The following is a 72089-nucleotide window of genomic DNA, read 5'->3' as shown; positions in this document are numbered from 1 at the left end:
GAAATTCTGAAAAAGTACATTTTATATTTTATCACTGAGTATTGTTTTTAATTTCTTTATCTCATGGCCATTCACACCATCTTTGTAGCATGCAGGGTCTTCATCTGGCCTGAGTTAGGGTCATGTGCCTGTGTGTGTTGGAAAGGGAGAAGAAAAGTCTGGGGAGGAAGACTACTTTACAGAATGAAAAAACAAAACAAAACAACTTCCTTTATCTAGTAGGTAACTCGGGACCATCAAACAGTGGTCTTTCATGCTTAACCACTTCCATCCAGGTTTTTTTTTCATGTTTTTTTATTATATTATGTTAGTCACCATACAGTACATCCCTGGTTTCTGATGTAAAGTTCGATGACTCATTAGTTGCGTATAACACCCAGTGCACCATGCAATATGTGCCCTCCTTACTACCCATCACCGGTCTATCCCATTCCCCCACCAACCCCCTCTGAAGCCCTCAGTTTGTTTCTCATAGTCCATAGTCTCTCATGCTTCATTCCCCCTTCTGATTACCCTCCCTTTCTTTCCAGTTTTGTTTTTTAAAAAAGGGGCCCTTCTACTAGAGACATGGTTTCTAACTCCTTACTCTGCCTCCCATCCTTTTCTCCTGTTTTGTTTTTGCATCTCATTTTGCTGTTTGTACAGGCTCATTTACAATTTTGTCATGCTCTTTGAAAGAAAAAAGGCATTTAAAAATGCTGGGATTCTTTTTCTAAGAATCTCACAAAGTGTTTAAGAACCCATTAGGCTCCATATTGCCCTGGAGGGACAAAGGCAGAAGACAATCGTACAAGAGGAGGGGAGGAGGGCAGAAAACTCAATGATGTGGTAGATTTTCATTCCAGAATGCAGGAAGTATGTAACTTTGAAGTCCTTATTTGGCCTATCTGCCAAAACTTTCTTACCATATTTGATTTAAAAACATTTGGTTCAAGTCTTTCTTCTATCCAAAATTTCTGTCTTTCAATACTTGTAATCAGTTCCCCTATGCAGTAACCAATGAACTCCTTACTGAGCAATGACCTCCCCAGTGGCAGTGGCCATGGCAGAGAGACCAGTCCAGAGTGGGTGCTCAGGAAATGTCAGATGGATGTTCTCATGCCACTTGAACAAACATTTATTTAGTGCGTCCTTAAGGCAAGGTTTTGTACTAGCTGCATGATCCTATCATTAAGGAGTCCACAATCTAGTGGGATGAAAAACCATAAAAAAATATTACAAAATGCTGAAAACAGCCAACTCTTCCTCTTTACTCTCTTGTCTTCATGCAGCAGGCAATACTGAACCTCATTTCCTATTATAAATCCCCCCTCTCCACTAACCAATTTCCCCACTCCTCAATCCTAATGCTGGGACTTCTGTACTCTTTTAGATGGCTGTATCTTTGGAGAAGTCAAAGTAGGTGATGGAGACAGAACAGATGAAAAGCCCTCTTGGGAAAAAGTAACGTCCTTCCTTGTGTTTGGGACTTAGTCTCTTTCAGGTGTGACAAGACGTGTAACCATTGAACTCAGCATCATGCCAGCCCCTGCATGCATTCATCCCACATTGCCTGTACCCGTACTGTGTGCTGGGCTTGGTGGCAGGCACTAGGGATAGTTTACAGCCCCTGTATTTCTGGGATACACAGCAATAATGAAATAAGTATTATTCAGTCAAAACACATAGGTACCATTGCAAGCCTTTAGGATTGTGTAATCCAGGTGATGAGGTATTGTAAGAGGCTGGTGACAAAAACCTAGAGGAAAGTAATAAAGTCTATATTAATTGACACTGGAGGTAGGGAAGAAAGCGTAATTTTACTCAGTGTCCTGTGCAAAAGGTCACTGAATCACATTTAAATGAAATTACACCCCAGTTGTAACAGGAATATGATATATAACAATCCTCGGTGAAATTAACAGAAAAATTTCTCAGTCACAAAACCTGATTAAATGCATTTCCTTTCAGCTGCCCCAAATCAAAACTTTTGCATGGTGTGTCCTGCTCTGCCTCCTTGTGTCTTGAAGAGAACATTGCCCCTAAATCAGATCACCCAGCCTAAAATTCCAAGTTGGGGTTAGGCCTGGGTCCAGATCCAGACCCTCCAATCATTAGCAAGACGACTTTGGGCAAATGCCTTAATCTCCTTTAGCGTCAGTTCTTTATCTGCAAAATAGGAATAATATTACCTTTTTCATATTACCTTGATGTGAAATGAAAGAAGATAATGTGTACCAAGTGTCCAAATCACAGTAAAACGCCCAATAATTGATACCTGATATGATCATTGGTAATGCTCATTACTGCTACAGTTACTCTTGATGCTGCGACTCACTCCCAGGCTGACATGGAGACTCTTCCAGGTAATGTTGCACCTTCCATGTTGGGATGTGTATATCATCTACTCTGTCTTGGAATGTTAGTTGGAAATAGGGACCACACTGTAAATTTTTTGTGCCCAAGCTCTTTGAATAAGGTACTGCATACAAACACTGGAGATGAACTTTGGAGTCACCCTCTATATAAATTTTATTAATATTTATAGGTCTACTTGGATTCCCTAATTTTTTTTATTTAGTTGGTAATTAGTTTCTTTTAGGAAATTGTCCACTTCATTTTAATTTTCAAATTAACTGGCATTTTACATTATAACTCTAAAATTTCTCCTACATTAGAATTATATCTTCCTTTTCATTATGCATTTCATTTCTTTGTTGCTTTTTTTTTTTTTTTTTTAGAGAAAGAGAGAGAGAGAGTGAGCATGAGTGCATATGGGGGTGTGGGGAGAGGGAGAGAGAGAGAGAGAGAATCTAAAGCAGGCTTCATGCCCAGCGTGGAGCCTGATGTGGGGCTTGATCTCACGACCCTGAGATCATGACCTGAGCTGAAATCAAGAGTCGGACGCTTAACTGACTGAGCCGCCCAGGTGCCCCGCATTTATTTTTTCTTGAGAAGTCATGTCATGACCGCACCAGAAGGTCACATAGACTAGGGGTAGCAGGACTGGTAGGAGGAAGAAGTGGTTGAGTGATGAATCCCACTTTCTCCCAGGAGGTAATAGCTGTTCTCAAATACACCACGTCTCATGCCTACACGAGGTTCTCATCAACGGTGCTTGTAGCCACCAGTTACAAGTTTGAAGGGGCTACAGACAGCAGCAAACTGACACAGAAATCCAACAGGCATCTGTGTGAAGCCATGCCAGTTCCTCCTCCTCAATCCTTCCCCAAGCATCACCATTCCCATTTATTTCAAAAATTCAAAAGCTGGAAAGTTTAATGTGTAAATCAAAGGCCGAAGAAATACCCGGAGCTCTGCTCAGTGTCCTAATGGATGTGTTAAAGAGAAATGTGATTAGAGAAGCGATAGAGTTAAGCAGGAGATTATGCAGCCGACTCATGTTTTATGGATTCGGGTGGAGTGGGGTATGGGCAGGAACAGTGCTCTTCTGAATGATAATATTCCAAAAAATCACCAGTGGCTGATAACATTCTGAGAGGGAGGGGACTTGGGGGGTGGTCAAGTGTTCCTCACCTGCAGTGTGGATATGGATAATACTTTCAGCTATTTGTTACCAAAAATTAAAGGAGGAGTTGGTCCACTTGCACAAGTGGAATATTAAAAGACCTCTATAAATGTGGAAGGAGAGGGCTGTGGAGAAAATCAGTCAGACGGTCACCAACACAACTGGCAACATTAACTCTAAATTTTTTAATCCCTATGTTATGCATGACAGAGAAGCAGGGAAAAACATTTGTTTCAAGCCAGAATATAGGCAAGACTCTATGTGGAAGGTGACATAATGTTTAGCTACCCTGTTGATCTACTTGCTCTGGTCAGTCATAAAGATTCTGGAAGCTCCCTGACTGGGGATTATGTGTGTGCCTCTTACGCTTCCATTACGGTCATAGCTCTCATATCTATGGTGCCATTCGTTTACGAAGCATTTTCTCATATATTACTTCAGTTGCTTTCCATGTCATCCCAGGACAATAAATAGCACAGGTATTATTTTCCAATTTGTACATATGAAAAAAGTGAGGCTCAGAGATGCGGAAACCTGTCTGGGCTTTCACAGGTGATAGCTCTCCAATGAGACTCGAATGAAAGCCGAGCTCTGCCTGTTCGCTTGTGGATGACTTTGCTGAGCAATCTGCACAATCTGAGTTACTGTTCTTGCTCAGTAAATTGTGGATAATCATACAGACTTGGCCTGGCTGTGACAGGGAACAGATGTACCATACTTAAGGGGCTAGCTCTGTGTGTCCCGGAGCACAGGGCTCAGCTAACAGGAGCTCTCATTATTAGCCAAATCCAACATGGCCCTCTAGCTTGCCTTGAGTCTGTCACTGACATCATTAACCAAGAGTTACCTAACAGAATAAATATCATGAACGCATTAAGAACGATGCCAGAAAGGCAGTGTAAATTAATGAAATATATACAACCATGAAATATTCACAACAGCTAGATCCGAAAGGAATTTTCAAAGTGGTTAGGACACGATGCTTCCCGAAATCCAGAGCACAACTTCTCATGTGCTTTCCCTGAAATGTACTTGTGTTCTGAACACAATTGCCTGGGGGATAGGAAACATAGCAGAGGTTATTTCCAGCGAATTAGCAGTTTTCTCTTCTTAATCACCATGGCAGTCTGTGCAAAAGCCAAGATGAAATGAAGGCTGCACCGTCCCATCCCCATTTTGCAGCCAAAACTATGGATATATATAGCCAGGCCTCTTCCGCCACCTTATGAGTACTCTGATTTTAGGCAGGAAGGGAAGAGCAGCAGTAGTTCATGAAACCAAATCTAATCTCTAGGCCCTGGCTGAAAGGAAGGATTTGGAAAGAAAGAATCCCCCACACTGGCATTTTCAAATCAGACTGTGATCCAGCATCTCCCCAGTCATGTGAGCAGATCCATAAATAATAAGCAAACAAAAACCTGAATTGTTACTTATATTATTCCAGAAGATGTGCCTTTTCTATACATTAGTGCACCTGTGTTCCAGGAAATCACTTACACATGCGGAGTTAATGAAAATTCCACATACCCACAGCTGGCCAAACCATAACAGAACTCCTTTTACCAGCCAGGTAGAATGCAGCACTCTAAACAAGAAAATTCTACCACCCTCGTTAGAGCCGTGGAAATATTTCTCCAGAAGTACTTTCTCATTCTCTGGGAGAGTTTACACACTTGAGTAGCATCTCATTAATTCACACAGCACTAATTGGGAAGAGGCAGGGGTGAAGATTTTGAAAGAGGGATATGTCCAACATAATACCTGAGGTGTATAGACCTCTATCAAGCCCTGTGCAGACCTCTGTCAAACCCTGTGTTTACCCATAGCTAACCCATGCGATCTGTTCACTTTTATGATTTAGCAGCCTGGTGGCCCTCAGTCCCAGGGCCATGGTCTGCCTTTGGGAACATAAGACCACAGAGGTTTAAAGACAAAACAAAAGCAATTGGATCCTGCCTGCTGATTCATCATGTACTCATCCAAGTGGGATGAATAAGGCGGAGGATCTGGAGATATGCTTAATTAGAAACAGACAAAGGGATTCTTGTTAATATTTTTGCCTGGACAACCAGAGTTTCTATGTGGACCATTGCATTCAGTCATTGAGGCTCAAAGCTTTTTATTTGATGCATTGATTTTACCTGCTGAACCAAGAAAGCTGGTTTTCATCTTACAGGCATGTGATGAGATTACAAAATATACTTTCCGTGTGAGAACGCAGTGAAAGGAGCTGCATTAACCCTCCTGATTTCACAACAAAAAAGAATATTGGGATCAGGCTTGCAGTAGAGGATGTACGCATGTTCCCACAGTGTACGTGGTTCCCCTATCAAGATGTGGACCGGCCCCAGCTGGTTCCCCTTGCTTGCTTTTAGCCCTGTGTTCAACATCACGTCTGACACCAGCTGGATGATTTCCGGCAAGTTCTATGGACTCAGAAAAGCCTCATTTTCATACTCTATAATTACCTCTTGGGGTCATGGTGAGGATTAAATGAAATATTATGTGCAAAGGGCTTAGAAGGGTGTCTAGTATTTTAATAAGTTCTCAATAATTTTGACTATCTTGAAAAATCATCATTATTACTAGAAATTGTGAGGCTGTGAAAGAAGATAAATCTATAGTCTTTACCTGGGAGAATTATAGTCTCTACTTTGGAAGATTTGGAATTAATGAAGATGTTAGACAAATGTTCATGGAAGAGACAAGCCAATATAGAAATAGGCAAACTGAGTAGGAAAATGTGGCAGAGGTTGGAAGCCAGCTGGAGATGTTTTCTGAAGGCTGCATGGAATGGCATCACTGTCAACCACAGATATGTATCAAGGGTCTACTATAGATGTGGACAATTTACACACTTACCTCACTTATTTGACATATACTAGGCTTATTGGAAGTATTGGCTCAGTAGAGTGCAAATACAAGGAAAATTTTTCCCCTCATCGTGGCCCTTTAAACCTGCCACTTAGAGTTAAACCTCGTGTGAAATCTTAAGTGGATTCCCCGTTTTCTCTTATCACTTTCACATATAATAAGTCTCAATTGGGGGATACTTTTTATAAGTCCAGTGTTTTCTAATATCAAGCTTTTATTCTCTCAATAGATTAACTCACATTGGACTCGAGCTTGGAAACCTACAGGGGGAAGTGGTGGTGAGCTCAGTGTTCTCACTGTGCCCTTGCCTTCTCTTCTACCCTTCCTTCCTGGTCATTAATTGGCTCCCTTTTCTCCAGCCTTGGAGCAGGGAGGAGGACAGGGAGGGGCAGGGAATATTTCATCTGATTGGTACAGTTTTAATCTGGCTTTGGGGCCCACTGATTGTGGCCAGTGCCCAATGCTGGCTCAGAGAGTCCTCCTTGCTGACACCACTTTGTGTTCTGTTTCCCTGTGTTGGTCATTGACCCTTTCTCCTGGTCACTAACCACTCCTCCTTGGGCCCTGCTCTGACCACATGCTTGCCTCCCAAGCTATTCTCTTGGTGGACCCCTTTCTGTGATGACTTGAGCCAGTAACCACCATCTGCACACTCTTGACCCACATATTTATCCTGGTGTCTGCTGGGGCTGGACTACCTCCCTGTCGTGATTTCCTCTCAAGCCAGCTGGTCCCCTTGAGAGAGTTGGGTACCCTGCCTCCCCCAAACTCCAAAGGACCCATGTGGGTCCTCACAATTTAATTCACTTGAAGAATTTATTGAGCTCCTACCACTTGCCAAGTACTAGTTAAAGTACTCAAATTACAGCAATGAACAAAACAAGGACCCCATCCTCATGGAATTTGCATTCTAGAGTAGTGAGGCAGACAATTCACTAAAGAACTAATACATTATTGATAAATTAGACTATGACTGATGTTAGGGAGGAAAATGAAGCAAGGGAGGAAGATGGAGATCACTGAAAGGGAATTGCAATGTCCAATGGTCAGGGAAGATGTCACAAAGGAGACTTGAAGGAGGCGTACGTGTCTGACAAAGACTCTCCCCACATTTGATGCCAGTTTCTTAGCAGCACTGGGGCCCTGCTACACAACTTCCAGGTGGGATGAGCAGGTAAACCCCCTCTTGGCAGTATATTCCCTTCCACAAGTGGTGGGCTTGAAGTGGGGGAAGCACACTCTTCCACTTCCCTTTTTTCCCAAAGAAATTCTGTTTCCCTTGCATAGCCTCTTATATATACTTAAAGCAGTTGATGAACAATGATTTTAAAAAATCAGCCCTTAGCAAATTCTATATACATGGCTTGGACTTCATTTTTAAATGTGCATGAGTATTTCATATCTTTTGTTTCCTGTCTTCTGGTTCTCAGCCCAAATTCCATCACAATAGGAAAAAGCTTGCTTAACTTCCTACAAGATACATTGACCAGATTGGTCAGTCATTTGATCAAAGCCCCATAGATAAGAGGCCACAGGGATTTAGACCTAATTTTCCTGTACATGGTTTCTTCTATTATACCATGCTAGAAACTCAAGAAAGTATAAGTCAAACAAACAAGTAAACAAAACAAACCCAACAAAGTAAGAGTACCTATCAAACTGTGGCTTGTGCCCCCCCCAGTTTTCCAAGACCTACCCTTAACATCCAAGCAGCTCTGTGTTACAACAACTCTGGTCCCAATTTCTCCACTTTGATGAGGTCATTAAAAAACAAATCTTTGAAATGTTCTTATAAAGCATGTGCTCTGGTTATGTCTCACACTGAACAGGTAGTTCAATCCCTAGAACAGCTTGCCTCGTCAGAATAATAGCTACCACCATCTACTTGTTGGGAGAGATCTCTTTCATTAGCAAAAGAAAAAGTGCCTGCATCCTTTTAACGACCTCGACTTCTTGTCCTCCTTTTTGTAAGGGCATATTCTAGTCACTAAATCACATTTTAGATGTTTCTCCTCTTATTGCCCCAAATGATGTTACAGGGCTTTGAAAGAATCATAATGCACAGTTGAAAATTAGTTCCAACCAGAATTTGTAGAGTTAATTATCACTTCAACCACCTGTATTCAGGATCATCAAGAAGCTGGTCTTAGGAGATATGGCTGGTAAATAATTGTAATAATTTTCTCTCTAAATTACTCCCTAGACTCTTTGTGTACCTTAATACATTTTCTTGTATATATACTGATACATTACTCAGAGCAGTCTGACAGTGGGCAAAAAACAATTACTAACCTCTACCAGACCTTCACAGTTTACAAAAAACTTTTAAAAAACCTTGTCTCATTTTGCCCTCATTAAACTACATGGGAATGACAAGGCAAAGTTTTTGAATATCTACAAAATTTACTAATAATATGACATTCTATGCCTAATTTTCCCCAACAATTGAGGGGCCAAAGCTATGTGACATCATCCTGCCAGCCCTAGCTGTCTAGGTCAAGAATGGACAGTGGTAGCTTACTACAACCCCCGTATCAAAGCCTTGTATGAAGGACTCCACCCGAAAGGGAGATCAGCTGATGCCTATTACATTTCACCCTAGGGAAGTTAAAATTGGGAAACCAAGGCACGAAGCTCTGAGTAGCTGAGCTGAAATGTCACCTGGACTTGGGATTTACAGCACCCACATGGGATAGATACAGGAAAGTTGTTTGAAAAAATAAATGAGAAGCAAGGAAGTAGAGAAAGCATGAGAAAGAAAGAAAAGCCTCAGTAGTAAAGGTTTTCTGCTTCCCAATTTCAGTTCCTGCAGGGCTGGTTTCTCTTTGTTTTCCAACTTTGAATTTCCATAAGACACTTCTTTTGCCCGATAATAAACCCTCTTTACTGAGCTACTTCATGTGGATCACTGTTACTCACAGCCAGCAGTCTGAATTGGAACAATCCATTTTACTGACAACTTCTTCCTAACTGCACATAGAACGGAAGCCAAAATCTTTATCATAGTCAGAAAGCATCCCTCACCCCAGGCTTCCACTGTACTTCATCTTTGCCACTCCCCAAACTTTACATTACACTCGGTCAGTTTGATCTTCTTTAGTTCCTCTTTTCCATACCGTGAGATGCAAGTTCCACTAAAGGCAAAGCTGTGTTGTCCTGGGCACTTTTGTATTCCCAGAGCTTAGCCCAATGCTCAGTATATAGTAGACACTCACTAAATATTTTTTTTGGTACCTAGTAAGAGACAGTCAAGAGCTCAAAATCCATATCTTGTCACACTATATTCATTACTCCATATTGCTTGGTCAACCAACAGCCAAATACTTTGTTTTTAATTTCTAAATTATAAAATTTTCTATATTTCTATAGTTATCATGGACATCCATGAGCCCATATATAGGTGTTTACTGAGCCCAAAGAGGACACAAAAGAGCTACGATGGTTCTGCTGGCATCTCCAAGATATACTACAGTTATATAGAAAACCTTTCTGGAATCCAAAACAAGGAACAGACAAGGACAGCACGAAATATATTTAGCAAAACATGAGTAATAAATATCCCCCTTACTAGAGGTTTTGAAAAAGTTAGACCACAAAATTTATAAACTAGCCACTTTTTAGGTAGAAAGCACTAAGCAGTTTAATGGAAAAGTGGTTTTTGGTTTTGTTTTTGTTTTTTTAATCAAAGGCTTGGAGGAACACTTTGGATATGTTCCCTTGAACATTACTAATGGTCTAATAACTTAAAATTACACCATATGCTTCCCAAACTGAAGTCCATCGTTTTCCCTTTTAAGTGCAAGAAACATCCACGTCCAAGAAGGAGTTGGCCATGGGCCAAAGGAAAAAACCCGAGGGGTTCTGAGGATTAACTTGCCTCCTGTGTCTCTAGAACAGAAATTGCCTAACTGCCATAAACCGTCCTTTGAATGCCTGTGGCTGTGCAGGTGCAAATTGGATCAAAATGTCTACCAAGTGATAGCCTCCCACGTAGCAGGACACGTGCCCTCCTGGAGGCTTGCCGTACATCCTATCCCATCATGTAATAAATCCCGCTAGCCTGGTCTTTGGCACGGCACCGTTAAGATTTTTACCTGAAACCCCTCAGCCGACTTCAAGCTTCCCAAGACCAGGGCCTGAGACTTAGTTGTTTTGGAGTCCCCAGCATCCGATCTCATATTTGGCACATAATCGCCTGTAATAAGCTCCAGGAAAGGTAAAATTGTGGCATGGCTAAGAGTTCAGGTTCAAATCCTGGCCTCACAATTTGCTGTGTATGTGACTTTGGCAAAGTTGCTTTGAGGTCCTTTTCCTCAGTTTTCTTATTTGTAGGAGAAGTATTAATAGTACCTACTTCATAAGGTTGTGGTGGTGATGAACTGACATGACTCAAGATAAGCACTCCATAGGTGCCAGCTATTATTATTATTATTATTATTATTATTATTATTATCATTCAATTTTTGCTGAATGAATGAATGAATGTTCTTAGAGACTTCCCAAGTCCCTGGTTATTGCTTTGACCTCAGAGTTCTCAGTAGTCGCTCTGCATGATAGTTTCCAGTGCTATTGGAACCCAATGGGGGAGATCCTCAGCACCACAAATGGGAAATCTGGAGGCCATTGATAAGCTTGTGGTATGAGTAGGAGAGAAAAGCATGGAGAATACTAAAAGGGAAAATTTTGTCCATTACGTGCTGAGTAGGCACTGTCCTTCGTTCTCCAGCCTATGGGATATGAGCATTGTTCTGAGCACTGTTGTCACCAAGAGAGATGGGGACAGGTGGATGGAGAAGAATATGGAAGGACCTGAAGTTTATCTTTCCCTATCAATGGGCCAGTCTATAATTACTGAGCACCACCTACGTGTTAGGCCTTCTGCCAGGTGAATAAGCCATCAGAGGCAACCTCCGTTCTCGTGGAGCTTACAACCGGGCAAGGAAGGTAAACGTTCAGTGGTGAACAAGTGGATACGACAACATGAAGGCACACCAAGCGCTCAGTGCTGTGGCAGAATTTAGCAGTGGGAGCTGGCCTAGCTCAGGGCATCAGCAGGGTTTCTGGAAGGCAGCGATGCTTTACTATGTACCAACAAGATAGAAGAATTAGTTCGGTGAACAGGAGCGGAGAGAATATTCCAGGCGAAGGAAAGAGCAAGTGAAAAGGCCCAAAGTGGAGGAAGATGATGTGTTACAAGAACTGATAGAAGGCCAGTGTAGTGAAGGACAGAGCCTGAGGGGGAGCATGGTGGGTAACGGGGCCATGATGGCAATGACAATTCCATCCTCCAGCCCCCACCCCTCCCCCCCTTTTTCATACCCTCTCCTGTGCTCAGTCTCCACCTTAGAAATCCTCAAACATCTCACCACCAAGAATCTCCCTTTCTTTTCATTCTGCTTCTGTCACTTTCGTTTTTTAAAATTTTGTTTTGACACATCTCATCAAACACACAGCACTTTTTAAGACATGAATTAATTATCCCATTTTAATTAAAGTCATCTTTAATTGCTAGTCACAGCTTCTGATCAGAATGAGATAAACAGTGTTATTTCACGAAGCTGATGGAATTTCAGTGAACAACACACAGATGTGACAGTCCGTTAAAATAATACTAGTGATCATGAATGTTGGTTGAATACTTGCGATAGGTCAAATACTATGATAAACACTTTCTATGTTTTTCATTTTCATTTGATCCTTCTATGACTCTAGGAAGTAGCTCACTTTCTAAAAGAGGCAATTGAGATTTGGAGAGGCTAAGTAACTTGTCCAAATTCCAAAGCTAACAAGGGGGTGAATCTGAGATGCAAATTCAGGAAGTGTGACCTCTGATTCTGCACTCTTAATCCATATACGGTTTCTGGTCTTGTAGATGTATTATAAGTAAGTCCATTTAATTTTTAAATAATATTAAAAATAGCCCTAACATTGCTTTCCTTTCTCCCCCCCACTTGATGCCTTTGAAGATAGGTTATGATTTCCTGAGGGTTTTCACACCCTTGGGCAGTCGTTCTTGCTTCCAAGCCTGGGTTATTGGACTTGATTACAAGGTTCACAAAGCAGGAACCAGATTCTGGAACTCTCATCATTCCACGGGCATGTGTAGAAGTAGCCCTTCAAAACCTTTAACTTGAATTTTTCTTCAAACTTAGAGAAGGATTTATTTATACAACTAAGTTAATTTGAAAAGCTTTGCCAGTATTTGAAAATCCCTTGTGATTCTGTTGAAAAAAGTCCTCACTTGCTTTTTTGGACATATAGTACTTGAAAATCGACATCACACAGAGCAGTCATCTGATTACAATAAGATTCATGAGAAAGAAAATAAAACACAAAGGTTCTATGCACAGCTCTGACTATATGCTAATGAATCAAGTTAAAATTTCCAAATATCTCTAAAAATAATGATAGATGGATTATGTGGTGTCAAAATTATGATATTTAAAGTTGGCGAGAGAATTCTAGTACTTCAAATTGATAAGTTTTCCATTCTCAAATGAAAAACAATACATCAAAGAAATTATTTGCACCATGCCCAGACAATTGTATTAATCTATTTGCTCCTATGGCAGCAGAAGATGAAACAAGCTAAGCCTATGGTTAGGCATAAAATAAACTTGCTGCAAGCAATTATTTCAAATTAAAACTAAATTATCAGGTTTACTTCCAAAAAATGATAGATAGTAATAGTGGTACAATAATGGCTTACATATTCCACAGCATTATGCTGTTACAGTTCTGCAGGAGGGACATCCATACTCCTTTGAACTCAGGTTCCTGTCTATAGCTGGATCTAGGTGTTGCTTCTCATGAATGTGTTGTCCACACAAACTCCAAACACTTGATTTGATTGGGAGATGACCAAACTGAATGAATTGACTACTTCTTTAGATGGATAGAACTATCAAGGAGATAATTTAGCTAACAAGACAGAACAACAACAAAAAACCCAGCTGTTCTAGGACAAGACATACCAGCAATATAAGTTGAGCCCATCCACTCTTGTGGTGGTAACGCCTAAGGGAAAAAAAAGAAATCTGTAAAGGGAATGGAAGAATTCAAGCAGGTAAACGTCACCAAGCAATCACCAGGGATTTGGCAGACTGCACAATCAAGAAGATAAGTCATGCCTTATCTCCAACATCAAGGAACTGTTAGTTTTTATGGGTTATTTATTTATGTATTTATTTATGAGAAAGGAGCTTTCCCTTCCTCCCTCAGATTTTTTAAATACCAAGATATTTTGATGAAAAAGAGTCTTTTTTATTGCTGGTGGGAATGCAAAATGGTACAGCCACTTTGGAAGACCGTTTGGCAGTTTCTTACAAAACTAAACAGCTTTATCATATAACACAGCAACCCTACTCCTTGGTATTTACCTAAAGGAGTTGAAAACTTGGCCACACAAAAATCTTCACGCAGATGTTTATGGCAGTTTTATTCATAATTGCCAAAACTTGGAGGTAACCAAGATGTCCTTCAACAGGTGAATGAATAAACAAACTGATAACACCTAGACAATGGGATATTATTCAGTGCCAAAAAGAAGTGATCTACCAAGCCACAAAGAGACGCAGAGGAAACTTAAATGCATATTACTAAGTGAAGGAAGCCAATCTGAATAGGCTGTATACTGTATGATTCCAATTATATGGCATTCTGGAAAAGCCAAAGCTATAGAGAGAGTAGAAAGATCAGTGATTGCCAGGGGCTTGGGAGGAGAGAGGAATGAATAGGTAGAGCACAATGGATTTACAGGGCAATAAAACTATTTTGTACCATCCCATAATTATGGATACTTGTCATTATTTGTCAAAACAGAGAATGTACAACATAAAGAGTGAACTCTAATGTAAACGACGGACTTCAGGTGATCATGATGTGTCAATATCTGTTCATCAGTTGTAACAAATGTACCACCCAGGTGTGGGATGTTGATAGTGGGGGAGGCTTTGAGTGTGTTTGTGAAGGGGATATTTGGGAACTCTGCATTTTCCTCTCCACATTATTGTAAACCTAAAACTGTGAAAACCTTATAATTAAAAAAATAAATATTTCAGAACTGGGTTTCAGAGCAAGGATTTTCCATAAAACAATGAGAAAAAAATGAAAATTATTATGGAAATGAGTCATAAAGAAGAAACGTAGAAACCCATATTAGAATTGTAGAAGAGAACTTTTGACTCAAAATCCTAACATGAAAGAGCTTGTCTCACTTAAAAGTAGCTTTGCACATTCAGTACAAAGGCTGGGGAAGGCTGGGCTCAAGTTAGCAGGAACTAGAACATGTGGTAAAGAAAAAGGAGGACGAGGAGGGGGAGGAGAAGAACCGTGATTATTCTATCCATGAGGTGAAGAAATGACTAAGCTTAGACTCTCCATTATTCTTTGTTAATTCATTCAGCAAAAGTTTTGAGATTCCCAGATTCTGGGAATACAAAACCAGAAAGTCAATTCTTATCCCCAAGGAACCCATATACCCCATTGGTAACCATGATTATCATGGTTGTTGTTTTATTTTAAGACATCAAGAGCTTCCCCACTCGACTCGCCCTGATGATGACCATTCATATCTATCTTCCCCAAATCTTCACCCATTCCCTGAGTACTCTGATTTTTTTAATTTAGGAAACATTGATCAAATTCCTTCTCACCTCTGGGTCTAGCCTGTCACTTCTCCCTTGGGGTGTTGCTTGCCTCCCTTATACAAATTCAAAACTCATCTTCTTTCAAATCCCAGCTCCCCTATCTCCTAGTCTTAAAAGCATTCTTAACTACTTCAGCCAGTATTTACTTGGCATTTCCTTCCCTGGACTCATTCTTTTTTTTTTTTTTTCCTTTTGAAGATTTATTTATTTATTTATTATTTGAGATGGGGGGAGGGGCAGAGGAAGAAAATCTTCAGCAGATTTCCTGCTGAACACAGAGCCCAATAAGACATGGGGCTCGATCTCACTATCCCCAAGATCACGACCTGAGCCAAAATCAAGTCAGAGGTTTGACTGACTGAGCCACCCAAGCACCCCTGGACTCATTCTTTATTGATGGTCAGTGTCCTGGATTCTCAGTTAACCATTTCATATGTGCATTCTTTATCTCCAAACTCAGGCTGTGAACAATGGGACATACTTTGCCATATGAGCATTTCCCACAGACTGTCAGAATGCAAGGCATACGAGAGGCACTCACGCATTTGTTCATTGATTTATATAAAATTGTATTTCTGCTAATTAAAGTTTACCACTTAAAAGTGGCATGCTGCTTTTCCAAATGAAACTCATGTAACTATTTATCTCAGAAACTCATAAGTGATTTTAATAACAGCCTTTGAAATTCCTTTCTCCCTGATCAGATTCCAAACAGTGACAGATGAGGCAATCCCATGATGTTAAAATTAAATACAGGAGCCGTTTGTGTGAGCTGCTGTCAGGTGAGATATTTTATATGTAATTAGAGCTCAAGGAATGATTTAAAAATTTTTTTACATTGCTTGTTGTTAACAGGAATTTATTGATAATTCCATTCAGTTTAGCAAAATTAAACATCTCTAAACAAGAAATAGCTTTGTTACCAATATGGGCCAATAAAGAAAAATTTCTACATTTTACTAAAATGACTAATATATTTTATACCTAGGGAAGAGAAAGACATAGGAGTTTACACTCCTACTAGTGAAGCAGTAAATATATTTAACTGGAATTATTAAGAAACAAAGAAAATAAAACAGTCCCAAAGAATACATAACATAATCTTATTCATTCCTAGAGAATCCTTAATCCCTTCACTTTATAAACTTCCTTCACTAATTATGCTTTTCCACACTTCAAATTCTCAATAGTTCACAATTGGATGTTCACAGAGGTTCCCCCACTTATACCCCATAACAGCAACAAATATCCATTAAAACATCATGCAAATGTACCAATAGTTATTCTCAAGCAACTCCAGTGGGGGGAATATGCATTAGAAATGATCTCAAGTCTCAGTCTCCAATTTAAGAATGTGGTGTGAAGACAGAATACTGAGCATATGTATGTATTTCACCCACCACCCCAAATCCATATAAATAACAGAAAATACATTTTTTGAAAGAATAAATGTATGACTTCTGATCTAGATAAGGTAGCAGAAATGACTCTTCCTGTTCCTTCCCCATGTTCCTCCCGTGATAGTTTATTTTGTATGTAAACTTGACTGCCAGAGCTGGAACATCTCATCTTCTTCTGCTCTTGGACTGAGATTTATACCATTGGCTCCCCTGGTTTCCAGATCTATATATCTATATCTGTATCTGTATCTCTATCTCTCCCTACATATCTCTCCTATTGATTCTGTGTCTTTGGAGAATCCTGACTAATACACTATTAAATACAGCCATAAACCCTAGAAATAATGCAACATACAACAATAAGAAAACTCTAAAAGGTGAGAAGAGGTAGTCATTCTGCTTAGGTACACCAGAACTGGAGAAACAACACAATGTTGCAGGATATCACAAACACCCATCCATAGCAGTAGGAGATCCAGGCCTGGAATCTCCTAACTTCCAGCCTAGCAGCAGAAGATATCCCAGGTACATTCCTCCCTTGAATCAAAGAGGGGTCCTGCTGAGGACAAACAACTCACCCTGGGGAAATGCTTCCCATCCCTGATGCCCTCATCTCTTACCTAAAGGCACTAGGAGCCTGGTCAGAGGAAGGGCCTTTCATTCCTGCAGGGGAACCATCAAGGATTAGTAGGAGCCCCAGTGGCATTAGACAAATCAAGCAAACCAAAATAACACTATAAAACCTCTCAGAACTAAATTACCACTGGAATAGCCTACAAAAGTGGGCTATGACTTATATGCTCAATCTAGACAAAGTAACAAGCTGTCAAAAATAGATTTAAATAGGGGCCAGAATCTTTTAACATAATGCCTAGGATACAATAGACTATCACTTGTCATATCAACAACCAGAAAAATCATAACATGAATGAGAAAAGACAATTAACATATGCCACCACCATGATGAATCAGATGTTGGAATTCTGTGACAACTATTTTAAAGCAGCCAGCATAAATATGATTTAATAAGTAAAGGTGGGGTGCCTGGGTGGCTCAGTTTAAGTATCTGCCTTCGGCTAGGTCATGAACCCAGGGTCCTGGGATTGAGCCCTGCATCGGGCTCCCTGCTCAGTGGGGAGTCTGCTTCTCCCTCGCCCTTTGCCCCTCCCTGCCCACTTGTGCCCTCTCTCGCTCTCTCGTGCTCTCTTGCACATGCTCTCTCAAAAAAATAAAATCTTAAAAAAAAAAGCAAGTAAAAGTAAATTCCTTTGATGCAAATAAAAAACACAGAAAAATCTCATCAAAGAAGTAAGGTATAAAAAAAGTACTAAGTGGAAATCGTATAACTAAAAAATACAATGGCCAAAATTTAAAAATCTCTCCAGAAGGATCAATAGCAGAATACGATAAAGAGAAGAAATCAGTGAACTTGAACGTAATATCATGGATTGAACTGTGTGCCTCCTAAATTTGTATGTTGAAGTCCTAACCCCCAGGACCTCAGAATGTAATGTTGTTTGAAGGCAGACTTCACAGAGATGATCAAGTTAAAATGAGTTAGAGTAGGCCCTAATCCAGTATGACTAATATCCCCATTAAAAAAAGGGGGGTAATTTGGACACAGAGATATGCATATAGGGAGAATGTCATGTGAACATGAAGACAGCCTTCTGCAAGTCAAGAAGGAAGAGGCCTAGAACAGATCTTTTCTCATAGCCTTCAGAAGGAATCAACCTATCAACACCTTGATTTCAGACTTCTAGCCTCCCAAACTGTGAGACAGTAAATTTGTATTGTTTAAGCCATGCATCATGTGGCAGCTTCGGCAAAGTAATGCAATAGGACAATAGAAACCAGCCAGTTTAAACAGTGAAGGGAAAAGAGACTGCAAAAAATATAAATGTTACCTCAGGGATCTATGAGACAATAACACAAATCTAACATTCACATCATTGGAGTCCCAGTGGAAAAAGATTGGGGATAAAAAAAATTTGAAGAATTAATGGCTAAAAATTTCCTAAGAAGTGGGGAGAGTAAAGGAATTTATATATAAATGAGATTTCTACACATTATTTCTACACATACTTGCAATATGTATATACACACATATTGCAATATCTGGAGCAACAACTAGGACAATTAGACAAAGCAATATACTCTATAACACTATAAATAAATCAAAATGGAATCTGAAAAGATGTTTAAAAAAAAAGATGTTACCAAAGGAAGGTAAGAAAAGATAAACATAGGCATGAAAAATGAAACAAACAAATAATATAGCAGACCTAAGCTCTAGCATATATTAATAATTTAAATGTAAATTATTTAAGTACACTGATTAAAATACAGAGGTTAGCAGGATGGATTAAAAATCCAACACCACTCTTCTACGTACCATCTATTTAGAAACTTACTTCAAATACAATAACATTGGGTACCAAGAGTTGAAATGAAAGGGCCGTAGGTCTTTCAAAGGATCAGGAAGCTAGTAAACAAACCTGCCACTGGCTGTGACTCCAAAAGGCAGCACCTTGGGATTAAAACTGACTAGAATTAGATGAGCCATCATAGGAACTGACATCCAGCAACAAATCAACACAACTGAAGTTTGATTAAGGTGATCTTAGATTGCCAGTGCCCTCAGATGCCTAGGGAAGCAAATGGAAATCCCTTCTGGAAGAAAGTAACAAAATCATAAGCCTCAAATTATTTCTAGAAAAATGTGCAAATACAATGCCCAGACCCATTAAAAAACAAGGGCAAGAATCAACAGACTTTTATTTCTGATCAAGATAGAATAAGAAGGACCAGATTTACCTTTCTGCCTGAATTAAAAAAAAAACTGGACAAAATTTATAAAACAAATATTTGTAAGACATTTGATATCAGGCAATTACAAGTATTGTTCTTTGAAACAAGGGAAACAAATCAAGTAAACGTATAAGCAACCTGGCTTATTGCCTTAAGAGAAGAGAATGAATGTTCAAGTTGCAACACAGAGATGGAGAGACCAGGTGAAGTCTGGCTGACCCTATGAGTGGAGAGGACAGAACTGAGAGCCCAGAGAGGCCAAGCCAGCTAGAAATCACAGGACAGTGTTATTAGAGATGAGAGAGTTACATACACAAGAAAAAAAATGCTAGAGATATGCATGGAATTCCCCTAGAGCCTTCAGCTAAATACTAATTAGAGCACGTGAGAAAACTACTCAAGGCTAGGGAAAGGACTATCTGAAAAGGTCAGAGGAAATAATAACAGGCTTGCATGAATCTGGGAATATGCTTGTTCTCAGCAGCCAAATTGGTAAACTCATAACTCAAACAGCATGGGGGGAATCCTCAGAAGGATTCTGCCTCAATGTTCAGGATGAATTAGCTATGAAACAACCTTTATTTCTGCTTCTACTAACAAATCTTAAAAAGAAACCCCAAAAGGATCAAACTTTCCAGTAAATTAAACACATCCCAGAACAAAGTACAAGAATATTGATAGGAATACACAAATATCCAGCATCCAATAACATAAAACTCACATTATCTAGCATACTGTACATGCAAGGAAACAAGAAAATACGACCCACAAGAAGAAAAATCAATAAGTTACGAAGAACTCCCAAACTGATACAGATGTAAAAATTAGCAGACAAATTTATTATAACTGAATTCCGTATGTCCTTTCCAGAGTGGGGTGCTTAAAGAATTGGTAGATTTAATATGCCAAGGGGAACGATTTAATCATACTGTAAATGCAAAGGCAACCATTAAGATAAGAAACAAGGTTTATAGTAATAAGCCAAGAGAGGAGGTTAAATAGAATCATTAAAAAATACTCAGTTGATTCAAAATAAGGTAGAAAATGAGAAAATAAAAAGGGGGGGAAACCCTGAATGGGACAAAGAGAAAGTGAACAGTGAGATAGCAGATTTAAAACTAAGCATGTCAATAATCACATTACATAGATGGAGGGAATGAATAAAAGAAATAAATGAAGGCAGAATTCCTGATTTTGGCATAAGCAAGTTCATAATGCCAGAGTCATGTAGTGAAGGGGTAAGGTGTATGGGGCAGGCAGGGTAGTAAACTTGATGGGGAGACAACAACATTCTATTAGTGCATATTAAATGGAGAAACGAGTAGGCTTGTGTGTCTGTAGGCTAGAGCTCACAGGGAGACGCCTGGATTGGAGACAGATTTTTGAGTGTCAACACATGGTATTTAAAGCTGTGAGGCAAATTGAGATCTTCTAGGGAGTGGGTGAAAATATAGCAGATAGCCATAGCAAGGCCCTGGGCAGCCCCCCGCCCCCGGAAGTCTGGTAGCCAGCAAAGACTCTGTGTAGCCAGCAAACTAGCTTGAGGGGTGGCTGTGGAAATGAGAGAAGACACAGGTGAGAGTGGTGTCCTGAAACCAGGAAAGGACATGTTTCAAGAAGGTAGGAGGGGGCCCACCCTGTGTAATGCTGCTGAGAGGTCAAGATAGATAAAATCAGAGAGGAGCCTATTGATTTTGTCAAGATGTAGAAAATGGCTGATTTTGAGACATTTTAGTGGAGTGATAGGAAGAAAACGCCCTTGGAGTGGGGGTGAAGATAATGGGAAGAGAAGAATGAATGATTGAAGAAATGAATGGTTGTTCAAGTTGTCTGGAATTTCAACTTTAACACATTTTCTAAAGTAGTCAATCAGCTCCATTGCCAAAGAAGATGTACATGATAACAAAGACAGTTTTAACACCAAACCTCTAAGCTCAAAGACAAAATACTTCAAGTATCCTGTTTACTCTGTTCCTGAATATATTAAAGGTTCACAAAAATGCAGTTAGTTTAATAAATAAACTTTTTAAATCTCAGACATTTTTCTGAATCATAGGTACAAAGTCACATAAATATAGATCATATGTAGAAAAAGACTATTTTCTTTCATTTTTAAATAATTGTTCTCAACCACACAATGTAACTAAAATTAATAGTTATAACAAGTTCACTTCGCCAACATTATTTATACAATCATTCATTGAAACTTTATAAAACAAAGCATATCATTGTCTAAAACAGAGCAAAAGCCTGAAATGCTATTGAATACACCAATACAATATTGCTTTTATGACTCATGTCTAGTTCACAGTCACAGAATGATATAACATGACAAAGGGTCCAGAAGGCACAGACAAAGCAGGAGGGTAGAGTACAAGGAACAATGATACCTTGTTGGGATATAAAATAAAGAGCTGAAAGAGTTCAGGAACACAGCAACACACACCAATAGCACAAAGAAATATTTTCCTCTCTAATAAATTAGAATATTGCTGGGACCAAAGGAAGACAAGTGTTAGGGCTGCAAAATTTGTAGGTTCTAGATATAGAAACTATAAATGCAAAACTCTCTAAGGTATATCTTAAATCCTGAAGTTGTCCTGAAGAAAAGAATGGATGGTAATGGTTAGGTTGACTTTCTTGCCAACTTTAAAGAGTCTGGACCTTGGCTATATCACAGGCATTTACTAAATGTTGCTACATGCTGGAACTGCAAAAAATATTCTCCATGAATTGCTTCATTCACTTTTCACAACAACCTGATGAAGCAAGTGCTATTATCATCACCATGTTCTAGTTGAAGAAACAAAGGTCAGAGTGTTGATGGAACTTGATCAAGATCATACAGTTGGAGATTAGTCTGTATAAGACCCCAGGCAGTCAATACCTCCTCTGTTACTCCCCACCTTCCTACTGACAGAAACCCATAGTGATTGCAGTTTCTGCAGACGGCTATCCTGGCATCGTGGTCCAGAGATTCAGAGACTTAAATTCTAGCTAAGACCTGCCATTAGCTCTCTGAGTAACTTCGAAAAACTTATTCAATTTCAATGAGCTTCAGTTTCCTCACTAGTAAAGTGGGTAAAATATTACTAGACCATATTTTGTGGCAAATGAATAAGATAGCAATATGAAGAATTATTACTGCTATTATTTTGGCTGTCTTCACCCATTCAGAAAAGGTTTCATTTGATTCTTCTTTTTAATAATTTTTCATTATGGTATGTTAGTCACCATACAGTATATCCTTAGTTTTTGATGTAGTGTTCCATGATTCATTATTTGCGTGTAACACCCAGAGCTCCATGCAATATGTGCCCTCCTTAATACCCATCCCCGGCCTATCCCAATCCCCCAGCCCCCTCCCCTCTGAAGCCCTCAGTTTGTTTCCCAGAGTCCATAGTCTCTCATGGTTCATTCCCCCTTCTGTTTATCCCATTAGATTCTATCCATTATAGGTAGAGCTCAACATACTGAGAAAGACAACCTCCTCCTAGAATCCTGGCTGAGTGAGCAAGCCTATTCCATTCTAGCAGGATAGACAAACCTTTTTTTTCTATTATTCTTTTTGCAGAATTTGGAGAAAACTATCCAAATCACAATACCATATTAACTTGTTTTATCTCGAAATTCATTCCATCTCAAGAAAATCATTCAAAGTGGAAAATTGGCAATATAGAAAGATTTTTTTAAAAGAAAAATCCAATCAACAATAACAAAAACCTCCATGTGCAGCAAAGGGCTGAGGTTAAGTAAATTACAGGTTGAAATGTTGAAATACTGTGCAATTTTTTAAGTGAAAAATGAATTTTAAACTATTATAAGAGTTTAATAAAATAACATTAAATGGGAAAAATAGAATAGAAAATAATATATATACAATGATTATGATCATACATGTGAAAAAAATTCAAAAAGAACTCACAGAAATAGAAAATCATAGTTTTGTAGATTTTCCCCTTCATTTAAATACATTCTCTTAAAATGTTTTATATTTATTTGAGTATATTCTAAATTAAAAAAAAGAAAAACATGAGTTACTAAAACAATACCCCCCATAACCTCGTCCCAAAAGGAAAAAACAAGCCTCACTTTCAACTCTTCCTTTATTTCTAGTCCCTATGTTGAGAAAGGGTGGTCTTCTCTTTCTGGTAGATCTGCCTTGGGTATACAAGGTCAAGTAGCTGTCCATCTTCCAAATGCTCAGGTTCAATCCATTTGTGTTTGATTTGGCGCTGAAGCCTGATTCTGACCGACCTGACACTGTGTTAGGTTACTACCAGCAATTCTTCCAGAAAGCCTGAAACAATACCCATCTTTCATTCATTTGATAAGTATTTTTATTCAGTCTTTACTATGTACCAGATTCAATAATGAGCAAAACCTCATTCCCTGTACCCACTGAAGTTATTGTCTCTCTGTTTATTTTAATTTTAAATGAGAAGATATTAAGATATTAAACAACCTTTTTGAAAAAGAGGAGATAAAATTCAGCCATATTGCACCATCTCCTAACACAATGTTCTTTCTGGTATATTTCCCTCCTGTCTTTGTCTTCATGCATACATATTTTATAAACTTATAATTACAGTTTAAGTGGTAAAGTATGATTTTTGTGTTATGATTTTTTTCACTAGAAGCATAAAGATCTTTTCAGTTTTCTACAAAGTTCATAATCATCTCTTTTTAATACTTGCCAATAGTCAACCATATATCCCATTTTTTTTTATTTGTCCTTCTCTGTTTTCTGGATATTTAGATTATTTTCAGATTTTTTTTACCTTTTTCCTTTTTTGGTATACAGATAATACCAAAAAATAAATAATTCTGGCTCCTTGCAAACTGGACTTTGCTTACACCTTCAGCTTCTTCTCTTGCCTCTCCCAAGCTCAAATTCTGTGCTCAGGTCATGCTAATACTTGAAGAAACCCAACTGCTATGTGTGGTCCATTCTCTGTCCTTCCACACATGTTCTTACTCCTGCTCATTAGCTCCTGATTTCTCAGTCCCCCCCATCTTCTTTGTCACTTAATCTCTTCCTCATCTTCTAAGCCTCAACTTAGATACCATTTCCTACAGGAAACTTTTTTGGAACCCTTAAACTGGAGGTTAAGTGTCAGGACAGTCTGCAGTTGCCCATTCATCATGGCACTCAGTATATAAATTCCAAATACCTAAATGACTCACCTATATCTCCTGCTAGACTATAGACTGTGAGATATTTTCCATTTACTTTTCCTTCCTTTTTCTTCTGTTGCTTTTCATTCATGTGTAGGAATTTTGTGTAGAGACTATTATTATCAGTAGTAGTAGTTTATATTCTTAGAACTCTACTTACAGGAATTCTTTAAGAATCTCATATATTCTAAGTTTTCCTAGAGAATATTTGCATTTGTTTTTGCCAGATGCCTGGAGACAGTACTTTCTTCATCTATTTTATTACTTATTTATTTTTTTTTAAAGATTTTATTTACTTATTTGAGAGAGAGCGAGAACGTGAGAGAGAGAGTATGAGCAGTGGGGAGGGGGAGAGGGAGAGGGAGAAGCAGCCACTCAACTGACTGAGCCACCCAGGCACCCCTATTTTCATCTATTTTAAAGTAGAAGTCTCAGGTTATGGCTTTTCAGTTTCCAAATGTGTGAATTCAATCCCTAGTCTCTCATGAGGGCTGACCTTAAGCCACAGATTCTCAAAGGCAACTTTTTCTCCACTTTTGACCAGAGCCAATGCTGAAATTGAAAACGCTCTCTCTCTTTCTGTGGAGCATGTTTTTAAAACCAGGCGTTTTCCAGGCATTCTTTGTGGTTTTATACTTTATCCATGGAGGAGGACTGGAGGAGGTCATGACTCCATGACCTTCCCTGGGCCATATTTTTGTCACCCATCTCTTACTAATGAGATTGTTAAAACTAAAAATATAAGCCAATCATATAGGGTTAGCAGACACCCCCAGGGCTGCCTGCAGCTTCACTGTTTTCTCACCTCCACTGAGTGATTATCCTATTCTTTCCCTGACTTTTCTGCCAAGCTCACTCATTTATTAAACAGTCTTTAAAATTTCATTTTATGTGGCATTTTTAGTTTCTTCGTAAGGAGAGAGTTTCTGGCTCTCTGTAAGAGTCATGTCTCCAGAATAGAAGCCATTACTATTGGCTGTCTTCTTTGCTATTGAAACCTACCACCTAACGCAGCGCTTGACATGGACCAGATATAATACAAACATTTGTAGAATAAATGAACTCATTAAAATGTATGATATTGTCTACCCAAGTTTTTGCTTCTGAATCACTTCTTTAGAAAAAGTTGGGTTGCTCAGTCCAAGATCTGAACAATTTAATGCCTCCTATTGTACGTGCCACCATATTACCTTCTAACACAGATGCACACCATATATAGCAAGTTAGTAAGTTAGTACAGATTTTAGGTATGCCATGAATTCTTGCCAAATGGTTAATAATTTGTTTCCTTTCACCTCTGAGGCACATTATACATAATCGTTCAGCCTTGTCTATGTTATGTGTGCTCCCTAATGACCCTCTAAAGCACTGAACAGAATATTCTGGAGGCCAAAAAGTTTGCTTTGCAGCCAATCCTGAATATTACAGGACACAAAACATTAATTTGGCCTTTACTTTGTAATGCAAAAGTGTCAAATACAGGTTAATTAGTATGAATAAAGCATATTTTCCCCTTATACGACATGACTTCATTGCCTAGCTAAGGTCATATCCTATTCTTAATTTTTCTTCTACCTAAATCTACACTTATAGAATTTAGATAGACGAAAACACAATCTTCCTAATATTCCTTATAATAATTTTGACCATGAAAGGTTAAGTACTTCCACGGGAAACTTGAACTTGTGCGACCAGAATTTAGACACACAATAAACCAAGATCACTATTTTTGTCTGCACTAATGGACTGATTGTCTTCCAAAAGAGGAAAGGCTCTCCTGTGTATTAATTAGCTTTGGTATCAGTTGATATAGACAAGACTGTCTCCAGGGCCTGATGTGTTCTTTATCATACAACTAGAGTCTAGAAAATCAATTTTAGAATAACCGTACTCTGGGAATACCTTCCCTGGGGTTTTAGAAAAAATTAACTGGAGCTCTGAGGAAGAAAGTGATTCTGGGGTGTGTGTGCGTGTGTTTAGGTATGTGTATGCACGTGTGTGTACAGGAAAGAGCGTGATTCAGAAGAGGTGCTCAGTGAGTGTTTGCTGAATGGGATGAATATAACATATAGACAAAGGGTTCTTTTTTCTGTATGGCATACGGGAGTCTGATGGTTCAGAGACTGTGCTGTTTCTCTCAAAGTTCCAGGCTTCTTGGGAGAAGGATCTATTCCACAAAGGTCATCCTACTTCCCTCACTGCTATGCTGATCCACCAGACCAGACAACTTAGAATGACCTTTTGTTTCTCAGCATGTCCTCATGCTCAATTTTTATCCAACGGTCTGCACCCAAGCTAAATATTCAGTCTTATGGCTCTTCTTCAGGCTTGGGTCATTAATCATGGACAGAGCTTAAATCTGAATCCTTTCTAGAAGTTGGTGGTAAGTTATTTGTCAAAGGCTAGTATATCAGTTAGGACGATTATCACCAGCCGCTGAAACAATCTCAAAATCTCGGTGGCTTAACAAAGGAAAATTGTCATATCCTACCTAGATCAAGCAATTCTCTTTGGTGGCTCTCCTCTGAAGAATAAATAGGAAACTAAGTTCTTACTCTTTTTGTGACTCTGCTATTCCCTTAGAACTTCTCAAAGTCCTTGGTTGGATTTCTTGTAGTCAGCCAATAAGCACGGAAAACAAAGACGGTGGGGAGGATCTTGCTGGTAGTTTTATAGCCAGGCCTAGAAATAGCCTACATTAATTACATCTGTCTGCATGGCAGTCACATGGCCTCAGCCAAAGTGCAAAATAGGCTAAGATATATACATGGTGTTAGTGAACATCTGGTTCCTCTCTGACATAGCAAGTTTTTATGCCAAGTATACTCCTCAAAATAGATATGAACCCAATATGGAAAATCCAAGATCATAAAGAAGGTAGAGTTGTTATTTATCTATATTATTGTAATTCAACATTTTATTTAAATATTCAAAACAATGGAATTAACTGAAACTATCAGCATTCCATTATACTAGGAATAACTAAATTTAATAACAGGTTAAGAGAAGAAAAGATCTCATATCATTCAAAAACTGTAAGATTATCAGGAACAAATCTAATAAGAAATTAGAAACCTTATGGAGAAACGTATTAAACTTTTCTGAAAGACAGGAAAAGACCTTTAATAAAGTGGGAGATACCTTCTGTTACCTGAGATGAAGACTCTACATGTTTAACATGCCCTTTAATTCTCAATTAATCTTTGAAGTCAGGGCAATACAAAATATGACAGGCATATTCTAAACTTCCTATGAATAAAGGAATAAATTCCACAAAGATGACAAGAAGAAGGATTTTGCCCTACCAGACTTCAAGTCTAATTATAATGCCATAATAATTAACAGTATGTGAAGCTGATGCAAAAATAGACAATAGATAAATGAAATAGAAAACTCAGGAATAAACTTACACATAAATGAGAGATAGTGTAGAATAGAGGGGTTATCACAAATCAATGAGGATAATGAGGAATGGACAGACTTTTCAGTGACTTTCTACTAGAAAAAAAATCAGTGTTCTGCATTAAAGCAAACACAAAAAATAATTTACAGATGTATTTTAAAAATAACATGGGGGCGCCTGGGTGGCTCAGTCGTTAAGCGTCTGCCTTGGGCTCAGGGTATGATCCCAGGGTCCTGGGATCGAGCCGCATATCAGGCTCCCTGTTCCACTGGGAGCCTGCTTCTTCCTCTCCCACTCCCCCTGCTTGTGTTCCCTCTCTCGCTGGCTGTCTCTCTCTCTGTCAAATAAATAAATAAAAATCTTTAAAAAAATAACATGAAAATGAATTCTTTAAAACTCTCAAAGAGGACAGTATAGGTCATATAATTTCTGGTAATTACACATTTCTTAAAGCATAGCATAGCATTTCTGGTAATTACACATTTCTTAAAGCATAGCAAGTGTTTACTAGAAAACTAATCATAGCAAAAAATGACTACATCAAAACTAAAATTCTCAATGTGGAAAGTACACCTCTAAGCAGGTTAAATGGCGAACAACAGAGCATGAGGAAATTTGCAATGTATATAAGAATAGAAAATACTCCTAATAGCTGAAGAAATCTTAGAAATTAATAAGAATAAAATAAAACTCAAAATAAGTATGGTCAAGGAATATGAACAAGCAATTCACAGGAAAAGAAATATGAGTGTCCAATAAGCATATGAAAAGGTGCTAAACTTTACCAATAACCAAGGAAATGCAAACTGCAAATTGACAGAATAATGATGTATCATTTTTTACTCATGGAAATGTCAGTATCTAACTATAGCAATGGTGAAAATTGATGGGGACGGGACTAACAGTCCTCTGATATTCTTCTAACTGGAAGTCAAACTAGTAGAGCCGCATGAAGACCAACTTGGCAATATCCATTAAATTGAAAATGTAATATCCGATGGCCCAATATTCAGTTTTAGAAATATAGTCTAAGAAAAATTTGAATCTGATTACAGGGCAAATGTGAATGGGTATTCATTGCAATGTTATTTGTAATCACAAACAAATTGAAAACAACCTAAATACTTAACAATAGTGGAAAGATTGAATAAGATAATGTATTATTCATAAAATAGAAAACTATACAGCTGTCAAGATGATCTAGGTGTACATAAATGTTAATGGATAGATGTTAAAATCAGAATAACAATGAATGAACCCAGAACCAGGTGAGATATATGGTATGATACCATTTATGTGAATCTTAAAAGTACTAAAATAAATACCATATATAGTTTATGGATTTATATACATGTATGCCAAATTATTTTAAGATGTAATAAGTGAATATATATTAAACTCAATGCCTCTGGAGTAAAGAGAAGAGGAATAGAATTGAAAGTGGTAACTAAAAGAACCTTAAGATATTTTAATTTAAACTTTAATTTTTTAATGAACAAAATAGTTATAATATATCTATTCAATAGAATGCTTATTGAGTAAAGAAAAGCCATGTTAATATATCTAGTATACACATATATAATTATATTATATTTAGGCTTATGTATACTTATATATAGGTATATATATATATATTAAGAATACCAAGTTCTTCTTTAAATAGGAAAAAAAATGAAGGAAAACAAGCTCTAGTGGATATTAAAAAGTATTTTAAACTTTAAGCAATTAAAACATGTTGTATTGGCACAAAAATAGACTGACGAAATCAATGGAGCAAAATAGATAGTCCAAGAAAAGCTTTTACAATATATCAGAATTAAGTAAATTATGAAGACAGTATCAGAAGTCAATGTAGATAAGAAATATTATTCAATAGGTTGGTGATATAACAAATTTTTCCAAAATTATTTACTTTATATCAAAGAAAATGCTCTCTACATGGATTAATGAAACATACTAAAAATTGGATAAATTATACAGATATCAGATATGATTTTTGAGATATGGATAGGTTTTCCAAGCACAAAAATAAGTAAAATAAAAATCAGAGAAAAGAGAGAATAGCTTGGATCACTTAAGGAGTAAAACTATTTATGCCTTAAAAATTTTTCAGAAAAACATTTAAAAAGAAATATTTGGATTGCATATGATAACCTTATAAATTAATAAGAAAAATATAAATGTCTCAATATAAAAATGGACAAAAGAGATAACTTACAAAAAAAAATATTACTACCTAATAAACATGTAAAAAGCATTTAAGCTTATTAGTAACTAAACATGCAAACTTAACAACTAGAGGTATTTTCAGCTTTCAAGCTGCCAAATTTAAAAATTAAAGCATTTATTAGTAGAGGCAGTGCAGAGATAAATGTACACATGAATTCTCTGGGTAGAAAGAGGTGAAAATTTTCTAGGATAAGCAGCAAAAATCTTAGATTATCTCATATATTTTCACCCAATCTAGAATTTTACTGTAAAAATTAATTATGAATATTCACAAAATATTGTTTTTTGAACTAGTAGAGGATGAGCCGAAGAAATAAAAGAAAACAGGGTAAGAGGAGAGAAAGAAGGAGAAGAGGAAGAAGCAATGTAAATGACAAAGAAGAATGGTTGCAGCGTTGTAATAAACTACATTGAAGATTTTAATTAATATTTACTGATGTGAGAAAGTATGCATGATAAGTGTCCTCAGCTGATAGAAAGGGTCTACCCAACTGCTGTTTGGAGTCAGGATGGAGTAACAGACACCCAACAACTGCAGAATACACATTCTTTCCAAAGGCACGTGGAATATTCACCATGACAGACCATGACCTGAGCCATAAAATGAACCTCAACAATTCCAAAAGATTGAAATACTGGAGAGTATAGTCTCTGACCACAACAGACCCAAACTAGAAACCAGTAACAATGAGATATCAAGAAAATCCACAAATATTTAGAATTTAAGTAATAGGCTTCTAAGAAACATATGGGTCAAAGAGGAAATTAGAGAAATTGTGCTCCTGGGTGGATCAGTCAGTTAAGCATCTGACTGTTGATTTTGGCTCCAGCCATCATCTCAGAGTCATGAGATCAAGCCCCATGTAGAGCTGTGTTCTGGGCATGGAGCCTGCTTAACATTCTCTCTCTCCCTTCTCTGCCCCTCCCCTGCCACTCGTTCTCTCTCTCTCTCTTAAAAAAAAAAAAAAAAGGAAATAAGAGAAATTAGAAAATGTGTCAAACTGAATGATAATGAAACATTTTAGGATGTACATGGGATGACTGTTGCGCAGTGCTTAGAGGGAAATTTGTAGCTTTAAATGTATATATTAGAAGAGAAGAAAGACTTACAATTAGTTATCTAAGTTTCTATCTCAAGAAGCTAGAAAAAGTAGAGTAAACCCCAAAATAAGTAGATGGAAAGAAATAATAAAGATAACAGCAAATCAATAGAATATAAGCCAGACAAAAAAGCAGAAAAAATGACAGTGAAATTTTCATTCTTGAAAATACTTAAAACATTGAGAAACTTCTAGCAAGAACAATAATTTAAAAAGAGTGAAAAACATGAAATGCCAATACAGAAGTAAAAATGGTATATCACTGTAGACTCTACAGATATTATAAGATTGTAATGAGGAAATTACGAACAACTATTTGCCAGTAAATTCAACAACTTAAATGAAGAGGAAAAAATCCTTGTAAAACACTATTTACAAAATCTGATTTAAAAAAGAATGTGAATAGCCTTGCCTATTAAAGAAACTGAACGTGTAATCAAAGAACTTCCCTCAACAAATGAACCTTTTCAACACTTGTAAGGCCTGGATACAACAAAACAAAATGATGGCTGGATATATAACCAAGCTTAAAATCAAGAGAAAGAGATTCTTACAGCGCTCAAAATGAAGAGAAAATTCAGAGTATCAACAGGCACTGAAGCCATGGGTGATGGGGAGCCAGATGTAGATTTCAACATCGTGGTTTAGGTTCTGAACTTGGAAGGAGAGTATGAAAAATGAGTCCCTCATGTCCTCAGGAGGCTGGTGAACTCCCTGCCTTAGCCTGAAGTCATGAAGAGCTACCCTATTCCTATTCCTGAAACAAGAATTAGGAAGAGCTCACCTGCTGGTCCAGGAGGGAATAAGAAACATTGTAAACACCCTGGAGCCACAATGCTAATGTTTTCTTCTCAAGTTCCTCCTACACTCACTTTTGCTCTGGTTCTTACTACAGCTTTTTAACAAAAATATATGGTAATAAGTATTAAGGAGAATCACTTAAAATGCCCGCTACCCTCCTCACCACCTACCCCTCCCCTGCAAATCAAATCTACCAGAAGCATTTTAGAGCTTTGGGGGAAGCTGCTCTGAACTCACCAAAAACAATAAAACCTCTTTTTGTATCTACATCACAACATTCACGCCAGGGATGAGAGGTAAGAATTGTATATATTTTTTTAATTTTATTATGTTAGTCACCATACAGTACATCCCCAGTTTTTGATGTAAAGTTCCATGATTCATTACTTGCATATAACACCCAGTGCACCATGCAATATGTGCCCTCCTTAATACCCATCACCAGCCTATCCCATTTCCTGCCCCCCCAGGCCCTCAGTTTGTTTCCCAGAGTCCATATTGTATTTCTAAAGGTCTGACCAGTCTTTCCCACACAAATCTAACACACACACATGCGCGCGCACGCGCACACACACACACACACACACCCTAGAGAAGTAAACAGGTACTTTTGTTTGTTTCAAAGTCACTGAAGGGGAAAGGTTGGGATGAGGTGCCTTGAGTCAGGCAAGGAAGACCTACTAGGAGAGGAACGGCAGTTTGCAGTCTTTCTCAGAATGGCAGAGACCCAGGCCCAACCGGCCGTTTCCCAAATGAAGCGTCAATGTGGGAAGTCTTCAGGTAATAGACCTTAAATGCCAAGTCTTAAAAGTAATAATAAGAGACAGAATCTCTAAGGTGAGGACCTCACAACAGGGATATGGGCAAAATGGCATCCCCTGACCATATTGCAGTGATGGTCACTGCAAACTAAGGCCCCTCGTTCCTTTTCTGGGTACCGCATTAGCCCCTCAGAATTGTCATGGCCCCCATATTGGCAACAAACTTCCCAATACACAGCAGAGACCCAAAACATAGCAGAGATAGAAACTCTTGAGCATTCTTGTGGATGGGAGCTCAGACTAGGTTTTATTTGATTAAGAAAAACAAAGTTCTATGATGGTTTTTACATTTAAGTGTGCTGTGGAGGAGGGCTCATACCCACTACACAATGATGACTCTAACCCATATGGAAAGTGGAGGTCACCAATATCCTCCCCTCTCCCTCTGTTTTTCCCCCTTACAGCAAACCTAGAGACATTGGAAAGTACAATCTTAGCATCCGGGTCTCTATGGAATGAGTGTCATCTTCTGAAAGAGCCATAATTCAGTGGGTTCCTGCGGATTTTTGCTCCTATCTACCAACGAAATAATTCCCAAATCTCCATAGTTGCTGGAAGAAGAGAAAAGAGGCTAAATCTCAATCTCAACCAAGCTCTGGCCTCAAGTTCCTCTCCCGAGAATGGAGTCTGGAGAGGGAAACAGACAAACGGGTGCAACATGGGAGAGGAGCTCCTACCACACCCCAGGACGGGGGCTTCTTTCGCATCCCTCAACCTGACACATGAGGGTTGTGACTATAGAAACCAGGAACGGTGAAAAAATGAAGCAATAACCTAGGTGACTCAAGCAAAAAAACCCCCGTTGAATCAAACTAAGGGGGTGAAAAACCACACACACATTGTTTTTCATTAGCAATTGGGATTTGTCAAGTGAATGTGAGCCTTGTAGTCAAGATTTTTTGGATAATTGCCCTAATTCTTCGCTCTGTGTGCGTATGTGCCACTTGAGAAGCCCCAGCTACACCTTCCCACACATAGGCTCTCTAACGGTGGTGAAATCCTTCACATTGGCTGCCTCCGCATCATCAAACATCCAGAAAGTACAGGAAATAGGGACTTTATTTCTCCTAACAGCAGTGTTTGGGGAATGTGGGTGTAAGTAGATTGATCTTCTAAAAGCACAGTTTTGATCACCTCATTCCTATGCTCAGAAACCTTCTGCCTCCTCATTATCTGATAAATCCCGTTTCAGCTTTGTCATCAGCCAGCCAAGTCTCACCTTTTGTACCTGCTTTGAGCCACTCTATAAAATGTTCTTGGGCCTCCAACAAAGCCATCCCACCCCTAAATACCAGACTTTGCCTATTCACACCTTTGCTTGTGCTGTTCTGACTCCTAAAATCTCCTTTCCCCACACTAGCTTTATCCCTGTTCATGCATGCTGAAAATTTTTTTTCCTTCTTTTGATCCCCTAAAATATTTTGCTTTTATGCTCTTCATATTTGTCAATTTTTATTTGCATTAGTTGAAAATAACTACGTGGGCGTGCATTCTAGCTCCTCTTCTAGAATTTCAAGCCCTCTTGGAGCTCTCCTAATAATCCTGAAATGACCTAAAGAAAGGTTGTACACCTTCAGGGAACCTGCCTGTTCATAAAAATTTCCACTTCTCTAGGATGGGTCCCCAACAGCCAGGCAGGTAACTTGTGACATTTTCTGACCATAACTGGTTATTTTGGGTGTTGACACATTAACTGTGTATTTGGTCTTGTGTATTTCAGATTTTTTTACCAATTGATTCAAGAATTAGAGGCTGAGGGTGACTAAGTCATATTAATGATCGTTCTCTAAGGAGAAGGTCTGGGAATTTCAGCACCTGAAGCTGCCAAAGCTATCCTGGTTTTTGTCCATTCTGATAACCCCTTGTCTGATTCTTCTTTGAATGTTATAAGACAACCTCATATACGTCCAGAAAATTTCCTTTGCCACTTAAGCTGGCTCAAATTGGTTTCTTTACTTGCATCATCAACAACCAAAAAATCCACTAGTACATTTATCTGTTAGCTGTTCGAAATCTGTTAAGTCAAGAATTATGGAATTGAGTAAAGGTTGATGGGTAGTGGTGGAATAAGAAAATGTACAAAGAGCTGTGAAAATAATTAAATTTAAGAGTAGGAGGAAATAAAGGCATTTTGGTCTTTGGATATGTTATTGTGGTCTCTCACTAATTCAAAGGTAGACCACACTATATGTGAATTCATTATTAGTAGTATTTGGTTCTTTTAAATCTGAGTCTTCACATATTTCTGTAATATCAATTGTTGCTTCAGCTTTCTGTTTCAGAGCCTAAAATGTAGGACATTACTAGACCCTAGAGGTTTACAAGGATGGGAAAAGATAGACCTTACTTTTAAGCAACTTACAATCTATTCTGAGAGACTGAAAAATAAACAAATAATTATCATAAAATAATTTCTCCTGTCTTAGATCTAGAAGCAGAGCCCGAGACAGGGATTTGGGTATATAATTTATTGATAGAGTGCTCCTGAGGGGAAAAAAAAAACAACCTATGGAGAAGAGAAAAAGAAAATAAGGAAACAGAAAGAGCCAAGCAGGCTGTGGTCTTAGGTAGACTTGGTCTGGCCTGATCTACTGGGGGCAAGGGTGGTGGTGGTGGGTTCTGGAGGATAACGCCCACCACATACATATTTCCTCTAGAGGCAAGGGGGCTGCATTTTTATTTCCTTATCAGTCAGTCATTCACTGTGGACAGCCCCAGGTGTGTGTGTGGGGGGGAGGTCTCCTTTCCTAGAGTAGGAGTCTCCCTGTAGCAAAGGACAATTCTCTGAAAATGATGGACAGTCAAGAGGCCTTATCTGACAATACTCAGGGTAGCTAGGGGATGGGTAAGAGACCCAATTAATAGGAGTAAAGGGAACCCGCACTGGGAAGCAACAGTATCTACTACCTCTCCTTAGTATTCAGTTGATGCTTTTGCAGTAAGGATCCAGCTCTCTTATGGACCATCTGCAGCACAAAAGCTTGCCAGCAGAGGTAACTGCACGAGCAGCAGCATATTGGACAACTGTGCCATTTTTTCCGCTTGATTATAGACTTTCAGTATGTGAAAATTCTGTGAACTCATGAGATCCATTAAGTATTTGGTTTTAAACTTGAGTAAGGTACACGTTGCTACAAATACAGAGAGGCCGAAAGGTGAATTCAGCTAAACTCTGTGGTCACAGTGGTGGTAGTGGCAGAGAAGTTCTATGTGGATCCTACTGGCTGGATTGTCTCATGCCATGTAGCCTAAAAATGTACATTTCCTACTTTGTGTCAAAGACCTTTCACGTCTTATCTTGCGCTAGGCTTTTAATCTGTAGCTATGTTGTCTTTTCAGAAGGAGGTTGGATACAATCTCAAGTCAAATAAAGTCAACAGAGTTGACATTTGCCTCCTTTTTCACCTTGCTTCCTGATATTCTTATTCTGTTCCCTTTCCACTCTTCAGTCTAGGGATCACATTTAAGGAGTCTGATATGCACAGGTGTGTCCTAATTTTCTTTTTAAATGTCAAAGAGACACTCAGCTTTCCCAGGTACCACAGCCTTCCAGGGTCAGTGCTCCCTCCTCTTCTCCCCAGCAGTGGTCTTCATGGCCCCATCTAATGTAGCAGAGAAGCCAAATCATTTTCCTCATTTTCCATTTGGCAATCATTCTACATTCTCCACTGGTTTATTAAGCACATCTATGGCCTCAAGGAACGCTCCTTATTAATCTACAATAAGCCCATTACTGAAAGACACTGAAGAAAGAATAATTTATAGATACCTCCGATCAGAATAATGTCTGCTTTATAAATTATGAGTGCCGTCACTTAATACCTTTGGCTTGCCTCAGCTGATTCTGCTTGTGAACTTAGCTGGCCCCTGACCTAGTATAAGGAGCTAGATAGAAATATGAAGACAGCTCTTGAAAAATTCCACCTGTTTAAAATAAACTTTTGACTTAAAGTCAATAAATATTTTCATACATGGAGCTGATAGACTGATGAGGGAAAAGGATAAGCCAGTTATTGTCCTTTTGGCTGTGTAATAAAAACAGAAAGGTGGACATCTTCATTTAACTTCCCTGAGCTAGTTGCTAACGATCTGTTTCTTAAGAATTCTTTTTTTTTTTTTTTTTTAGGACTCTGTTCTTTAATCTAAAAACTCTGGTACATACCACTATGTTCTACTTAGGTATTTCTTTAAAGAAACTTTGTCTTTTGATCTGAGGAAGCTTACAAAACTAAGCATTCTCATACATGCTGGTGAGATTGCAATTTAATATAATTTGAAAAGCAATTTGGCCAACCTTAAAAGTTCTCATGCCCTTTGACCCAAAGCTTGAGCACATCTAGGAATATAACCTGAAAAAATAATCAGAAATACAGGTAAAGGGGGGGCGCCGGGTGGCGCAGTCGTTAAGCGTCTGCCTTCAGCTCTGGGCGTGATCCCAGTGTTCTGGGATCAAGCCCCACATCAGGCTTCTCTGCTAGGAGCCTGCTTCTTCCTCTCCCATCCCCCCCTGCTTGTGTTCCCTCTCTCGCTGGCTGTCTCTCTCTCTGTCAAATAAATAAATAAATAAATAAATAAATAAATAAATAAAATATATATATAAAAAAAGAAATACAGGTAAAGGGGCGCCTGGGTGGTGCAGATGTTAAGCATCTGCCTTCGGCTCAGGGAGTGATCCCAGCGTTCTGGGATCGAGTCCCACGTCAGGCTTCTCTGCTAGGAGCCTGCTTCTTCCTCTCCCACTCCCCCTGCTTGTGTTTCCTCTCTTGCTGGCCGTCTCTCTCTGTCAAATAAATAAATAAAATCTAAAAAAAAAAAAAAAAGAAATACAGGTAAATATTTATTTCCAAAGACATTTACAACAGACTTATTTATAATAGTGGGGGAGAAAGGGAAATAGCCAACAATGGAACATTGGTTAAAAAAAAGATTTATGTCCCACAAATGGAATAATCTATATCAATTAAATCAAAGATTGCCAAGGAATTTTTTTTAAAGATTTTATTTATTTATTTGACAGAGATAGAGGCAGCCAGCGAGAGAGGGAACACAAGCAGGGGGAGTGCAAGAGGAAGAAGCAGGCTCATAGCGGAGGAGCCCGATGTGGGGCTCGATCCCAGAACGCCGGGATCACGCCCTGAGCCGAAGGCAGACGCTTAACTGCTGTGCCACCCAGGCGCCCCTGCCAAGGAATTTTTAATGGGATGGGGAAATGCTTATAAAATAATGCTAAGAAAAACAAAAGGACACAAAACTTTGCAGCTAAAACATTTAAATTGCCTATATCACAAAAGGAATAAAATATTAAGAAATGTTGAACTCCAACCACAATTACTACTGGGCTATATGAGATGGTGGAATTTTTTTTCCTGCTTCTTTACACTTTTCAGTGTTGTTGATAACTTTGAAAATGAGTGTGTATAATTTTGCCAATCCAAATTTTAAAAAAATGAATCACTATAATAAGAGAAGGAATTTACCAAAATGCAGACCAAAATTGTGTCTCCTCAGAGCTCATAGGAATTTGCAAAGAGTTTCTTTAAGGGAACAGAAGAAGGAGGCATGAACCTGTGGGAGACAGAAAAGGAAGAAAGGACAAATGGAAATAAGGGTGAAACCCTTCACTGAACCTGCCCTAGGGTAAGGCATCAATCCAATTATTTATGCATCCTCTACAATTGCTGTCTAAACCACTTGTCTTCAACTAGAAAAGATAAAGATTTTCCTTAAGGTATGGTGTCATTAGGTGCATAGCTCAACAGTTAAGAGTAAAACTATTTTAAATATTTCCTAGAAAGTTTCCTTCTGAAAATACGACCTGTTAGCCTCTTGGGACATGGTTATTAATACTCTGCAATATTTATTTATTTATTTATTTATTTATTTATTTATTTATTTATTTATTTTAAAGATTTTATTTATTTATTTGACAGAGTTAGAGACAGCCAGCGAGAGAGGGAACACAAGCAGGGGGAGTGGGAGAGGAAGAAGCAGGCTCCTAGCAGAAGAGCCTGACGTGGGGCTCGATCCCAGAACGCTGGGATCACGCCCTGAGCCGAAGGCAGACGCTTAACCGCTGTGCCACCCAGGCACCCCTCTGCAATATTTAAAATGATGGTAAGGGGACAGCAAGGACATAAAGGCAACAATCAGTGTAACAGCTCAAACAGGAGAGGGAAAACAGAGTTTTCTGTGCCTGGGATATATGGACAGAGGATGGTCCACAATGACCCCATCTACCAAGCAAAAGCATTACTGCTATAAGCCAGAGTTTCTCAACTTTGGCATTGCTAACACCTGAAGCTGGGAAAGTCCTTGTTGTGGGAGGCTGGCTTGTGACCCGTCGGATGTTGGGCATCACATCCAGTCTCTAATCATTAGATGCTAGCAGCACTCACCCCCAATTGTGACAACTAAAAACCATCCCTAGCATTGCCAGATGTCCCCTGGGGATCAAAGGCACCCAGGTTGAATTCTATTGCCAAAGAGAATTACTCTAGTCTTTTTTTTTTCTCTGAAAACTTTTACTTGATCCAATCTCATCAAAGAATTGCCTGTGTATATTCTAGAGAAAAAAATTAAAAACATCCCTAGAAAGTAAAATTTTACAGAAAGACAATGCCATGAAGTGGAAATAGCCTTGGAGTTGAAATTAAAAAGGTCAGTTTGCAAGGTCCAGATTTACTATTTAATGGCTATGTAACCTAGAACAAATCACTTCTCTGAGCTTCAGCTTCCATCGCAAACCAGGTGTCCATTAACCTCTATAGAAAGAGCTATTGGAAGCTATATGGCAGAAGTGTTAAAAGCATGAGCTTTGGAGCCTGGCAGGCCTGGGTTTGAATCTTGCAAAAATTTTGAGTGAATCTGTCAGAATCAGAAACTTTCTGTCCCATGACTTTGGACAAGTTCTTCTTCATCTCCACATCTCCCTATCCTCATCCATGGAGGGGAGACACAGACACTCCCACCACAGCTCTCTACCTCAGGTTCTGGGGCACCGCAGACTCATTCCTGGCTACCTAAACATCCCTCACTTAAGCCAGATCCTTCACAGCAGTTCTTCACCCAGCTCATTCTTCCTTAGCTTCTAATTCCAGTCATTGCAATGTTCTGTCTATTCTACAGTTCCCTCCTCTGTAAATCAACAACAAGGACCCTGATTCCCACTGTTATCAGGATGAAGACCAAATTCCTCACAATGACCTATGAGATCTACAGAAACTAAAATTTATAAATTCCAGTCCCAATCTTGTTTTCCTGCTTCATGTCCCATGGTACCCTTACCCTTCAACCCCCATTCTCACTATGGACTCTTCAACCACACTGCACTTCTCACTAAGCTCATGCTTCCCTGCTTCCTTAGCCTTGAACGATCTATACTCTTTTCTTGGAATACTACCCCCTTCTCTGTCTAACTCACTCATCTTTAAAGATCCAGTTTATATGTTATTCCTTCAAGAAACTGACCCTAGACCATCTCAGTCAGATTTCATCATTCTTCCACAGTTTCTACATTTATCCACAGTATTTTTAAAATTTTTATTTTATTTAAATTCAATTAATTAACATATAGTGTATTATTAGTTTCAGAGGTAGAATTCAGTGATTCATCAGTTCCATATAACACCCAGTGCTTATCACATCATATGCCCTCCTTAATACCCATCACCCAGTTACCCCATTCCCCACCCACTTGCCCTCCAGCAACTTGTTTGTTTCCTAGAGTTAAGAGTCTCTTATAGTTTGTCTCTCTCTAATTTCATCTTATTTTATTTTTCCTTCCCTTCCCCTATGATCCTCTGTTTTGTTTCTTAAATTCCACATATGAGTGAAATCATGTGATAATTGTTTTTCTCTGACTGACTTATTTTGCTTAGCATAATACCCTATAGTTCCATCCATGTCATTGCAAATCGTAAGATTTCAATTTTCAATTTTTGATGGCTGAGTAATATTCCATTGTGTATACACACACACACACACACACACACACACACACACACACACACCATATCTTCTTTATCCATTCATCTGTTGATGGACATCTAGGCTCTTCTATAGTTTGGCTATTATAACCACAGCATTTTTAAAGGTATCCTTAGAATAGAATTTATCACAGTATCTTACACTTCTTTGATTGCACTTTGTATCTGCCACTTTACATGTTCATGCTGTTTGTGAAGACTGTTGCATAGAAAGTTCGAGTTGTTTTCCTAGAACCCATTTCCCATTTTTGAAAAGCACCGATTCCTAACCTCTGTCCAGTCTCTGAGTTTTTTCAGTTCATGAGTTAATAAATCCCCTTCCATGTTTAAGCATGTCTGGGTTGAGTTTTCTGTTACTCAAGGCCAAAACATTCTAACTAATACAACTCTGACTTATGTCTCAACCTCAGTGCATTTCATATCCATTCCACAGTTGGTAGCAAATAAGTCCCTTTATAAATGACCAAATCAGTAGTCACTATTTCATGATTTAAGTCATTTATATCTCAAAGTTGGTCTTAGGGTTTTTGACCGCTATATTATTTTCCTGTTATTACCATCACAGATTATAACACACTTAGTGCCTTAAATCAACACACATCCATTTTCTTATAGTTCTGGAGGCCTGAAGTCTGAAATCAGTTTCAATGGGCTAAAGTTAAAGTGTCAGCAAAATTGATTCCTCTGGAGGATCTAGGGGGGAATCTGTTTCCTTGCTTTTTCTTCCTTCTGGAAGCTGCTGCCTTCCTTCACTTATGGCCCCTGTAATCCCTTGCATCTTTTGTCATGATTTCCTACTTCTTTTGTAGTCAAATATCCTTCTGATTCTCTCTTATAAGGATACTTGTGATTACATTTAGAGCCCACCCAAATAATCCAGGATAATCATTCCTTCTCAAGACCCTTAAATTGGTCACATTTGCAAAGTCCCCTTGGTCATAAAAGGTTCCAAGGATTAGGACCTGGATATCTCTGGGGGCCTTTGTTGAGCATAACACAAATGCCTAACTTTAAATCACAAAATTAGTGAAATTCAGGATTTTTAAGATCTTAAAAATATCTAATAACTAACCTCCAGTACCTTCATTTTGAAGATGTAGAGATTTATCTCCAATGAGGTAGCTTATTCAAGGTCACATAATTATTAACTAGAAATAAGGCCTTCTGAGTCCCAGAAATGTACCCTTGCTACTCTGCCATGTTTTATTTTTTTGTAATTTGAAGTGTAATCCATAATCCAAGTTATCACAAATATTTATTACTGAAACATAGAAATGTTACAAAAATTTGCCAAAATAAGCCAAAAAAAATCTCAAATCAAAAAATAGTTTAAATCATTTCTAACCTCCCTGGAAGTCTAACCCAAATTATCTTCTGGATTGTTTTGTGTTTTTATACTGATAATTTCTCTGGTAATGTTGTGTAAATTTTCTAGCTTTCTCCAACTCAGTCAATAATAGCCTGAGAATCTTATTACACAATATATTGAAAGGGCCAAAGTAATTTCATCATCCTATATTCTTCCTGTTTTGTTTATCTCATCTTGAATGTCCATTGGGCCTAATGATGTTCTCTACTGCAGTGAATCTATTTTCAATGGACTGAACCACTCTGAATCCTTCAGCTATTTCAAAGTACATCATCTTTTCAAATATACTGATCTACACTGTACTTCTTTAGAAAATTTTTATTTAAAATGCCCGATAAACAGGGCTGTGATTTTCTCCATAATTATACCATTAGACTTCATTTTCTACAAATTTATATTCATAACAAATCATTTGTGCCATATTTTGGTTTCACTAAGCATCAGGGTATGTGATGGGTGATGTTTTTTGTCCCAGAAATGAATAAGCTGTTTCCCCCAATTATGTCCTGAGTTTGTTATATGTCTTTTTAAACTAGTATCAGCACACAGTCTCTCCTTGTGGTTACTGTCTAGTCAAAGTGCATAGTCCACTGAAATATTTGCAAAAAAACCCAAACAAACAAACAAAAAAACCCCATTAGCTAGGTGAAGATTGCTGCTCTGACAAAAGTAACTTTTCCTTAAATGAAACAACTTCTAAAAGTATCCTATGAGAAGGAAACTTTTCTCACCTTGATTAATCGTCCCTAATGTACCTATAATACAATTTTCCTGGAAAATACACTAAATTTTCATGATAAAAACCAATTCACTTTTTCTCCTACACATAGAGAGGTAGCAAAAATAGTAGCACAAATATGTAATGTATTAAAAGCCTATGGTCTACTATGGGCCAGGCTCAGAGTCAAAGACAATCAAATTCATCATTATATTTAATCTTCACAATATTCTTATAAGGTGAATGCCATTATTCCCATTTTAAAGAAGAGGAAATTCAGGTTCCCAAGGCTTATAAAACTAGGCCAAAATCACAGTACCAGTTACCTGTCTATATGTAAGCAACATCCTCAAAACCCAGTGGCTTCATCAAAAAAAAAAGCTTCTGCACAGCAAAGGAAACGATCAACAAAACAAAAAGATGACCTTACTGAATGGGAGAAGATATTTGCAAATGATATATCTGATAAGGGGTTAGTATCCAGAATATATAATCATCATCATTATCCCAAATAATCTGATTAAAAAATGGGCAAAAGACATGAACAGACATTTCTCCAAAGAAGACAGGCAGATGACCAACTGATATGTGAAAAGATGCTCAGCATCACTCATCATCAGGGAAATGCAAATCAAAAACACAATGAGATATTACCTTGTACCTGTCAGAATGGCTAAAATAAAAAACACAAGAAACAACAAGTGTTGGTGAAGATGTAGAGAAAAAGGAACTCTAGTGCGTTGTTGGTCAGAATGCAAACTGGTGCAGCCACTGTGGAAAACAGTATGGAGTTGCCTCAAAAAATTAAAAATAGAATTACCATATGATCCAATAATTCTCCTACTGAATATTTACCCAAAGAATATGAAAACACTAAATCGAAAAAAATATATGTGCCCCTAAAAACTTATTGCAGCATTATTTATAATAGTCAAATTATGAAAGGAATCTAAGTGCCTATATATAGATGAATGGATAAAGAAGATGTGATATATATGTATACACACACACACACACACACACACACACACACTGGAATATTATTCAGCCATAAGAAGAAGAAAATCTTAACAACATGGATGAATCTAGAGGGTATAATGTCAAGTGAAATAAGTCAGTCAGAGAAAGGCAAATACCATATGATTTCACTCATATATGAAACTTAAGAAACAAATGAATAAACAAAGAAAAAAAGAGAAAAACAAACAAATAAAATACAATATAGAGAATAACGGGTGACCAGAGGGGACGTGGGTGGTTGGGATGGGTAAAATAGGTGAAGGGGATTAAAAGTATACTTACCGTGATAAGCAGAGAGCAATGTATAGAATTGTTGGATCACTATGTTGTACACCTGAAACTAATATGATACTTTACATTAATTATACTGGGATTGAAAAAAAAAACAGGGGCTTAAAACAACAATTTGTCACTTCTCACAGTTCTGTGGGTTGGCTGGATGGATTTTCCATTGGTTTTCCTGGGTTTGCTCATATGACTGAATGCAGCTAGAGAGGTGCTGGGAGCAGGGCTAAATTGGGATACATGGGATAGCTCTCCCTATGGTTTTTGAATATGAAGGACCCAAGCTTCGGGCTCCATTATATGAGGACAAGCTTTGATGTATGAGTGCTTCTTGAGTCTCTGTTGGAGTCATATTTGAGGATGATCCATTGGTCAAAGCAAAATCCAACATGGAGGGGAGAGATATGCAAGTGATTGATACAGGAAGTTGTGATTCACTGGTGGGGGGGTAGTCATTCATTGAACAAAATACCACAATCACACAGCTAGTGATAGAGAGAACTAAAATCCTGGAGTCCTTTCCAGAAGCATGGAAATATAAAACCCATCAACTAAATACTTCAGAATGTACAGATGATATTTCAATGAACAATATTAGGCACTTTGGAATAAAACTTCTGTTTTGCTGATTATCAGAGCACAGGCAAATATGAGGGAAGAGGGGCTTTATGAACCTTCTGGTTTTAGCAGAACAGTGGCTGCTATTAAGAATACCTCCCCATAAAAATAAGCAAGTTCTGAGAAACTTATGTTTGCCTTTTACTTATGGGGGATCTGTGCATCCTGTCCCCAGAGGGACACATTAATATGTTCTGAATAACTCAGTGGCTGTGACAGTGTTGTTCTGTGTTACATTAGCCACTAAGATACTCCTTGCCAGACCTCAGTCTTTTCTGACACATGCAAAACAATAATGTATCACTCTCATTCAAGCCCCATCAGATACTGACTTGGAAGAGGTAAATAAGATTTTGTTTAGTCTGCCTTTCCTTGCAGTGATGCATACGTATGTCAAACACATTCTACTCACTGCAAGATGTTGCAAAGTTAGGCCAAAGAGAAACCATGTGCTCTGTACTAGGGCCTCTTACTGTCAAGAGAGATGATGGGGTTCTGATAGGAGAGCAGGACATGTCAAGGAGCTCTTCACTGGGGAGAGGAGGAGGGAGAAGCACAGGGAAGGCCCTCAGAACTGCACACTTGGTCATTTATGGAATGCTGAAGCCAAAGAAAACCTAAGAGATCATTTAGATATGATGGATTAGGGAATTAGACTAATTAGAAGTGGTGATGCTTAGCACACAGATGTGAATCTCTAGTCTTGCACACTGCAAACTGATCCTGGGCGCTTCCTTTTCAAAATCTTTTCAACACAATTTTTGGAGCAAGAGTACATTTTACTTGGTAATTGGTAGTATATTGAGTATATTGGAGAATATAATTATTGCTTCCATTTTATGAATAAGGAAATAGGTTCAGCGTGATGAAGAAAGTAAGCCCAGTTGCAAGCTGGTAATAGACGGTACCAGTCTGATTTCAGAGATCTTAACACAAAACTCCACAGAAGGGAGCTATGCTTGCTTCAGAAGCTCTTGGCTTATTTTTGAAACATTCATTGATGCATCCATTCATTTGAGGAGTATTGATTGGTCATCCCTTACGTGAGAAGTTTTCATGTTAAGAGAATAATGAGACAGAGATGGCCCTTGCCCTCAAGGAGCTCACATTCAAAGGGAGAGGAAAGAAATCAAACTTAAAGAAAAACAAAACATAACTTCAGATAACGAAAAGTGCTAAGAAGAGAAATGCAATATGTAGGTCAGTTCTCTTTCCATTTTACATTTTTTCCCCTGCTTTCCCAGGGGGGAAAAAACCCACATAGAAATATCCAGAAAAAGTGCCTCTAGACCTTGCTGTTGGATTTTTAGTGCTTTCCACCCTCACTTAACCTGCATTGTACCCCCGAGCCAAGCACTGGCATAATTATAGCATTGGGAGCTTGCAAGGACCATAGGAGGCCACAGAGAAGCCAACTGGAAGACTGAACAAATTATCCAGATAATTTGGGCAGAAATATGTCCTGCTGGGGCGCCTGGGTGGCGCAGTCGTTAAAGCGTCTGCCTTCGGCTCAGGGCGTGATCCCGGCGTACCGGGATCGAGTCCCGCATCGGGCTCCTCCGCTGGGGGCCTGCTTCTTCCTCTCTCACTCGCATGCTGTGTTCCTTCTCTCGCTGGCTGTCTCTCTGTCACATAAATAAATAAAATCTTAAAAAAAAAAAAAAAAAGAAAAGAAATATGTCCTGCTGGGGACTGAGTATTTGGCTAAAGCACTTGTTTTGACAAACGGTGCTGGTAATCATTCAAACCTTAGTTTTGCTTTGGAAATTTTCTAATCTTGAGGTAAGGTAAGCATATATATGTCAGTTTCTCTTAGGAGTTGGTCCATGGTACAGATCACTGGAGATGGATATGTGAGTGAGCTCTTACCCTTCTTACATGCTTAGAAACTGTTATAACCAAGATAACTTATTCATTCATTCAACCAATGTTTATCTAGTATCTACCTTGTTAGGTACCAATTGGTAGAAATAATTGATAGGACAAATACAAGAGGGAGGAGGAAAGAAGGAGAAAATAGAGGGCAAGATAGTATGTACCTCTTAAACTTTAGGACAGACAGTAGATTCACAAAGAATGAGAGGTGAGGTGGGGAGTGGTAGTGTTAAGGATTAAGTTCATCTGCTTGTAAAAAAAAAAAAGTTATGTCTCAAACAAAGTAAAGGTTTGGAATTTTTCTTATCTAATAAGTCTAGGAGAAGACAGTCTAGGGCTATGGCTACACTCTTACCTTGGGAAATATTAGTGAAAATGATAAACCTTTAGCCAGGTTTTTAAAAATTGTTATGTTCAGTTAGCCACTGTATAGTACATCATGTTTTTGATGTAGTGTTCAATGATTCATTAGTTGCATATAACACCAGTGCCCATTACTGCACGTGCCTGCCTTAAAACCCATCACCCGGCTACACCGTCTCCCACCCCCCTTCCCTCTAAAACCCTCAGATTGTTTCCCAGAGCCCATAATCTCTCATGGTTCATCTCCCTCTCTGATTTCTCCCCCTTCAGTTTTTCTTCCCTTTCCCTATGGTCCTCCATGCTATTCCTTATGTTCCACATGTAAGTGAAACCATATGATAATTTTATTTCTCTGCTTGACTTATTTTACTTAGCATAATCCCCTCCAGTTCCATCCATGTCAATGCAAATGGCGGGTATTCATTCTCTCTGATGGCTGAGTAATATTTCATTGTATATATGGAGGTTAAACAAGAAAACAAGAGAGAAGAATGGCACCATGACAAAGCAAGATTCATTTCAGGTGTGCTGACCTGACATTCATAAAAATTAACCAACTTAATCTACCACATTAATAGGTTCAAAAAGAAAAATCCTATGACCATGTCAATTGATGCAGAAAAACATTTGACATAATTCAACACCAGTTTGTAATAAAAAGGTTCAGCAAGTAGAAATAGAGGGGAACGTCCTCTATTTGAGGAAGTATACGTACAAAAACCCTACAAATAACATCCTACCTAATGGTGAGAAAATGGATGCTTTCTTCCTTAGATTGGAAATAAGGTAAGAATGTAACATCTGACCATTCCTATTGGGCATCATATTGGAAGTCCTAATTAGTGAAATAAGATAACAAGGAAATAAAAGGCATACAGATTGAGAAGGAAGAAATAAAATGGTCTGTGTTTGCAGATAATTTGATTATCTGTATACAAACCCAAAAAACTGATTTTAAAAAATCAAAAAAACTTCTGGAACTAACAGCCAAGTATAGCAAGGTAACAGAATAAAGGTTAATATACAAAAGTCAATTGCTTTCATATCTACCAGTAATAAACGATTTGAATTTAAAATTTAAAAGGTATCATTTATGGGGGCGCCTGGGTGGCTCAGTCGTTAAGCGTCTGCCTTCGGCTCAGGGCGTGATCCCAGCGTTCCGGGATCGAGCCCCACATCAGGCTTCTCCACTAGGAGCCTGCTTCTTCCTCTCCCACTCCCTCTGCTTGTGTTCCCTCTCTCGCTGGCTGTCTCTCTCTGTCTAATAAATAAATAAATAAATCTTTAAAAAAAAAAGGTATCATTTATAATAAAACCCTCAAAGTAATAAACTTAATTATAAACATAACAAAAATGTATAAGCATCTATACACGAAAACTATAAAATTATAGGGCACCTGGCTGGCTCAGTCAGTTAAGCATTTGCCTTTGGCTCAGGTCATGATTTCAGGGTCCTGGGATTGAGTTCCACATCGGGCCCCCAGCTCACCAGGGAGCCTGCCTTTCCCTCTCCCTCTGCCCCTCCCCACTGCTCATGTGCGTGCTCTCTCTCTCAAATAAATAAAATCTTAAAAAAAAAACCCTATGAAACTATGATACAAGAAATCAAAGAGAACCTAAAAAAATAGAGACATATTCCAAGTTTATGGAGACAATACTGTCCATCATTCTCAACTTAATCTATAGACTGAACAAAATTCCAATCAAAATTTCAGCAAACTATCTCATAGATACCAACTGATTCTAAAGTTTATATGGAAGGCAAAAGACCCCAAAGAGCTAACACAATACTGAAGAACAAAGTTGTAGGATGTACACTACTCAATTTTAATACTTACTATAGAGCTATAATAATTGAGACAACATGTAACTGAAAAAAAAAAATAAACACATAGATTAATGGAACAGAGAGTCTGGGAAATTGACCCATACAGATATAGTCAACTAATCTTTGACAAAGGATCAAAGGCAATTCAATGTAAACAGGATATTCTTTTCAACAAACCCTGCTGAAATGTCCATATGCAAAAAAATGAACCTAGACATAGACTTTATGTCTTTCATAAAAATTAACACAAAATGGACACAGATCTAACTGTGAAATGCAAAATCTCAAAACTTCTAGAAGACAGGGTAACATAATAGGTGACCTTGGGCCTGGAAACACATTTTTAGATATAACACAAAAAGCATAATTCATGATAGAAAAAGTAGATTATTTAATAAATTTAAAACTTCTGCTCTGCGAGACACTGTTAAAATAATGAAAATACAAGACCCAGACTGGGAGAAATATTTGCAAAACACGTATCTGATAAAGGATTTGTATTCAATGTATACAAAGAACACCTTAAAACTCAACAATAAGAAAACAACTCAGAAAAAAAAATGGTCAGAAAAACTGAATAGACATCTCAACAAAGATGATGTATCAATGGCAAGTAAGCATATGAAAAGATGATCACCACTTGTCACTAGAAAATTTCAAATTAAAACCAGAACGAGACACACTGATTAGAATGGCTAAAGTCCAAAAAAAACCTGACACAATATGAAACAACAGGATCTCTCATTCATCGATAGTGGGAGTGCAAAATGGAACAACCACTTTGGGATATGGTTTAGCAGTTTTTCTACAGAGCTAAACATAACCTTATCATATGATTCGGCAATCACACTCCTATCCATTTATCTAATTGATTTGAAAACACGTGTCCACACAAAAGCCTGGATTCAAATGTTTATAGAAGCTGTATTTATAATCACCCAAAACTAGAAGAAACTACAGATTTAAAATGATTAGATAAACCAACTGTGGTACATCCATTCAGTGATTAAGAGAAATGAGCTATCACACAATGAAATGACATGGATGAGCCTTAAAGTACTATGAAAGAAGCCAGTCTAAAAGGACATATTGTATGATTCCAATTGTATGACATTCTAGAGACAGAAAAACTATAGTAATGGTAAAATGATCAGTAGTTAACGGGATTTGAGGGAAGGGGGCCTTGAAATCCAGTAGATAATTAGGGAGATGAAACTATTCTTTATGATACTGTAATTGCAGGTATGCATTACAATGCATTCATCAAAACCCATTGAACCTAACAGTAGGAAGAGCAAACTTTACTATATGCAAAACTTAAAAATCACTTAGGAGGTCAGTGGATCCCAGGATGGAATACAGAATAAAATGAATGAAACAATCTTGGGAGGAAAAGGTGCTGACTTAAGTAACGTTGGAAATGCATTGAGTCTGGGGGAAAAAAGGGCGGGGAGGTGGGGAACATAAGCACTTTACTCTAATTGATAAATTTTTTTTCCCCAGGGGAGGTACAAGTTAATTCTGACACTGCTATACATATGTATTGAATTGGTTTACCTGTAAACTTCTAAAAAGCTCTTAATTTCTTAAAGAACAATTTGTCCATTTCTTTGTTTTGCTATCTCCTTATGTCCTCTGAGCCTTAACTATCCCAATCAAATAAGCTTCTCTATCTGGTGTAACCTATGCAAAAATAATTTGTGTTTTTACTAAAGAATATGAATAGTTTAAGTGACTCAAATAGAAATTCAAGGCTTTATTCAGCCGATGTGAGTCTGGGAGCACCTGAGGACCAGGTAACTGAATTGAAGCAGGATTAGAGTTTCATAGGGTGAGGGGAGAAAGCAATAGTGTCCTTACAGTCTGGCTTAGGCGGCAGTTTTCTTCATCTGTAACTCCTACAAAATTTCTGATCGGACTGGTTGGAGATGATGCTAGTTTTTCTGCATCTTGTCTGGGTTGTTGGAACAATCCCATCCTGGCAGCTCTCAGAACAATTTGCTTGAGAATTCATTTCAGAAGGGCTTTGCTGTTTGTCAAGGTTTGGGGAGGAAGTGGTAGGAGGTAAGAGGAGAGGAATCAAGGGTTGAAGCAAGGGGAAGCTTGGATTCTCTAACATATCTGCTTTAATTCATTTACGGTTTCCCCCTTTCACATGGATACAGTGGAAATGATTCAATTTCTAGACTCTTTATTTCCACACCTCAGTAATTCTACATATTTCCTGCCTTTTCTCTTATCTTTCTTTCCTTTGTTAAGTCAAGTGGACTTGTGGAAGCTATTTTTCCTATTTGTTCCCCAGCTCTCTAGGTTGGAAAATGTGGATGTATTTCCTACCTCACAGGATGATGATGAGGCTTTATTAGTCAGCTAATCAATATGTGACATTATTTCATAAATATACCAAGGAAAATGTATTCCTCTCTGGACCTTCTCCCCTTCATTATCATAGACATTTGGGGTTCAAGGTTCATGTAAGTGAGAAAAGAAATATTTGAATCACAAATTCTCGGGGTAGATGACACCATAGTCTGCCTCATATCACTAAAGATTTCAATGGGATTCCCAACTCTTTACGAAATCTTTCTGTGTTGGTTTCTAATCCAGCCCCACTCTTTCTTCCATCAGCATGATAACTCATAACCAATATGCCTGCCAGAAAAGGGCAGGAATTAAGGGTTCTGGTATTTTACTTGTTCATATTTTTCTCTTCACTGCACCCATCCCAAAACAATATATAAGAGATTAGACTCAGATATGATGCCAAAAGTAAAGGCAATAATAATTTAAAAAATAAACAAATAGGACTACATCAAACGGAGAAGCTTCTGTACGGAAAAAGAAGCAATCAGCAAAATGAAAGACTATTGAATTAGAGAAATTATTTGCAAACCATCTATCTGATTAGGCATTAATATCCAAAAGATATAGAGTACTCATACAGCTCAATAGCAAAAAACCCAACAACGATCCAATTAAAAAATGAGAAGATCTGAATAGACATTTTTCCAAAGAAGACATACAAATGCCTAGTACATAAACAGATGTTCTACATTGCTAATCATTAGGGAAATACAATCAAAACTACAATGAGATATCACCTAACACCTGTTAGAATGGTTATTACCAAAAAGACAAAAGACAATAAATGTGTTGGCCAGGCTATGGAGAAAGAGAAACCTCATGCACTGTTGATGGGAATGTAAATTGATATAGCCACTATGGCAAAGTGTATGTAGGTTCCTCAAAAAATTGAAAATAGAATTACCACAGGATCTAGCAATCCCACTTCTGGGTATACATAGAAGAAAATTAAATCACTATCTTGAAGAGCTATCTACATTCTCATGTCCATTGCAGTAGCCAAGGCATGGAAACAACCGTACTGTCCATTGACGGATAAATGGGTAAAGAAAATGTAATATATATATATATAATAACATATTTTATATTATATATATGTAATAAAATATTATTAGGCATAAAAAAAAGGAAATCCTGCCTTTTGCGACAATATGGATAGAACTTGAGGGTATCACACTAAGTGAAATAAGTCAAGAGAGGACAAATACTATATGTTCTCATTTAAATGTACAATCTTAAAAAGCCAAAATCATAAAACTAGAAATTAGAATGATGCTTCCCAGAGACTGTGGTTGGGGTAAATGGGGAGATGTTGATCAAAGGATACAAACTTCCAACTATAAGAGACTGAATAAGTTCTGGGGATCTAATATAGAGCATGGTGATGATAATGAATGGTATGGTATTGTATACTTGAAAGTTAATAGAAGAGTAGATCTTAAATGTTACTGCCACTCCACGGGCACCAGGATAGCTCAGTCAGTTAAGCCTCTGACTCTTATTTCAGCTCGGGTCATGATCTCAGGGTTGTGAGATCAAGCCCTGCATTGTGGAGTCTACCTAAGATTCTCTCTCTCCCTGTCCTTCCCCTTCTCTCTCTTTAAAAAGAAAATGTTACTGCCACAAAAAAATAGTTATTATATAAGGAGGTGGGGTATTAATTAATCTTATTGTGATCATATACACATGTATCAAATCAAAACACCATATTATATACCTTAAATTTACATATGTCATATATCAGTAATATTTCAATAAAGCTGAAAGAAAAGCGAGAGCTCAGACTCATCACCCTGCCCAAGCACCTTGACACCCACAATATTTTATAGCCTAATGTGTTCTCTTAATGTCTGCATCCTACAGCCCAAGTCCCAAGTAACGTGTAATTTATATACTGGAACAAAAAGAACCGCAGCCTCAAAAATAAGGTTATAAAAAAAAGGGAAAATTGTAATCTAAGGCACTCTAAGGTAATAATTTGGAACCCCAAAGGAAACAAAATGAAAACTATTGTGTAAGTATAAAGGGATTTTAGTTTGAAACAAAGTGTATTAGATACATAGTTCAGGTATTAACAAAAGATGAGGGAACAGATTTAAGAGTTACTTCCTCAATTCTGTTTGAATATTAGTCTTCCATAGGGCTTATTGGTTCAATAACTGACCTCATCCCTGTCTTCACCCCTGAGTTTAGTACTAATTTGAAAAACCCAGAGATCAGATAGATGGAGATCAATATATCAGCCCTATTAGCAGTAAAGCTGATTGCAAGATATGGCTTGGATATGTGAACACCATAGGGTGTCCCAATAGTTGTCTCTCAAATCAAGAAATTGTCTCAGAAAAGTCTCACCCAAGAGTGTGAATATAAAAGAAGACACATTCCATACTGGTGCTCCTCATTTCTGCAGTAGAGAATGAGAGACTGAATGTACAAATGGATACTGACCAAACCATGTATAAAATAGAACTCTCATCTATAATCTGCAGCAACAAGACCAGAAACCAACCCATTATCTATAGCAACTAGTCCAGGAAACCAGCCTGCTATCTATAAGACTTGTAGGAAGTCTGTCCTCTGTCTCTAGTAACCAGTCCAGGAAACCAAATAATAATCCCTGTAGCAACTGGCCCAAAGTGGCCAAACCTTGATTAATAACTGACAGCTTCCCCATTTTTGTCTCCACTTCCAATTTAGGACCAATCAGAGAAAGCCAAATATGCTTCCCTAATCGATCACATAGGATGCTCTGTTTCTAGCTAGCTCCTTACAGCCTCCCCATGACAATAGCTTCCAATCAGAACACACCTGAAGCCTTTCTTTTTTCCAGTATAAAGCTTTCCTACACCCCTGTCTGCCTTAAAATCTTTGCCAAAATACCAAGTAAAGGGGGCTGACTTTCTTGCTATAGCAAGTTCTAAAATAAATAGCCTTTGCTTGTTCTCAGTTGGTTGGTCTTCATTTATTTCCACAGGAGGGAAGGAGAGAAAAATACCACAGGATCTCTCTCTCAAAGGCCTGGCTTGGATCTGATTTGTATGTAGAGAAGTTAGGAGCAAAGACAGATGCACAGGTCCTCCAACAGAGTGCTCTGAAAGAAGAGGACAGTTTCTGCCAGTCTACTCAATCTCTGCTTCCCAATTTTACTAATTGGATACTTCCCTTCCAATACCTTGGAAAGGAGTGAGTGAGTTAAAGGTTGAGAGGAAGAAGTGAAGGAGAAATTGTTTTCCCCTATAGGAAACAGGAAAAGTAAGGAATAAGTTAGGAATAATAATAAGGAATAATGTCCTAATGTGTATAATCTCCTAATGTGTAATACTTGGTCTCTGCAACTCTACTTCTTTAATACATATCACCATTATATGTGGTGGTATCATCCTCATCCTCATTATCATCACTATCATGGTCAAAGGGAATATATTAGAATCACATAAAAACCAAGAAATTGGTAGGTTTCCTGCCAGACTGATTTTGGTTATTCCAGAATTATTCTGTTCATGATCCTTCCCTTCCTTGAAATCTACACAATCAGGAATTGATTACTGAGTTCAGTACGACCTCAGACCTCTCTAATAGTCAGTTACTAGGGCCCACATGTAAGGTTCTTTTCTCTTTATGCCCCCATATTTGGAGAGAGAGGTAAGAGCAGAGCAAGTACCTGGTACTCGTAAAACAGAATTACTGGGATTCACAGTCCCACCCCCCCCCCCCAGCCCAGGGTTGGAAATGGGGGTTGGGGAAGGATTTCCCTACTATCTCTCTATCTCTTCTGCAGTAACAAAGGCAACAAAAAGATGAGTCGTGATATAACAACAGTGCTGCCTGCCAGCAGCAGTCCCTATGTGAGCAGTAAAGGTACAGCTGTGCGCTCACGTCTCCATCTGGGGTGAGCTCAAGACACAAGTGAGGGATTCATATACTGTCCTGGCTGTCAAAACTAGGAACCTTTTCAAAGGCTCAAGAAAGCCATCTTGAGACTAAATAGAACTCATTTTGTTACTCTCAATTCAGAATTTAGAACAGATTTGTACTTGCAGTAATGTCCTGATTGGATGAATAATAGCATCTCTTAGTTGTCAAAATTATTTGTATTAAAACTCAGTTTAGACAATGCAATAAAGTGCCCTTCTTAGCACATTGTGTCCCAATCATGATGAATGGCATGATTAAACTTTGTCTGTCTTCATAACATGATTAAGAGGGATCTGTTATTAGATAAAGGTGCAGAGCAAAGACAAATGCATCTCCAGCAGAAACTGAAAGTCATTGCCTCACTGGATGCACCCAGGTTGTGGATACAAATGACACCACAGCACATTCCTGGGGTGGCCAAAGAGCATGAAGTACAGCTTGGGTCTTTACATTGACACTAGAGCTATAGTGGTCTGGGAGAAATTTAGTGGGGAAGTGTTAGAATAACCTTGTGCAAAATAAGAAGTTGTTGTCATTAGGAATCAACTCCAAAATGCAACATTTTTTTTTTTTACAAGTGATCCCAAAACTTCATTTCTATTCATCCCATAGTAGGGAGCCTTATTTACTACGGAGTTAGCCCTGAGTGAGCAATATTTCCCCCCAAGCAATTCAAGTCAAGGCCTTCTATGGATGGATTAACCAAATATATTTATTCAGTATCCATAAGCAGTAAAGCCCTGTACTAGATGTAATGAGTGATATGTGTAATAATATGGCTCAGTCCCTGTCGTTAAAAAGCTTATACTCGCAATTATCTTCATGGCTGAGATGGCTAACCTCACAAGGAAGCAGAGTATCGCTGGAGAGTCAATGTCATGAGACCAGAAGTCATTCCATCAGCAACTCAACATACAGATTAAAAATGGAATGTTCAGCTCAGACAGATCTAGATTCAATTTCCACCTCCAACACTCACTGGCTTTGTGACCTTGAATAATTTGCTTAACTTACTTTTGCCTCAGTTTCTAAATCTGCAAAATAAGATGAATAATCCATACTGGTGTGTGATGCTTTAGCAGAGCTGGTCCAGTAATAGGGAAGTAATAAATAACAGCTATTCCTTTTTCTGACTTTAATCAGCACTAGGAAAATGAAGTGAGTGTTTTAAAATTTATTTTTGCTATTGTGCTGTTATTTTTTGTGTGATTTTCCTCCCTTATCATGAATCTGAAAGGATTTTCACGGTAAAGATGTGCCTGCTATCCTGGTTGAATTTGTAAATTTGTGATTTGCCAGGATTTGGATTTGGATGGGCTAGGAAGCAGCACAGATGGACCTGTGTAGAAACCTGGATTCATGTCTCATTTGCTTACCACTGTAAACAGTGCTTTAAGCTAAGCTGTTTCATCATTCTGTCTTGGTTTTTCTATTTATCAAAAGGGAGATATGGAAGGAAACTTGTACTTACTGAGTATCAGGCACTATAATAATCGAATTCTACACATATCTCATTTAATCTTTATTCCAAACCTTCAAAGAACCCAGTTTTATCTTCATTTTACAGATTAAAAAGTGGAGGAGGATAGAATCTGGTGTCCAGAGTCTTGTAGCAAGGCAGAGACATTCAGGAGTAAGACCATAGTCTTGGACTTAGATCAACTCAGCTCTAACATGGTCCTGCCCAGCACCTATCAATCTCAATGCGTTCATCTGTAAAATGGAGATAGCAATACATATCTTTTGGGCTTGTCAGTATTAAAAGAAAATAATTACTCTGTGTCTAGTGTCCAGGTCAGTTCCTGACATTTAGTTAATGTGCATTAAATGGTCCCTATAAGAACATGGACCACAATCTGATGTCAAAAAGGGTCAGATGACAAGGGTGCATTGGAAATACATGACTCTAGACACAGTTTCAGGAAAAGAATATTGGTCTAGACGGACTTCTTTGAAGGCTCTGACATCATCTCCTCCTCTTCTTCCTTTAATTCTCTTAAAGCAAATAAACTGTATTTGTTCCTGACAAAAGGAGAGACAACCTTGAACCCAGTTCTTCTGCCTTCCTGTTTAATGACTGATGTTGATATCCAACTCACAGGTGTTCTCATAGGTGTAGAGAAAAAAAAATAGGCATTATACAAGGCCTCCAAATTCATATCAGGGTCATGAGATTCACTAAAAAGCATATTTAGGGAGCATCAACTATATGCCAGTCACTCTTTGAAGTGCGAGGTCACATCAATAAACAAGATAGACAAAATTCCCTACATTCGTGGAGCTTACTACCCAGCAGAGGGAAAGATAATAAATAGAATAAATAAGTGAATTATACAGCATGTGAGAAAGTAATCAAAGTGCATTGGAGTAAAGAAAAAAAGAGATTGGGGTAAGGGTTTGGGAGCCTGGGGGATGGGGTAGATTGTGACAGCTTTTAAATTGGCTCTCAGAGAGTCTCACCCAACCAGCATCATAATTAATATCACCTCAGAGATAATAGCTCTGAGCTGAATATGCAGATGTTTAATGCTGCTTTGTGTGAAAAGTGGATTGAAATGATAATTTAAGAATAATTATTTTAATTGATGTTTGAATATCAGAGAGACAGTGAGCTCGCTGGTGGGATGAGAAGGTGTGTTTGTGCTCAGGGATATTCGACTTCATTTACTTAAATGGATTTTCCATTCATGTCTCTCTTATGGATGCAAAGTAACCCTTCCAGGTAATCATGAGCAGTTCTCTTTACCTAGAAATATCCTCTCATTTATCCTCTCTGGGTGAGCAGAGTGGGAGGAAAGCAGCTGTAAGAAACCTCAAAAGTCATCAGACATAGATTGGAGAAGTGAGTTCAGCCAGGTGGCTAAAAGAGTGCCATTCTGCTTGTTAGCCTGACCTGTCAATATGAATGTGGCATAAGGTCATGGGAAATTTTCCACCCCTCAGGAGTTAACAGGGACACTTCTCTTTCCAATAAAAAGGTTGACACTATGTATAATGCTAGTAATTAATATATGCCCTAATGATGCCAAATGACCACGAGAAGTAGTGTTGTAGAAGAATACAAAATTACCTGGAAAGGTGATCAAAATACATCGTAAAGTGGGAAAGCTATATGTATGATTTGATACTATTTTTGATGTTATTGTTTATAAATGAAAGGAAACCAAAATATTAACAGAAGTTATCTCAGGATGGTAGACTTACGGGCAATTCTTACTTTTTTCTTTTTACACAATAAGCATGCCATTTTTGCAAAAAGATATAAACAATAAACATTCTATTTAAAGCATAATAACATGGGACACCTGGGTGGCATAGTCAGTTGAGTGTCTGACTCAGGTCATGATCTCAGGGTCCTAGGACTGAGCCCCATGTAGGGCTCCAGACTGGGTGTGGAATCTGCTTGGGATTCTTTCTCCCTCTCCCTCTGCCCCTCCTGTTCATGCTTTCTCTCTCTCTTGCTCTCTCTCTCACAAATAAATAAATCTTTTTAAAAAATAAAGCATAATAACAAGCAAATCCAATTATCCATAGATATATCAACCTTGTTGTCACCAAAAGACTTGAAATCCCTTTGACTATTGGGCTACATCCTCTTTGTATATTGGGTGTATGTGGTTTTTAGAGGGTTACACCAGTAATGTGTTAGTAAGTATTTAACAAGAGGCTCTGTAGCCTGCTTCCCCATCCAAAAAAACAAAACACAATAAAAGAAAACCCCCAAACCAAACCAAAACAAAACAAAACAGAAACAAACAAAACACACATACAAAAAAACAAAAAAACAAAAAACCCAAATTTTTAGTGTTCATCAATTTCCATGGTGTAAATACTCCCTCTGTGGCAATTTCAAGCTACCAACATCATGTCACTGAACATGGTACCTCATATACTAAAAAATCCAAAATTCAGAATCTCTATGTTAATAAATAAACTTTACAAGAACAGTTATTTAATACATAGAACAGCAAATGCTATTCCAGCAAAAGACCCTACATTATGTCATGGAACAGGATTTTAGGAAGATATACTCACAATAGACTTCTGTGAACCTTTATGTGATACTCTAGCATACCACTGTGTCATGTTCGCATCTGCTTGAACACAGAATTAGGCATGGAACACAATTGTCCTTATACATTATTGGCTCACTTATGCTTCTCTTTTTCCTGGGAAAGGAAGAGACAGGTACAAATACTTGTCTTCTATGATGATAAGGTCTCCTGAGAACCACAGGACTTTTGCTAGAAGAAAATTTGATGCTCTATTTCTTTAAAGTATTTTTAATATTTTATTTTTTTATTTTAATTCTAGTATAGTTAACATACAATGTTACATTAGTTTCAGATGTACAATATAGTGATTCAATAATTCTATACATTACTGAGGGCTCATCTCGATAAGTTTTATATATTGGAAAATTTAGCATCTGTATCTCCATACTATTAAATGAAAACATGAAAGCTTAAGGTTCATGGAGATTCAGATCCTTAAATTTCCAATATCTGAAGTTCTTTATTCAGTGTTTCAGAAACTTCAGAGATTCTTCAGGAAGGAGGGCAAGAGTTCACTTCAACAAATCCTTAAGCTGTAGCTGGGTGGGACTGGAGGTTTACCTTATGAGAAAGGCAATTGACATGCACCCTGAAGCCAGAATATTATGTAAAAATCACAAGTACATTCGCACTGAGAAACCATGTGATGTCGATGCAGGTAGGTCATGGCAAGGAATTCACACTGTGAAATGATGACTATCATTTATCGAGCATGTTTGGCATGGCAGGAATAATCTGAGTCAAATTTTTGTGACAACCTTATGGACTAGGCATTGTTATTAATCTCATCATTATAAGCAAGGTAACAGCCTGGATTTATAAAGATAGGAAGGGGTAGAACTCTGATTCAAACTCAAATCAGCCTTATCTGAATCTACCTAAGCAGATTCTCAAAAGCATAATACTTCATTGACTCCCCAATGTGTGGGCCAGTCGCTTGTGTGAGAACATACTCTGTCAGAGATACTGCTATGTGTTTGCCAAACCCATTCATTTTCCTTCCAGTTCCATAGCTAAGCTTTATTTCCAGACTACTTGAGATATGTTAGATCCATGTGACTGAGTCTAGATAAAATAGGATGAGGTCAGAAGTAACAGGAGCCACTCTTGGCCTATAAAAGCCTCCTATGCTCGATGCTCCTGTGTCCTTCCATGGTGACTTTGGAAGGCACATTTTGAATATGGAGGTACTACAAAATGAAAGGAACCTAAGTTTCTGAATGACCAGGGTTAAGTCATAGAGACTTGGGCTTATTTGTTACTGCAGCATGGTTGAGTATACTCTAACTTATCCATACATCTCACTGGATTTTTTTAGTTAAAAGAAAAAAATGTGGCCAGAACCTTGCTGTGCTCAGATGTCCCTCTCAGAGTAGTCCTCCAGTCTTCCGTAACACAGTCCCTATGCCTCTGTTTTAAATCTTACTATGTTGAATTACAATTTACACTTTGTACGTCTTTCTGTGTGCTTTGTAAGGGCAGGAATGGCCTCTGGAGCTGGTCCAGGTTGACTGTTGGTTGGCATATTGATTGGACCATACATGTTAGCCTGTAAATGCCTGAAATGAAGGACTGTCAAGAACCAGTTCAGAGAGAGACAGTCAGTCAGAGAAAGACAATTATCATATGATCTCACTCATATGTGGAATTGAACAAACAAAACAGAGAATCATAGGGGAAGGGAGGGAAAAATAAGATGAAATCAGAGAGTGAGACAAACCATAAGAGACTCTTCACTATTGGAAACAAACTGAGGGTTGCTGGAGGGGAGGTGGGTGGGGGATGGGATAACTGGGTGATAGGCATCAAGGAGGGCACTTGATGGAATGAGCACTGGGTGTTATATGCAACTGTTTAACCACTAAACTCTATCTCTGAAACTAAAACAAAACAAAACAAAAAACTTAAATGAGAAACTTAGAGTGATTCTGTGAGGTACTTGGTGTCATCCTAATTTTTACAGAGGAGAAAACAGTCCACTACGAGTCAGTGATGAAACTGGGATTTGGCCAGAGTCTGGCAGGCACCAGGGCTTCTGCTCTTTCCATCACACCCCTCTCCTTCTACCGATTGCCTCTTTTCCACCCTCCCCCACACTCTCAGCCAGTCAGTTGCACCAGAATAGAGTCAGGAGTAAGAGTCTCAGAGTGTACCCTCTCTGCAATGCTGGCCTGGGGGCCTTTGGGAGGCCCTTGGCCCTTATTTTAGATTCCCTAGATGGCTCTCTACCTGGTGCTGGAAAGGTTTGTATATTCTCACCAGCATCTTTTCAGTTCTGATAGCCAAAAACAGGCACTGGGGGAATGAAAAGCCAAAGGGAAAACATAGAAGCTCTTTTGAGTCTGCTGAGTCCGTGAGACTGCTGGGAAATAAAAAACTCCATAAAATTTTTTGAAGAAAGAATCATGCCACCTTGATCTGTTATTACTCTCTTTTCAGGCCTCCTCTCTTCCAATTCTCACTCTTTTCCCTTGTTTCTTGCATGTATTATGAATCTTCTACCAGGCATGTTATGACACACCCTCCCCATTAATCCCACCCCATTGATTAGATCAGGGTTTTGTACCCAGGGTGCTCTCTTGGACGACACTGAGCCATTAGAAAGCCAGAGACCAGCATGCCACAAGCCACATGGCTTCTCCTTCCCCTGCTTTGCAAATAGTTCAACTTGCAAAATCCATGGATGTCTTATTTCTCAGCTGATTAAGGCCAACCCTTTGAATGTGTGGAGAATTAGCATTTGGCTGATTCACTTTCTGTACCTTTGCCTGGCTATCAGAATACATTGTGAATATCCTAAAAATTTCTAGTGTATTTTCAAAATCTACATTCTGCAGTGCAGAACATAGTCACAAAACAATCTTGCAGTTGTATCAATAAAGAGATTTTTTGATATCCCTCTTCTCAAAATATCCTAGAAAGAAGGGAATCATGCCCACTTTGAAGACAAATTTCCCCTTTATAATGTTTAATGACACTACTTTTATATATTCTGGTTTCCAGGGGGCACTGGGAGAGTGACATTTTATCTTCTGTTTTCTTCTTGCTCAGATATTTTGGTTTCAGGGGCTCCTTATGTTTCTATATTGAAAGAAATAATTAGTGCACGATTAAGGGTCTGCTGGCTTTCCTGAATTCAACTTAAAACAAGAGTCTAATTTCTCCCTGTATTATTTGGAAGAAACAAAAGAAAAACTCCAAGTTAATAAAATACAAATGCCACGGACTCACTCACATTCTCTCAGGGGAATCTGAGAAACAGCTTTGGCCCTCTGCCCAGCTCATTTAAAAGTGAGAAGTCAATGGAATGAAGCTGTTTGCAATAAGCAATAATGGTGATAAATAATGCATGGGCATTTATTATTTCCACAGTCCCCTCCCTCCCACTCGATCAAGGTCCTGAGCAAACTTTCTCCTCCTCGTGCTCATTCTCAGCTAAAGGGCTCATGCAGTAAGAAATGATTGGTAGTTCAGGGCCAGCCTTATCTGAAACAAACTGTCATGTGTGCTCTGCAGGCCACGCAGAAGCGTGAGGGTCCCCTGCTGGGAGCTGCCCCAAATCACCACTTCACCAAGCACCTAACTGCGTGTTACAGCAGGCCTGTGTCTCCCGGAATGGACCTGTCAGGAGGATGGGCTGAGTTTTCTCAAAATGGTAGGACGTGGTCATCTGGAAAAAGGGAGAAGGTGGTGTTTTGGGCTTGTACAGAAGGAAGGGCGGCCAGACTGTGAATTCTCACCCAGGCTGCAGTTCCTGGTTTCATTCTGGTTGAGCCTTTTTGGAAGAGCAAACACCAGGTTCTTTCCTCAAAGCACTAGAAGGACAAGTTGACTTGGACAATCTGGCCCAGACTTTCCCGGTCAGAGGTCCAAGGAACGAGCCCCTCTACATGCTAAAAGAAAAAGTTTTCCATGGCAAATATGTTTAGGACATAATTGGGTTTCATGAGCACAGGGTTTCTGAGAGCTGAAAATATATTATTCTAAATTGTGCATCTCCAAAAGTATGGATATGGTAAATGGTGGTTCTCCAATATAATTAACTGTGGAATTGTCTTGCTAAGTCTTTTGTAAGAGTCACTTACAAGCTGTGTGACCTTGGGCAAGTTACTTAACTGTATCTTTTATTTTTAAAATGGGGGAAATTAAGATGATTAAATATATATATATTTATATGATTTATATGATTAAATATATAAATATATATAATCATCATATATATACTGTAACCTGTAAGTTTATACTTTTATACTTGCAGTTATATGTATTTATAAATAAGAAAAATGCCTGGCCCATAGTAAGTACTATGCTAGTGATAAGTAATTATTGTGGCTGTTTTGATCATTGTTGCAGAATCCAGGATTGACATGGATTAAGAGTTTAAGAGTTTATGAGTCATGTTTTAAGCATCATGGAAAGAACATGGAGTTTAAAGTCAGACAGCTATGATTCAAATACCAGCTATTATTTTCTAGTCATGCGCTCCTAAGCAAGTTCACAACTCTACTTCAGTTTCTCCTGTAAAACGGGGATATTTTAGTACCTTGCAGGAATATTTTGAGAACTAATGAGATGAAGTTATGTATGTGAAGTTCTTAGCACTGTGTCTGCATATTTTGAGCATTCTCAATCATCATCATCGTCATCATCATCATCATCATTTCTATCGCCATGGCCATCATCTCAATGAATACTTACAACAACCCTGCAGGTTGAAAATTATTATAGATGGAAAATTAACATTCAGAGGGTTTCAGTAAATTGACTCAGGTCACATAGCTAATAAGAGACAAAACGCAGAATTAAACCTACATCTGTCTGGTTTGAAAATCTCCCTATGGCTGAGACATAAAGTTTAAAAAAGAAAATCATGTGCTCCTCATATTTCCCAATGTCCCCTGCCATTGCACTGGGGCAAATGAATGGGAAATGATGAGTCATTTCTGGACCAGAACACTTATGCTTTAGTGAGACTTTTTCACCCCTCTCTGCAGTGTCATGGAAGGCATATGTTAATATGATGTGTCACAGACTGAGGGAGGCTGAATCCTTTAGTCATTAAGTGGCATAGTACCCTTTATTATAGTGGTAAGCCACTATGATTTTGTGGTATCTAACAATCATTAACACAATACATCATACCTCTCCCATTATGCTTAAGGTACTGTCCCTGTTGTTAAGGAACTTACCAACTAGTGTAGGGATATAAAACATGCACACACAAAAATATATCTTAAATGTTGAAGAATATGTCAAGAACTATATCATGACGATCCAATCAGGAAAACAGAAACAAGTCTGGGTATGTTAGAGAGAAGATATGTTTTTTAAAGATTTATTTATTTGAGAGAGAGAGCACAAGCATGGGGAAGGGTAGAGGGAGAGGGATAAGCACACTCCCCACTGAGTGGGGAGCCCGATGTTGGGCTTGATCCTATGACCCTGAGATCCTGATCTGAGCCAAAGGCAGATGCTTAACTGACTGAGCCACTCAGACGCCCCGACAAAAGATATTTAAGACAGGAATTGATTTCAAGGGTATTTCAAGGGCTGGAGTTATTAAAAGAGAAGAAGATAAAGTTACTCATTGTATTTGTAGGAAACTAGCATGTTTCTGGATCTTCAGAGCAAAAACTCTACCTGGAGGCCAACGTGCTATGCTGCGAAAGCTCTTGCTGGTGGAGCCCAGCTGCTTGAGCCTAACTCCCGGGACACTGGCTTCTGTTACAACCGCCATTGTCATTGCCACCAACACAGCTCCTGCAACCAGCGTGGTTCTTGACATTGCTGCAAGACATCGCCAAGAGCCACCTTCCAACTTCCCACCTGTGCCCCCACCCCTATAGGCAGAATCTAAGCCAGTTACAAGGGAGTCAAAGATATGTTGTCTACTGGTCATAGAAGTCAGCATTGGGGGTGGGAAGGCGGGCTGAGGACAAATGGCTGGCATGGGTTCAAATCAGGCTGTAAGGACAACATTTGCCAAGGGAGCTTAGAGAAACAATTAGGGTAGTCTCCATGGTCAAAGAGAGATAATATTAGTTTCCTGTCTTGCTGTAACCTTAGTGGCTTAAAACAACCCAGATGTATTCTCTTACAGTTTTGGAGGTCAGAAGCCTAAAATGGATCAGCGCGGCTCTCTTTTTGCTGGAGCCTAGAGGGGGAGAATGTGTTTCCTTATCTTTTCTAGCTTCTAGAAACCATGACATTCCTTGGTTTATGGCCTCATGTCACTTTGACCTCTGCTTCTGTCATCACATCTCCTTCTGACTCTGACCCTCCCACCCTATAAGAACTGACCTGATTACATTGGGCCCGCCCAAATAACCCAGGAAAATATCCCCATCTTAAGACCCTCCATCTTTATCACATTTTGCCAAATAAAGTCACATATTCATAGGTTTCAGGAACTAGGATGTGGACAAGTAAAGGGGGCATTATTCTACCTGAGATTCTACCAAAGAGATTTGGGCCAGGCTTTCAAAGGCTGCATAGGACTGAGGTGAGTAGAGAAAAGCATGAAGAATAGGGGATTCTAGGCAGCAGAGCTGGCAAGTTCAAAGACAAATGCAGAGAAAGACAGACTGGTGGAGGACAGTGTATAAACAGGTGTGACTGGCAGATGGCTCATGGAAGCCATTGTGACACATAAATCTAGAAAGGAAGGTGTGGCCAGATGCTAGGAAGCCTTGATTTTATAGTTTATGTTGTAGTTAATGGGGAAACATGAAGTAATTAAGCATGGGAACCATGTAACAAAAGCTCCTGTCTAATAATGTAAATAATGACCTTAGCTAAGATTTATTGAGACTTGCAACTGCCAGGCACTGGTTTAAGTATTTCACATTTGGTATTCATTTTAACCTACATGACAGTTCTGTGAGGTAAAACTATTAAGATCTCTACTTTATAGATAAGGAAACTGAGGCCAGGAGACTTGAGACACTTTCCCAAGGCCATATGTTTGGTAAGTTGGGGAACTGTGATTTAAGTCAACTAATTTGACTCTGATAACTCCAAGTGTGGGTACAGATGTGGTGTGTGGGAACTCATACCCTGGTGACAGAAGAGTGAGTGAGTGATTATTACATTTGGAACAGAAATTGGCAACACCTTATAAAGGCGAAGATATTCATATTCTATAAGCTGACAGTCTCCCACTTCTTAATATATTAATAGAAGAACTTGGTCACCATTATATGGGAAGACATTTACTGATATGTTTATTATAAACATATTTTGCTGTCACAGCAAAATATGTTTTTGACAGCAAAATAGTGTAAACAAGCCTTATATTAGTGAGGAGACAGATAAATAATTCATGGTTTATTCCAACATTAGAATAGCATGCCATAGTTAAGATGAACAAATTGAGATTTTTCTATCAATATGGATAAACCTCAAAAACATAATATTGAAAGAAAAATGTAAGAGAAATCATAGCATATTGGCTAAAACACACGTAAATTTTTTTTATTTTAATTTTTTGAAAGATTTTCTTTATTTGAGAGAAAGAGAGAGAGGGAGAGAAAGGGAGAGAGAGCAACATGCCGGGGCAGGGTGGGGGAGAGGCAGAGGGAGGGGAAGAAGCAGACTCCCCATGGAGCAGGAAGCCTGATGCAGGGCTTGATCCCAGGTCTCTGGGATCATGACCTGAGCTGAAGGCAGACGCTTAACCAACTGAGCCACCCAGGAGCCCCCACATGTAAATTTTTAAAACACAAAAATTTAGTGTGCGTTTCTTATGGATACAGATACAAATAGTAAAAGTATAAAAACATCCACAGGAGGGATGCCCATGAGATAGAGGGACATGATGAAGGTGGGAGAAGTGAGGGTAACATTCGATTTCTTGGAGAGAAAAAGAGACATCTGAAGAATATTTGTAAAATGTTAACATCTGTGGATCTGGGTGGGGAAGATGCTTATGCTGTGTTTTCTGAACTAGTATGTTTTTGTACTATAAAACGTTCAAATTATTTCATAATTTAAAATAATTAGGAAAGAAATTAAGGGATTTAATACTACTACTACTTAGCTTCCTGGGCTGATGTGAGGATTAAATGAGATACTATAAACTGCCTTGCATACTGTCTGGCTCCAGAGGCTAGACCAGGGCCTCAGAGAAGGAAGCCTCCCCTCCTTCCAGATTTTCTGTCCTGCTTTTGACATATATGTAATAATTTGTGGTTCACAGAAGGCTTTCATATCCATTATTTAATTTTTTCATCAAAACAAGCTAGTGAATACAGCAGGCCATTTTAAGACACTGGGCCTAAGAAATAAATATAGGTGGTTTAGGGTAGGCAGGGGGTGGAGCCAGGTCTCCTGATATCCTGACCACGGAACTTCCCACTATCTCTCAAATATGGAGCAGTAGTGCTTGTGAAAGGCCATAGAAAGCTCTTCTCTCTGCAATGGGATAGTAATTCTGATAAGCCTAACTTGCAGGCTGTAGGAGAGAGTAAGCTGGTTTGGAGGGAAAAAGGCTCCCTTGGCAATCCTTCCACTGGTGGCCAGCAAATCCCCTAAGCTTTCTTCCTAAATGCTCCTGTTCTTGAAATGGAAACAAAATGCTAGTTTCTTCCAATCACTTCTTCTCTGTACAGGCTTTAGAAATTTATGTGGATCAAATGAAATCACATGTGTAGTCATGCTTTGGAAATGATGTGATAATAGATGTAAAATACTATTGTTATTGCATAAGTAGCCTGTTGGACTGGATTTTTTGATATTTCAGCATTTCCAGATGGTTCAGATCCTTCCTAAATTCTAAAAAAGGGGGGGGCAAGGGGAAGGAAGTGAGGAAACCCTAGTCTTTTTAGAGACCAATCTGACGAGAAGCTCGAAAGGGAATTTCTAATTGCAAAGAACCAATTCAACACAACCTAAAAAACACAAAGCCATGTTTAAGTGTGTTTGACAGGTGGCTACCACAATGTCTTCTTCAGTAAGTAGATTCAATTTATTTGCACTGTTTTCCATGCTGTAAAAGGAATTTCTAATTTACAATATCTGATATGATTCATTAATCTAGAAAATTAAATTTCTGGAGAACATGGTCTGTGTGTCCAAAAATTAAAATCCAACTCTCTGTGCTCTTTTGTTTTCCTTCAAAGGAGCTTTTAGGTTTGCAGTGGCAGAACAAATTACTTTAGCAAAACGATTGCCCCCATATTTATAAAAGTGCATGTTTGACTTAGTTGTCATAGGGCTATCAGGAGCACAGGGCAGCAAAGGCAAGAGGACTGATAAAAATGAAAGAGTGTGGGCACTCTGAGGGCAAGCAGGGACATCTCTACAATGAGGATGGCATTTAAGGCATAGGGACAGCCTGTGATCTGCTGGGGGACTTGAAAGGTGACATGTGGGATGAGGAACCTCTATTAGCAATAGGGCTTCTCACCAAGCTTTTCAAACCAATGTCCTAGCAGAGAATCAAGAACAAGGAGCGAGTTTTCCAGCCCCTCAGCCGTTGGAGGCAGTGTGCTGTATTTGGAGGCAGTGTGCTATATTTGGAACCACTGATACCTAGGGGGCAAGAGCCAGGGAGCTGGCCAGTTTGCAAGGTCTAAAATTTTTCATCCACACAAAGGGGAGAATGCCTACCTTCCCAGGACAGTAATGAAGTTTCAATAGATAACATATCATTCGTGCTTTCAAATATGTAACATGTACATCACTGTAGAGTGGTGTTTTTCCTGAGAAATCTTTTGGGGACAGGGTGTGACTCCACCATCCACACCATTCTTTCCACTACAGGTCTTATCTTTCTGAGTCTACCTGAAGTACTTAATAAAGGCTTTTTAAAGTGATCCTTTGGGAATAAGACGAGGAGTTGGGCAGAGAAATAAATTATTTCTCATTGATGACAGTAATGGAAAACAAAGCTCAGGAAAAAAATCAAAACAATAATTCCTGTGTCGGCAGGCAGTGGATTTCATTTGGGTTGATCTACACTGACCATCGTTCCCCAGCTCCTTACTGTATGCCTCATATTTAAAACAATTCTTTCCAAGCCATACATCATAAGCACTCATTCAAACTAATTAGGTATTGCTTGGATTTTTTACAAAAATGATTCAATTAAAAAAAAACAATTCAGTACTTGGAGTCTCCTGTTTTTACATCTAATGTACCATATGTCTTTAGAACTACTTTAATTTAATATTAGAGAAATCAGATATGCTTATAATCAAACTCCATTATTCATACAACCTAAGCATTCACACTTTTTCAATGCTTTTATTTCATACTTCGGTTTGTTTTCTTTCACAGGTTGAATCAAGTTGATTAGATATTCTTATTGTTCCATGTAAGCTTTGCCTTTCTTCCTATCGCCCTTCTGTTATACCATCTCTCTACTCAGATGCATTTCTATAGCTTTACACTTGGTTAAATTCACATAAGCTTCTCATTTTAAAACATGGGTATTCAAGAGACTCTCAACTTAGTTTTATGACATTTTCATTTCCTGGCCCGTTGGTAGCATAGCAGCGTTAGCAGTGTAACAAACCATTCCCAAAGTTAGTGCCTTAACGTAATATTCATTTCATTAGCTCTAGATTTAGTGGGTTGACATTTTGAGCTGCACCCACCTGGGCAGTTGTGATGATCTCATCTGGGCTTACTCAGGCATCTTCCATCAGCTAGTGGGCGATGGCCTCATTCATGTGTTTGACAGTTGGTTGGTGGTTGGTGGTTGGTTGGCCGTTAGGATAACTAGGCCAAATGTCACTCATCATCCCCTGGACTGGATCAACCTTGTTCACACTGTGTTGGTCTTGGGGTTCCCAAGGACAAGAGAAAGCAAGCCCAAATGTGCAAGCATTTTTCAAGTCTCTCCTTGCTTAACCAAAGGGAGCCACATGACCAAGCCCCAAGTGGGTGTGGGAGGAGATTCCCAAGGGCAGGGTGAATAAACTGGGGGCCAAACTGCCGCTATGGATCACAAGCAGCAAGGTCAATTATGCTAACATTCCTATATTGTTCTTTCCTCCCGACTGTACCCCTTTCCTGCACTTTCCTTGGAGAGACTTCCGAGGGAAGTCTTTGCACACACCCTTCCATTCTGTCCCAAACGTAATAGGTAAAAACTATTTCTCACCACCTCAGCTTGAACCCAGAGGTCTAGACACCTTGAGATTAGCCCAAACATGGGAGGCCTATCCTAAATTAGCCTTACCTGAGCAATGATCACTGAGCCACAGAGGTATGCTGGTTTTGACACTTCAGACTTAGAATGAGGATGGCACTGATGAGGGGCAGATCTTCACTGATGAGGGGCAGATCTTCACTGATGAGCGGTCACATAAATAAATGTATTGTTTTTATTTTTCAAAAATATTGTAGTTCACAAGTTCACTTCATTTTTCTGATGGATTGAATCACTTATATCTTGAGATGTGATTTGCTTATTTCTATGGAATTGCCTGTCAAATGGTGTATTTTTAAATAGATATTTCCAGATTGCTTTCTCCAAAGGACCTCACGATTCAGATTTCTATCAGCAATGGTTGAATGTATACTTAAATTCTCCATCAGGAATAAGTAATAGAGACTTTTACAATTTTTGTCAGTTTGATAGGTATGTGACATTTCATTGCTACTTTAATTTGTATTTCCCTGACCACTAGTGAGTTGGAGAAGTCTTAAATGTGTATGCCAGCCACTTGGGTTTCTCTTTCTTTGAATTGTTTATTCATATTTTTGGCTCAATTTCCTGTTTAACTGTTTGTTTCCTGTCAATTTGTAAGACCTATTTACATATATTTAAAATTGTTAATTTTTGGTTGGCTGCACTGCTGCCCCCTCCCATACATAGTTTTTTTTTTATTGATTTTTATTTTGTTATGCAGGAAACATTTTATACATTATTTTTGTATAAGCAAGTATGTTTATTTTTTTAAAAAGTGGTTTGTGGTCTCCTGTCTTGGTTAACAAAATTTCTCTTGGTTTTAGATCAAATATATAATCTCCCTGATTTTTACTAATATATATATATATTTACATTTTTGTTATTTACATTTAAGACTTTCATCTATCTGGAATTTATTTTCAGAGATGATGTAATATAAAGATCCAATGCCATTTCCCTCATCATGGAAGTGCAGTTATATTATCACCGTTGTTTAATAATTTGTCCTTTCCTACCAAATCTAAATAGTATCTTTAACATCTATTAAATTTTAATACATGGTAAGATTTTTTTTCCTGGATTCTCTATTTTACTCTACCTATTTCTCTGGCATTTCCACTTTAATTTGATTGTAGTATACTCTAATATTCCCCAATGTTGTGTTTTTGCAGACTAATATTGAGCAATTTGTTATTTCATATACATGTCTAATTTTTTTAAATGCACTTTTTGGGGTTACTAATTCTGGGAGAATCAACACTTTCATGCTATTAAGTTTTATTCAAGAATATGCAGTGCTTTTTTATCTATTCATTTTTTATATCCTTCAATGACATCTTCTAGTTTTCTTGACATAGGTCCTTTGTCTTTCTCATTAAACACATGCCTGATAACTTTGCAGTTTCTTCCACTAGTGCAGATGATTTTTTTCCTACCTCCATTTCTTGGTGTTTATTTCTAAAATAGACAAAAGCTATATGATATGGTCTAATGTAGCATAGCAGTTAAAACCATGGATTCTGGAACAAGACTGCCAGGGTTCAAATCCTGTATCTATGGCTACCACCAAGATGGTTTTGGACATGCTATTTAAACTTCCTTCTCTCCTGTAAAATGGAAATAATAGTGCCTACTTATAGCATAGAGGTAAGCTATGCCCTGAAGATTTCTGTTCTCTCTCCAGAGTGAAAAGTTATTCATGGGGAATGGCTGTCTAGTCCCCCAAGGACTATAATTCCAAGATTCCCTTATATCTGCATGGCTCCAAATGACTGACTTTAGGC

Source organism: Ursus arctos, unplaced genomic scaffold (genome assembly GCF_023065955.2).
Source record: "Ursus arctos isolate Adak ecotype North America unplaced genomic scaffold, UrsArc2.0 scaffold_7, whole genome shotgun sequence".
Taxonomy (NCBI): Eukaryota; Metazoa; Chordata; class Mammalia; order Carnivora; family Ursidae; genus Ursus; species Ursus arctos.
The sequence above is the reverse complement of the archived record's forward strand: the minus strand, read 5'-3'. Positions refer to the sequence as shown.